The 72089-nt window shown below is 45.2% G+C and overlaps 1 protein-coding gene and 1 long non-coding RNA gene across 3 annotated transcripts; both read left to right on the top strand.

Annotated features, from left to right (window-relative positions):
• Positions 1-1886: 1886 nt before the first annotated feature.
• LOC143793764 (uncharacterized) lies at positions 1887-3724 on the top strand. The gene is made up of 3 exons (XR_013220247.1): positions 1887-2008; positions 2257-2312; positions 3618-3724. It is a non-coding gene; the product is annotated as an uncharacterized LOC143793764 (long non-coding RNA).
• A 12961-nt stretch (positions 3725-16685) lies between these two features.
• TMEM174 (transmembrane protein 174) lies at positions 16686-59085 on the top strand. Of its 2 annotated transcripts, none has more exons than XM_077287828.1 (3): positions 16686-17361; positions 42639-42746; positions 58616-59085. In XM_077287828.1, the coding sequence occupies exons 1-2, from the start codon at positions 16745-16747 to the stop codon at positions 42736-42738; spliced, it is 717 nt and encodes a 238-aa protein (XP_077143943.1). In that variant the 5' UTR covers positions 16686-16744; the 3' UTR covers positions 42739-42746; positions 58616-59085. The 2 variants fall into 2 exon arrangements, with proteins under 2 accessions (XP_077143943.1, XP_077143933.1); XM_077287818.1 differs by having other exon boundaries at positions 58613-59084.
• Positions 59086-72089: the final 13004 nt, after the last annotated feature.

Genomic DNA, 72089 nt, shown 5'->3' with positions numbered 1-72089 from the left:
CGTACTTTACAGTACTTGGTACACTGGCGTGGTTATGGGCCTGAGGAGAGGTCCTGGGTACCAGCCTCGGATATTCATGCGGATCGGCTGGTCAGGTTTTTCATCATCGCCATCCAGACAAGCCGGGTCCTATAAGCCGTGAGGGCCCTGGGGTCCCTCGTAGAAGGCGGGGTACTGTCATGTCGGATGCTGTTCAGACCAGGTCGATCGACAGACAGCGGTAATTCCGCTTTTGACCACTATTTGCTCATTGGCGTCAGCTAGGTTTTGTCCAGCTGTTTCAGGGTTAATTTACCTGATCCTCGGATTGGAAGCTGGGCCATGCCCATGGCCTTTAAATAGTTCTCCGGATCATTGGGCGTCGCCGATTATAGCTTCTGTCTTGTGCGTTATCTCGGTCCGGAGTGGAGAGCTGGTTGTTGGAGATTCGTTGCTGGTGGTGCATTTTCCTTAGTCTTATTTACTCCTTCCTATATTTGTATTTATTTTGCCCTGCACATTTATAGTGTATTCCTGAGTGACTGCGGCGTGGTGTATATTTTCCTAGATCCTTGTCTGTGCTAACTGTGGGTATTGGTGTATTACCTCTTCACTGGGTGGTGGGCGGTTGGTGTCAGCCTAGGGTTGAAACAGGAGACAGGGCGAGGGTCGAAGCCTAGACATGCACACCATCAGTGTAAACTCTAGGTAGAGGGTCAGTCAGGATTTCCCTAGTCTGAGGGAAATTGCAGGGGCCCGGGTTATTAGCTCTTGCTCACCTAGTCTCCCCGTGACAAAGACAGAACAGGTTACAGTCTAGGGTACAAAAATTCAGTGACAGGGATTACCCCCTGCCCTTTTGGAACATGAGCTTATGAGATCTTCTAATCCACCTACCACTCCAGTGCCACGCCAGCCACAAGAAAAGATACCATTCGTGCACACTAACCACCCCTTTATGATTAAAGTCTACTCTGTCATTAAGAGACATTGGCCACTCCTGGGCAGGGCCTATCCGGAGATTGCATCCTTTAGAGTACCTGCACTCATGAGTACTAGGAGACCCCCCAACATCAGGGACCAAGTAGTCAGGGCTGATATAGGCAGTACACGTCTAGAGCCCACCCAAAGATTCCTTGGCTCACGCCGCAATGGTACCTATCCTTGCCTTAATTGTGCTGCATGTTCCAATGTAATTAAATCAGATAACGTGACCCACCCCAGGACCAGGAAATCTTTCCCCATCTGTGGCTTCTATACATGTGAATCAAATTTCGTGATCTACGTTATTAAATGTCCCTGTGGTCTCCTCTACGTGGCTGAAACCACCCAACATGTCAGAGACCGGATAGCAAGCCACAAATCGACTATCCGATATAGTAAAACTTGGCTTCCTCTCCCTGATCACTTTTCCAAAGCCAGACACTCCGTGGCACAACTTAAATTCCAGGTCATCGAGCAAGTACCTCGTCCCAGACGGGGCGGCAATCATGTTAAACATCTAAAGTCTAGGGAAACATATTGGATCTACACGCTGGACACCCTCTCTCCGAGAGGCCTCAATAGGGAAATTGACTGGTTACTCTGAAAGCATGGATTAATTATCTTTTTTATACCCTTATCCTACAGACACGCTGAATATTCTTGTGAGTTTCCTACATTTAGTAACCTCTCCCCTCCAACGCCCATTATACATACATTACCCTTTTCCCTCTAAAAAAATACAGGGTTTGCCCACTTCTTACCATCCCTTTATTTATTCAGTGTCCCGACACCCTTCATTACTATATATCCCGTTTTACACCATTATTATTCCATACTATGCTATTTCCCGTTCCCTAGCAACCAGGCTTTCACAGTCACGGCAGCCGCGCATGTGCGGTCACTTCTTGCAAATCTGTGCCGTCACTTCTGGGCCGTAGGCGTCACTTCCGGCCTTACGAGCGCGCACATAGACCTCAGCTCCGCCGGTCATGCTACACCGATGCAGCAGGGCGCGGGAGCGCCGCTCACATAGGCACTTTACCAGGTAATTATATGCTCGCATTGGGACTTATCTGGCCGTCTGATACATAATAGGACGCCCCATTAACCATTTCCCATACTCATATATGCCCGCCCCTGCTTGCTTCCAGACCCCATACCAGGGTTTCCAACAACTCCACCATTGTGACATAATGCTACTAATAAGGTACACTATGGGTCAGGTATCCACAATATTCATAGTATCTATGTACCTAACCTTACTTCCTCACTTATAGTCACTATCTCTTACAGCTTGCTCTACGAATTTCTAAGGATCTTCTTTATCCTCTACTCTACTCATAATAAAGGTAAAAACTTCTCTTTGTTCTCCCCTTAAGCATAGTCATTTGACCTGGCTTCCTAAGCCTTCCACCCCTATTCACTCGATTTATTTCCAGCTTTTTTTCTGGTATACAGTTGGTGTTTACCGCGTTTTATGCATTATTATAACTTTTGTTCCTTCTTGTTGTTTTGCTTGTTTGTTTTGTTTACTTTTTATTTATGATGGGAACTATATTGTTTTTTCATTTATTTGATGTCACATGTAATATTGTATATACTGGATATTTATGGTGTTGTTTATTATTGTTTTCTCCTAGCTATTATATGATGAAGGCTCTGGCAGAGCCGAAACGTCAAAATTGCTTCTGGTCGCTTTCAAACACACATTAACTTATGTTTATGTCCTCAATAAATTTTCACTATTATTGCATCCTATACGCCTAGAGTGTGCAGTGTATTGTATATTTTTCATTATGCTAGGGGCTTCCCACAGCCCGTTACACCTGCACCTCGCTCCCATAGTACACTGAGTGCGTGCCAATTTTCTTTAACTATTAAGGATTGGTAAGGGACAGGAGAATATCATCAGCATATAAACTGATTTTAAATTCCTTACGATCCGTGCGAACTCCCTCTATGGAGGGATTTTCTCTAATGAGCTGGGCTAATGGCTCTATGGCAAGGGCAAAAAGCAATGGAGAAAGGGGGCAACCTTGCCGGGTATCATTAGAGATTGGAAATGGGGAAGAAAAGTGGTGATTATTAATATAAATTTTTGCCTGAGGATCGGAATATAAAGCCATAATTTTATTTATAAAGTCCAAATCAAAGCCAAATTTTTGTAGGGAACATTTGAGAAAAGTCCAATTTAAGTGATCAAATGCTTTCTCTGCATCAAGGGAAATTAAAGTAGAGTTAATTTTTTGGGAATTAATTAATTTAATAATATTCATCAGCCTCCTGGTACCTTCAATGGATTGCCGATACTTGATAAATCCAATCTGGTCCGTGGAAATTAATTTGGGCAAAATAAGGTTAAGGCGGTTAGCTAAGACTTTGGAATAAATTTTGAGATCAGTATTAATTAATGAAATGGGACGGTAATTAAGTATTTGATCAGGACTAGTATGAGGCTTGGGAACAAGTATAATTGTGGCATCCAAATTTTCCCCTAGGGAAAGAGCCAACGAACGCAGCGGCATTGAAAATTTGAACTAAATGGGGGACAAGAATTTCAGGGAATGATTTATAATAATTATTGCTATAACCATCAGGACCAGGAGCCTTATAAGATTTCAATTGTTTTATTGTGTCACTAATCTCTTCTGCAGTAAAAGGAGCAGCCAAAAAGTCTGCATCCATGGAATCAAGTTGTGGAAGATTGACAGAAGACAAAAAGTCATCAATAGATCTCGCACCTGGAATGGGAAGAGAGGGATCAGACGGCAAATTATATAATTGATTGAAATATTGTGCAAATTAATTTGCAATGTCCTGTGGGTGGATGAGATAAATGCCCTTAGGAGAAATGATCTTGTCGATTCGGTTATGGAGCGCCCCCACACCGCCGCAGGGCCGAGGGGTACCCGGAGCCGGGCCTCTGGGTTCTCAGTCTAGGGGTTGTCACGGTGGCTAGACCCGGTCCGTGGCCCTGTCTGTCAGTGGGGGGACGTCCGGTGCAATAAGTGGTGTTGTAGCGGTTCGGTTGTGGGGTGTAAGTCGCGGTAAATAACGAGGACACCAGGTTGCAGTCTCTTTACCTCTTTACTGGAGATCTCTGAGTCCTCAGTCCAGAACACGGTTCACCAGGCTACGCAAGTCCGGCCGGTCCAATGGCACCTCCAGAGTTCTCCTCTCAGGTGGAAATCTGTGCCTTCCTTCTAGCGCTATGTGTTGTAGTCCTTCCCTGCTGTGCTTACGGAAAGTAACCCCACAACGGTTGTGTCTGTTTCTTAAGTTCCCTCACAACTCGATTTGATGTTCCTCTGTAATCCACCCCTTCCCTGTATTCAGGTTGGAATGGCACCCGTTTGTCAGGTAGGCCTGGAGTTCTTCTGGGACCCTAGAGTCGCCCCTCTCCCGCAATTGCCCCCCAAGACTTCATAGGTGATATGTGGTAGACAGCCCGCCTGAGACCGACTGTCCTGCCGCTGTTTGGAGTATGGCTTGAAGCTGTATTCTAATCCACTCCCTCGGCGTTCCGGCCACCGGTATTTGCGCCTCAGCAGGGTGCTGCCTCTTTCAACAAAACCCCTGCTGGTATTCTCCTTCTGCTTGATCTCGTTTCTCACTCAGCACAATCTATCTCGCTTCTAGTCCTTTCCTGAGTCCCGCCGCTTCCAGGAGCCTGCGCGGACCCGTTACGTTCTTTCAATGCCAAGCCTCTGCCAGGATCCCACCCCTGGCAGAGACCCTACAGTCTCTCCCTTCACAACACCCCCTGCCACAGGGTGTTGCTCCGTTCAATCCCGTCAGCGTTCTCTCTAACTTCCTGCCTGACCCCCAGTTTACCCACTATGGTGGGGAGTGGCCTAATGAATAGCACCCTTAGCTCCCCCCGGAGGCCCAGCTGTGAAATATATTGGTGTCTGTGATACCTGATTGGAGGAACTCCTTCGGTGCCATCGAACGTACCATGGCTCCCCTTAGCGGCGAAGCCACAGTACTGCAACGACCAGAACTCTGGGGCGCTGCACTCCCCCCTGGTTAAACACAGTACTCCGGGACTGGGAAGAAAAACAACAATACAGATTAGTAAACAGACATACAATTTTGTTGAGTGCAAAACAATAAGTATACTTGAACAGGCTTCCCTTTATGGGAGGTGAGGACACTTTTAACGTTACAAACATGGTCAACATTATAAATTACAGGCTATGCATAACTCCTGTTACCCAACCGGGTATTCTACTTAGTGCAAATTCTGGAACAATAAATTAACATTGCCTTTAAGAAACATACACTCTTAGTTTACCAAAGGCCTTCCTATAATCACATTACAGGGTAAGGTAACTTCACATTCTCCTACTTTGAACCTGCAGGACCGCCTGTCCCTATGGCACCAGACCTACTGCCTCTCCTTTCTTTTACAGGACCGCCCTGTTCATCCAGGGCCTACTGCCTTTCTCTACTATACATGGTATAGACATAACATTCCTTTCATTTAAAGAACTCTGAGCCAGCTCTACTCGGCTCCTTTAAGGACTCACTCTCTAACCCCTACGGGTCACTCTCTGTCCTTAGTAACAAAGTAACTTTCAATGGGGACGCGGGGTTTACCTTCTATCCTCACCTTCATTATTACTTTGCTTACTTTCAACTATGCAGACCTCTATCTCTACCCCTACGGGCTCTCTGCATCTTTTCTTTCTGCAAACATTATTTAGACATTTCAACAAATTCAACACATATAACTTAGCATGTAAAACAGTTACATTTCTTTTCAAGGCATCATTATGGCATTACTGTTCTGCAACAGTATCTCTCTCAAGTTCAGTTTCTCACATCCCCTTTAAGAGGAGACCAAGTCTTTCTAAGGTAGCTCGTCTTCTCAGCCTACCAGCTCACGCAAAGGTTCCGGTATGGTATCTTCGCAAAGTGTCTTTAACTAGAACCGGTAGGAAAGGTATCTTCACAAAGTGTCTTTGGCTCAAACAAATAGGGCAAATATCTTCGCAAAGTGTCTTTGGCTAAAACCAGTAGGGTGCACCTTTAAGAAGGTGCAAACTATTTACAAAGGAAGTTCGAATCATGCACAGTCCATGATTTCTGCAGTTCTTTAAACTTGTGCAAAAATTTTAGGAAAACTCAGAACAAACACAGGGATCCCGGGTCAACAAAGGGATCCATTAACCCTGGGCGGGTTTAGCAGCAACAGGAACAAAAGAACAAACAGTAACTATTTACATTTTCATAAAGCAATCTTACTCTTCTTTCAGAAATTTCCATGAGGCGCCACCTGGCGGGCGGACCCCTGCAATTCAGGTTTCAGGTCCACTCCCGCAGCCAGATACACCCCATGGGTTCGGGTCTGTTGCACGACCAGGTCGTGCGCGGCGATAAAGGTCTGTGTCCCCACTTCTCTTTGTGCTGGTACATCAGGGACATTGATCCCCCGAAGAGGAACTTCTTTAGCCACTACGGTGGTTGCGGCGATCGGGCGGCAGATCGCAAGTTCTGTGGTTGGGCAGGTGGAGGCGACCAGGGTGGTTACAGGTCGGTCACACGGCGGCACTTTGGCTACAGGGGCTGGTTTCTCTTTCTTGTAGACGTTCAGGGCGAACCACCCTTTTTCCCCAAAATGCCGAGTGTAAGTAACACTGTCTCCCGGGTAGAGGTCTCGATCGGGGTGACCCTCTCTAAGGTGTGACTCGACATCCCGTCGGTTAACAAAGACCTCCGCGTATAGCCCCGGTTCTTTAATGAAGCCCCAGCCTCCTTGGAGTTTAAAGACAGTGACGATGCCCTGCCTGCGCGGGGCCTGATGAGTGGTGGGGTCCTTACGGGCCCGGTCCTTGACCGCCAAATCTTTTTGATGATAGGCCTCCCGTTTAGCCTGATGTGTTTTCTCTTCCTCTCGCCACCGCTGTTCTAGCTGGGTCTGGTATTCTTCCCAGCTTAGGGCCTGTACCATTTCTCCCTTCTGGGTCTCCACCCCGGGGAACCCCATGAGATTGGATCCAGGGTTCACCCAGCGGCACACCGTGCGCTCCGCGCTGACCTCACACGGCAAGGGAGTAGGGGTGATTGGGGCTCGCATACGGTGTTCCATGCCCGTGGCTTCCTCCCATGGTAACAGGCGCTGAAGTCTATGGGTCCCCGGGAGAGGTGGTGCTGCTACGGGACCCACTAACACACCCTCTGCTAGTGGGGTAAGATCGGCGGACTCACCCACTGGTATGATTCCACTTTCCGCAACAGGTCCCGCTGGTTCTTCCGATGTCCGGGAATCCACTGCCGGTCCCACCTGATGCGGGGCCTGGACTCTTACATGCAGTTGGAGGAGCTGGTTATATAAATCCTCCATCTCGGCTCTCAGGAATTTGGTGTTATCCACGGAGGACAAGCTGCTGGGCTCAGCCGGGTAGTCAGGGGAGACTTCCACTTCAACCCCGCTGTCGGGTTCGGAGCTGCTGGCCATAGCGTCCTCCACGTGGGTCGCTTCCTGGTCTTTTTCCCGCTCTCTCCTGCGTGAGCAGTTTCGTTTCCTCTGCCTCCGCCCCCCATTAAGGATTAGGAGGCGGATCTCTGCTGCTGACGGACACGTCCTCACTGTACAGAAATATTTAGACTGGGCGGCCATTATGCTTCGCGCTCTCCAGCTCGTCTACGCCCACTCCACGCCCCTCTCCTCTTCCTGCGCTCTCCTCAGCGCTGCAATGGCGGCGGATTTTGGCGGCAAATGACGCAGCACACAGTCTTGCAATAAAGTACAGTCCAAGCACAGTAAATCACAGTCTCTAGGCACACATGACCTGATTCTTCAGGCTTAAGTAGATCCTGTTCGTGACGCCAAGATTTGGAGCGCCCCCACACCGCCGCAGGGCCGAGGGGTACCCGGAGCCGGGCCTCTGGGTTCTCAGTCTAGGGGTTGTCACGGTGGCTAGACCCGGTCCGTGGCCCTGTCTGTCAGTGGGGGGACGTCCGGTGCAATAAGTGGTGTTGTAGCGGTTCGGTTGTGGGGTGTAAGTCGCGGTAAATAACGAGGACACCAGGTTGCAGTCTCTTTACCTCTTTACTGGAGATCTCTGAGTCCTCAGTCCAGAACACGGTTCACCAGGCTACGCAAGTCCGGCCGGTCCAATGGCACCTCCAGAGTTCTCCTCTCAGGTGGAAATCTGTGCCTTCCTTCTAGCGCTATGTGTTGTAGTCCTTCCCTGCTGTGCTTACGGAAAGTAACCCCACAACGGTTGTGTCTGTTTCTTAAGTTCCCTCACAACTCGATTTGATGTTCCTCTGTAATCCACCCCTTCCCTGTATTCAGGTTGGAATGGCACCCGTTTGTCAGGTAGGCCTGGAGTTCTTCCGGGACCCTAGAGTCGCCCCTCTCCCGCAATTGCCCCCCAAGACTTCATAGGTGATATGTGGTAGACAGCCCGCCTGAGACCGACTGTCCTGCCGCTGTTTGGAGTATGGCTTGAAGCTGTATTCTAATCCACTCCCTCGGCGTTCCGGCCACCGGTATTTGCGCCTCAGCAGGGTGCTGCCTCTTTCAACAAAACCCCTGCTGGTATTCTCCTTCTGCTTGATCTCGTTTCTCACTCAGCACAATCTATCTCGCTTCTAGTCCTTTCCTGAGTCCCGCCGCTTCCAGGAGCCTGCGCGGACCCGTTACGTTCTTTCAATGCCAAGCCTCTGCCAGGATCCCACCCCTGGCAGAGACCCTACAGTCTCTCCCTTCACAACACCCCCTGCCACAGGGTGTTGCTCCGTTCAATCCCGTCAGCGTTCTCTCTAACTTCCTGCCTGACCCCCAGTTTACCCACTATGGTGGGGAGTGGCCTAATGAATAGCACCCTTAGCTCCCCCCGGAGGCCCAGCTGTGAAATATATTGGTGTCTGTGATACCTGATTGGAGGAACTCCTTCGGTGCCATCGAACGTACCATGGCTCCCCTTAGCGGCGAAGCCACAGTACTGCAACGACCAGAACTCTGGGGCGCTGCAGTTACATATTCTAACCTTTTTAATTTTATTGAACATAAAACGAGTGGACTTGTTAAGGGACATATAATGATTGAGTTTTGATTGTTTGACTGCAGAGTCATAAAATGAAAAAATTGTGGCCCTCAATTCATTCCTAAGATGGGAAAAATCAGTCAAAGTTTTGGAACAAGGGGTTGGGCTATTGGCCAATGCCAGCTCCAACTCCTTCTCTTTAATCAAGGCTTGTAAATGTTTAATCTTTTGGTGGTTAAAATTTTTAATACGGGAGGAAATATGAATGAGAGCGCCACGTAGAACCGCCTTGTGATGGAAGGGTCATACACATTCTCAGAAAAATAAAGGTTAAGAGATCTAGAAATTTCCTCATGGTATGTAGGGTTTTGAAAAATAGAAGCATTAAGCTTCCACAACGGTTGATTATTATTAGAGTGACCTTCAATCAATTTGGCAATGGCAGGGGCATGATCCAAAATGGATTTATTACAAATGGATATAGAGGAAAATCTAGGGAGGGAGAACACATCTGATAATATCAGATCAATGCGAGAAGCTGACAAATGGGAGTCCGAAAAATACGTGTATTCCCTTGAAGTGGAGTTTAACCCCTTCATGACCTTGGGATTTTCCATTTTTCCGTGTTTGTTTTTCACTCCCCTCCTTCCCAGAGCCATAACTTTTTTATTTTTCCGTCAATTTGGCCATGTGAGGGCTTATTTTTTGCGGGACGAGTTGTACTTTTGAACGACATTATTGGTTTTAGCATGTCTTGTACTAGAAAACAGGAAAAAAATTCCAAGTGCAGTGAAATTGCAAAAAAAGTGCAATCTCACACTTGTTTTTTGTTTGGCTTTTTTGCTAGGTTCACTAAATGCTAAAACTGACATGCCATTATGATTCTCCAGGTCATTATGAGTTCATAGACACCTAACATGACTAGGTTATTTTTTACCTAAGTGGTGAAAAAAAATTCCAAACTTTGCTAAAATAAAAAAAAAAATTGCGCCATTTTCCGATACTCGTAGCGTCTCCATTTTTCATGATCTGGGGTCAGTTGAGGGCTTATTTTTTGCATTTTTAATGACGTTTTTAATGATAGCATTTTGGTGCAGATACGTTCTTTTGATTGCCCGTTATTGCATTTTAATGCAATGTCACAGCGACCAAAAAAAGTAATTCTGGCGTTTCAATTTTTTTTCTTGCTACGCCGTTTAGTGATCAGGTTAATGCTTTTTTTTTATTGATAGATCGGGCGATTCTGAATGCGGCGATACCAAATATATGTAGGTGTGATTTTTTTTATTGATTTATTTTGATTGGGGCAAAAGGGGGGTGATTTAAACTTTTATATATATTTTTTTTTTTCACTTTTTTTAACTTTTTTTCTTTACTTTTGCCATGCTTAAATAGCCTTCATGGGAGGCTAGAAGCAGGCACAACACGATCGGCTCTGCTACATAGCAGCGATCTGCTGTTCGCTGCTATGTAGCAGAAAATCAGGTGTGCTGTGAGCGCCGGCCACAGGGTGGCGCTCACAGCTGCTGGAGATCAGTAACCATAGAGGTCTCAAGGACCTCTATGGTTACTATTCTGAAGCATCACCGACCTCCGATCATGTGACAGGGGTCGGCGATGCCATCATTTCCGATAGTTAAATGCCGCTGTCTGCGTTTGACAGCGGCATTTAACTAGTTAATAGGCGCGGGCGGATCACGATTCTGCCCGCGCCTATTACGGGCACATGTCAGCTGTTCAAAACAGCTGACATGTCCCGGCTTTGATGCGGGCTCACCGCCGGAGCCCGCATCAAAGCGGGGCTTCTGACCTCGGACGTACTATCCCGTCCGAGGTCAGAAAGGGGTTAAACATCTAAAGATGTCATAAAGTTTGAGAGTAAAGAGCCAATAATTTAAGGAGGGGAAGTTAAGCCTATTTGAGGATGAGGCATCAAGTATATTGTCAGGGACCAAATTAAAGTCTCCTAAAAGTAAAAGAATGCCTTTTTTAAGTGGTTCAATTTTTTTCAGCAACTTATCTAAAAATGTAATTTGACCCTTATTAGGAGCATAAATATTTACAATTGTGTAAATTTGGGAATTTAACTTGCAAACAAGGACAGGAAAATGACCATTCACATCAACCAATTCCTCCAATAGTTCAAACGACAAGGAGTCTCAGATCAGGGTCATAACGCCTGCCCCTTTAGAGGGACCCGAGGCTTCAAAACCATGTGGGCAATTTTTTAGCGCGAATGCAGGATGATTATGTATCTTAAATTTAGTCTCTTGCAGGCACACCACATCCGCAACAGATTTATTAATTTCCCTCTGAAAGGAAAAACGTCTATTCGGGCTATTAAGACCCCTCACATTATAGGTAACCAAATTAAGCACCATGAGAGAAAAAAGAAAGAAAAAATTGGCGCTAGTAGGCAATCACTGGCTGGAAAGTAACAAGAAAAAGAAATCACTGCCAAGACTAAATAGACAAAGAAAAGTACAAACTTTAAACTTTACAGTACTAGAGCATTAGAGGGAAACCAAGAAAATGGCTCTTCTTCTTGTACAGGGGGAAAAGTCCATGCAGCGCAAGGCCAAGGAGACCCTCATTAGTACCAATAACAAATATTTAACTTTGAACAAATGAATAATAGAAGCACAAGTGTTGAGCATTCCGATACCGCAAGTATCGGGTATCGGCCGATACTTGCGGGTATCGGAATTCCGATACCGAGATCCGATACTTTTGTGGTATCGGGTATCGGTATCGAAACAACATTAATGTGTAAAATAAAGAATTAAAATAAAAAATATTGCTATACTCACCTCTCCGACGCAGCCTGGACCTCACCGAGGGAACCGGCAGCGTTGTTTGCTTAAAATGCGCGCTTTTACTTCCTTCCGTGACGTCACGGCTTGTGATTGGTCGCGTGCCGCCCATGTGGCCGCGACGCGACCAATCACAGCAAGCCGTAACGTAATTTTCAGGTCCTCAATGCCTAATTCTAGGCATTCATGATTTTAAAATTACGTTCCGGCTTGTGATTGGTCGCGTCGCCCATGTGACCGCGACGCGACCAATCACAAGCCGGAACGTAATTTTAAAATCATGAATGCCTAGAATTAGGCATTGAGGACCTGAAAATTACGTCACGGCTTGCTGTGATTGGTCGCGTCGCGGCCACATGGGCGGCACGCGACCAATCACGAGCCGTGACGTCACGGAAGGAAGTAAAAGCGCGCATTTTAAGCAAACAACGCTGCCGGTTCCCTCGGTAAGGTCCAGGCTGCGTCGGAGAGGTGAGTATAGCAATATTTTTTATTTTAATTCTTTATTTTACACATTAATATGGATCCCAGGGCCTGAAGGAGAGTTTCCTCTCCTTCAGACCCTGGGAACCATCAGGGATACCGTCCGATACTTGAGTCCCATTGACTTGTATTGGTATCGGGTATCGGTATCGGATTAGATCCGATACTTTACCGGTATCGGCCGATACTTTCCGATACCGATACTTTCAAGTATCGGACGGTATCGCTCAACACTAAGCACAATATCATACAATATTAGAAAACCCAGGTACGCAAATCAAAAAATGACAAATTGAGCTCAAGTGACATGGCCTGGACCTGTGGAAATAGATGCAGGAACGGAAGAAATAACACTGTGGGATTTCAAAAATAGGAGACCCTCCTCAGGTGTAAGAAAAACTGCATTTTTCCCCCTATAATTAAAGATGAGCCTCAGAGGAAAACCCCACTTGTAAGGAAGGCCTTTCTCTCTCAGAACGGAGGTGAGTGATCTAAAGTGCCTCCGACCCTCAATAGTTGCTTTGGATAGGTCAGCAAACAACTTAAGATTGTGATAGGGTTCTGGGAATCTTCCTTTAATTTTGACCAGGTTTTGTATTTTCTCTTTAATAGGATAAAAGTGAATTTTCATGATAACATCTCTAGGAAGGTCTTTAGGGACAGAAGGAAGCTTAGGAAGACGATGGATACGATCTATAATGATATCCATATCCGAAAGATTGGGAATCATCTTCCTAAAAATTCCCTTAACAAACTCAGGGAGCTTAATGGGCGAGATATCTTCAGATATACTTCTAATTTTAATGTTGTTTCGACGGGATCTGTCCTCTAGATCTGCCAACTTAAGCTTCAACTGACTAATCTCTGACTTAGAGTCAGACTGTTCCTTTAGGGACAGTGCATGTGTCTTTTCCAATTCTCCCAGTCTAACTTCATGGTTATCCAACCGAGAAGTGAAAAACTCGAAAGTCACCTGAAATATTTTTGTCTGGTTGTCCATATCAAGATGCAATCTGGCGCTAAGTTTATCAACCAGAGTATTCATACACGCCTCAAGTGACGTTGCATCATGAAAGGTACAAGACAGGGAAGACACAGATGGTTCCTTGGTCCTTGGCTTGGACTTTTTTGAACTAGGATTGGGAGAGTAATTAGTAGAGTCCTCTTCCGAAGAATTGATAATGGAGGACCGCGTTCCCCCCAACTCGAGAAACCCTTCCTCTTTGAAGAGGAAGAGAGGTCCATGGTCTCAGTAGGTATAAGTGAAGAGGGAAGTTTCACACCGAGCTCTGCTAAGCAAGCTTTAGGCGTGGACGCGGAATGAGAGAGGGCCTTGATAGAGGACTGTAAGAGCTCTCTCTCAATAGGAGAACGAAACTTAACTGGACTCAGCAAATTAACCGAGTCCCTTGAAGAACCACGATTAGCATGTGGGTCCTTATTTTGTTTTTGCGCTCTAGAAGAACCGGAAGATTTAGCCATAGGCAATTTAGAGGTGAGATGACTCATGGTGTCCAGTAGTATTATAAAAAAGTGATCGAAGGTAAGACAAGGTCCCACCACAATGTGCTTAGATGAGTACCAATTGAATAGGCAATTACAGCCCCACCCCCTAAAGGAGGACCGAGGGAGCAAGTGCCAACCAAAGCAAAACAATACCTAATATGTAAATAGGTAGATATATAAATATACAATGCAAATTTGTTATAAGCTTTATATAATTATTATTATTATTAATTATTTATGTGTATTAATTTGATCTGTATTGTATTTAATATATTCAGTTATTCTATTATTTTTACATATATTTTATAATTATTATATTAATCACAGCCAACTCCCACTTTATTAAAAGTAACTGCTAAAAAGAAATGAACCAAAAAGACCTGCTCTGGCAATAAAAATACCCACCCCTTCCCCACCCTCAATGAAACCAAGCAAGCAATCAGCCAATATTATGCAAAGACAGAGCAGCTGTAATCTTCTGCAGCCTCCAGTAGATGGAAACAACGGTCCTTGACAGGATCCTCCCAGGCGGTGTGCCCAATGAAAACAGAAGCAAATTAGATCCCAGACCCCTGGTTCACAAGGAGCAACCCCAAGAAAGTCTTCTGTAGTGGTTCCGAAGCAATTTGAGCACTTACTAGAATATCGCAAGCAGCGATGACATCACTAAAGGGGAGGAAGATGGTGCCTGGAGCGGTCCGTGGTAGAAGCTTCACCCCGGTGTGCTAGGTGCAAATACAGTTAAAAGGGGGCAAACCCCCCCGGTAAGGTAGGAGCACACCCAAGGAAAGTCCAGGGAGGTGTTCCGTTGTAGTTTGTGGCACCTCCCGATTAGCGGTAACGTCACTGAGATGAAGGAAGATGGCGCCTGGAGCGGACCCTGACAGAATCCTCACCCCCGGTGTGCCAGGTCCAAACTTAGTCAAAAGGGGGTGGAAAAACCCCAGTTGGGTAGGGGCACACCTAAGGAAGGTCCAGGGAGGTGTTTCTTGGAAGTCTGTCACACCGCCCGATTAGCAGTGACATCACTGAAGGAAATAAATACCGGACCACCAGCGCTTATGACAGGCCATGACAGGGCCCTCAAAGATGATGTGCCTGGTACAAATTTGATTTAAAAAAAGGGTAAAACCCCCCCAGATAGCCAGGGGCAACTCCCCCTAAAAAAACCTCCAGTGGTGTTATTAATAGAAATTAACACAATATCTTCAGCAGAGCAATAGAGGTTACTGAGGTAATCATAGCGACCTCACAGACACCAGGTAAAACAGGTAAACCAGGAAAAAGGCACTAAAAGCAAGAATTGTTTTAAAAATGTCATAAATCCACACAAATGTATTTAAAAAATAAAAACACAATGTAGAAAAAGAAAAATTGTAGTCCTGTAGTTTATTTTACCTCAGAAAATTAGTCACTCACAGGGACAAGCCGCTTGATGACGCCATTTTAAGTCTGTCATCTTCAAAACAGGATAAACAATCCTAGGATTATCCGATTAAGGTGAATATTGTCTCAAAATGTGCACAATAAATTTCTGAATAAAAGTAAATATGAATAGAAGCAAAAATTTCTTAAAAAGTTGCATTATATGTTGCGTTAGAGGGTTACCTCAGGAGCTCGCACGTTTTGCAATCTACATCACCTGTGCCTAAGCCACGCCCCCCTATACCAGTTTTTTATTGCGGTAATTGTACTGACTTGGAGAATCATGATTCTGAGTAACTTTTAACCCAGAATGTACACCGTAAAAACCAACCCCCAAAAAACAAGACAGCATGACATTATTTTCCCCTTTGTTCCACAATTGGAATTTTTATCCCATTTTTCAATACACTGAAAGGTAAAAACTTTAAAACTTAAATTTGTCCCACAAAGAAACAATGCATCATATAGCTATTTGGATGAAAAATAGAAAAAAGTTATGGCTCTTGGAAGGAGGGGAGGAAAATGAATTGACTGTAGGTGGAAGAGGTTAATGTCTGCTACTGTGAAACTGTTAGTTGCTAGTTGCAGCAGCCTCTGCATGCCATGCTTCCCCTACAGGAGTTACATATACAGCTCTGGCAAAAATTAAGAGACCACCACATTAAAACCCTGTCATGGGCAGCCCAATCTCCAGACCTGAACCCCATTGAAAACCTCTGAAATGAAATCAAGAGGATGATGGATAGTCACAAGCCATCAAACAAAGAAGAACTGCTTACATTTTTTGTGCCAGAAGCAGTGTGAAAGACTGGTGGAAAGCATGCCAAGACGCATGAAAGCTGTGATTACCAATCATGGTTATTCCACAAAATATTGATTTCTGAACTCTTCCTGAGATAAAACATTAGTATTGTTGTTTGTAAATGATTATGAACTTGTTTTCTTTGCATAATTTGAGGTCTGAAAGCACTGTTTTTTTATTTTGACCGTTTTTCTTTGTCAGAAAAAAATACAAAATGTATTGCTTGGAAATTCGGAGACATGTTGTCAGATGTTTATAGACTGAAAGAACAATTTACATTTTACACAAAAATTTAACTATAAAGAGAAAAATCAGACAAACTGAACATTTTGCAGTGGTCTCTTAATTTTTGCCAGAGCTGTATATTCTTTTCTGTCTTCTTTTATTGATTGTTCATTATTATCTTAATATATTGCTTTATGTGTTTTCTTTTCAACAGTCGAGATAAATGTCCCTTATTGTTAATAGGAGTAACCTATGTAAGAAGTTCATACACATGCAGAATTTACATGCATTGTGTGCACTCAGTAATTGCACTCTCTTCAGTATATCTGCGGAATATACAGTATATTTATCTGCTATATTTAAGCTTCACTGCTCAGACCTTTATACTTCGCTACCAAAGTCTATCCTTTACGTGCTGTAATCATGTGAGCATAGGCTCGTAGGATTCTGTCTGAACCTTTACCCCTGCAGACTGCTAAAGATTTCTTTCTAGCCTGGATGGATGAAGAGGCAGCTAGCTTTTCATAATGGAACAGAACAATCCTCCGGTGGATGATTTCTCCCTCAATGTGTTTTCACTTCCTCCATATCCAAACATTCAACCTGATGTGCAGGTCACTGAAAGGGACAAAGCTGGAGCAACTTTACTGTTTTCTGGACTTTTTTTAGGACTGGTTGGAGTCACCTTTACGGTAATGGGATGGATACGACGTGACGGGAATCAAGGTTTTGAGTGGAGTCAGCTGTTGGGTCCTATTCTTCTCTCAGTCGGTGTGACCTTTGCATTGATTTCTGTATGTAGATTTAAGATGTTTACTTGTAAGTTTTGTAAGAGAACTAATGAAACAACTGTGGAGCCAGAACAATCCTCACCCGGACAGTCCTTTGTCTTCACTGGAATTAATCAGCCAATCACTTTTCATGGTGCTACTGTGGTACAGTATATTCCTCCTCCTTACACCACTCATGATGTTCTACCAACAAGTCCAAATGCTTCTCCTCCTATCTCCAGTAGTCGAAGTGCTGGTGTGGTTAATGGGATAATTCCATCAATACATCCCCCTCAGTATTCTAGTATCTACCCCTTGGAAAATCCAGCATTTATAGAAGATGAAGAGTCTTCGTCATCTCCAGACCATGAGAGGTGTGTACCATGTCCATTTTGGTTGCTATAACACCATCTATTGATTTTTTTTTTACTTTTCTGTCTTTATTCAGAGATTATATCATCATATATAACATATATATAAAAAATAGCCACACTGTAAATGCACACTTATACACAGCACTTATATGAACATATTCTCTGGCTCTATTTTTTGGTTGTGGTTTAGTTTTTTGTACTCCCCCCTTGTTTGGGCTGTTAATTTTGTTTTTAAAGCTTTCCACGGGCAGGTGTCTAAACAGTCAGGACTCAGGTCCTACTCTGCTCTTATCTATTTTGACGTCTGCTGAAACGTAGTCAGGTGAACTACAAGAGTTTTTGTATTGTCCTAATTGTGAGCCATCTTGTCGAGGTGGGACGGTTTTTAAATTTTTTGATCAAAACAATGTTAACGAAGTAGCTTATGCTTTTTACATGTACTATTACTATTCACTTACTACAAGGTATTTGTTAATTTTGTTTTTTTATCTATTGTTTTGACTTTATTCAGTGTTACATCATTATATATACAAAGAAAAGACCACCTTAGACCACCCATCAGAACAAATTTATTGTGGCAGATTTTTAGTTCCACCATTTGTTATACATACTGGCAATGTTTGAACATCACCTTCATCACCTTTGTTTGCGTCAATTAGTTTTAATTGGATATAAATAGTTATGATCAGCATTTTACAGCAGTAACTGTAAATTATATACAGTGGGTATGGAAAGCATTCAGACCTCTTTAAATTTTTCACTCTTTGTTTCATTGCAGCCGTTTGGTAAATTCAAAAAAGTTCATTTTTTTTCACATTAATGTACACTCTGCACCCCATCTTGACTGAAAAAAAACAGAAATGTAGAAATTTTTGCAAATTTATTAAAAAAAATCTGAAATATCACATGGTCATAAGTATTCAGACTTTGCTCAGACACTCATATTTAAGTCACGTGCTGTCCATATCCTTGTGATCCTCCTTGAAATGGTTCTACTCCTTCATTGGAGTCCAGCTGTGTTTAATTAAACTAATAGGACTTGATTTGGAAAGGCACACACCTGTCTATATAAGACCTCACTGCTCACAGTGCGTCAGACCAAATGAGAATCATGAGGTCAAAGGATCTGGCCAAGGAGCTCAGAGACAGAATTATGGTAAGGCACAGATCTGGCCAAGGTTACAAAAGAATTTCTGCAGTACTCAAGGTTCCTAAGAGCACAGTGGCCTCCATAATCCTTAAATGGAAGAAGTTTGAGACCACCAGAAATCTTTCTAGACCTGGCCATCCAAACGGAGCAATCGTGGGAGAAGAGCCTTGGTGAGAGAGGTAAAGAAGAACCCCAAGATCACTGTGGCTGAGCTCCAGAGATGCAGTAGGGATATGGGAGAAAGTTCCACAAAGTCAATTATCACTGCAGCCCTCCACCAGTCAGGCCTTTACGGCAGAGTGGCCCGACGGAAGCCTCTCCTCAGTGCAAGACATATCAAAGCCCGCATAGACTTTGCTAAAAAACACATGAAGGACTCCCAGACTCTGAGAAATAAGATTCTCTGGTCTAAGGAGATGAAGATAGACCTTTTTGGTAATAATTCTAAGTGGTATGTGTGGAGAAAACCAGGCACAGCTCATCTCCTGCCCAATACAATCCCAACAGTAAAACATGGAGGTGGCAGCATCATGCTATGGGGGTGTTTTTCAGCTGCAGGGACAGGATGACTGGTTGTCATGGAAGGAAACATGAATGCGGCCAAGTACAGAGATATCTTGAATGAAAACCTCTTCCACAGTGCTCTGGGCCTCAGACTTGGCCGAAGGTTCAGCTTCCAAAAAGACAATGACCCTAAGCACACAGCTAAAATAACAAAGGAGTGGCTTCAGAACAACTCTGTGACCATTGTTGACTGGCACAGCCAGAGCCCTGACCTAAACCCAATTGATCATCTCTAGAGAGACCTGAAAATGGCTGTCCACCAACGTTCACCATCCAACCTGATGGAACTGGAGAGGATTTGCAAGGAAGAATGGCAGAGGATCCCCAAATCCTGGTGTGAAAAACTTGTTGCATCATTCCCAAGAAGACTCATGGCTAGTGTTGAGCATTCCGATACCGCAAGTATCGGGTATCGGCCGATATTTGCTGTATCGGAATTCCGATACCGAGATCCGATATTTTTGTGGTATCGGGTATCGGTATCGAAACAACATTAATGTGTAAAATAAAGAATTCAAATAAAAAATATTGCTATACTCACCTCTCCGACGCAGCCTGGACCTCACCGAGGGAACCGGCAGCGTTCTTTGCTTAAAATGCGCGCTTTTCCTTCCTTCCGTGACGTCACGGCTTCTGATTGGTCGCGTGCCGCCCATGTGGCCGCGACGCGACCAATCACAGCAAGCCGTGACGTAATTTTCAGGTCCTTCTAGGCATTCAGTATTTTAAAATTACGTTCCGGCTTTGTGATTGGTCGCGTCGCGGTCACATGGGCGACGCGACCAATCACAAGCCGTGAAGTCACGGGAGGCTGGACACGCGCGCATTTTAAAATGCGCGCGTGTCCTGCCTCCCGTGACGTCCCGGCTTGTGATTGGTCGCGTCGCCCATGTGGCCGCGACGCGACCAATCACAGCAAGCCGTGACGTAATTTTAGGTCCTTCAGGATTTTAAAATTACGTTCTGGCTTGTGATTGGTCGCGTCGCGGTCACATGGGCGACGCGACCAATCACAAGCCGTGACGTCACGGGAGGCAGGACAAGCGCGCATTTTAAAATGCGCGCGTGTCCAGCCTCCCGTGACGTCACGGCTTGTGATTGGTCGCGTCGCCCATGTGACCGCGATGCGACCAATCACAAAGCCGGAACGTAATTTTAAAATCCTGAAGGACTACTCATGGCTAGTGTTGAGCATTCCGATACCGCAAGTATCGGGTATCGGCCGATACTTGCGGGTATTGGAATTCCGATACCGAGATCCGATACTTTTGTGGTATCGGGTATCGGTATCGAAACAACATTAATGTGTAAAAGAAAGAATTAAAATAAAAAATATTGCTATACTCACCTCTCCGACGCAGCCTGGACCTCACCGAGGGAACCGGCAGCGTTCTTTGCTTAAAATGCGCGCGTTTACTTCCTTCCGTGACGTCACGGCTTGTGATTGGCCGCGTGCCGCCCATGTGGCCGCGACGCGACCAATCACAGCAAGCCGTGACGTAATTTTCAGGTCTTCAATGCCTAATTCTAGGCATTCAGGATTTTAAAATTACGTTCCGGCTTGTGATTGGTTGTGTCGCGGTCACATGGGCGACGCGACCAATCACAAGCCGTGACGTCACGGGAGGCAGGAAACGCGCGCATTTTAAAATTACGTCACGGCTTGTGATTGGTTGCGTGCCGCCCATGTGACCGCGACGTGACCAATCACAGCAAGCCGTGACGTAATTTCAGGTCCTGTATGCCTAATTCTGCATTCAGGACCTGAAATTACGTCACGGCTTGCTGTGACGTCACGGAAGGAAGTAAACGCGCGCATTTTAAGCAAAGAACGCTGCCGGTTCCCTCGGTGAGGTCCAGGCTGCGTCGGAGAGGTGAGTATAGCAATATTTTTTATTTTAATTCTTTATTTTACACATTAATATGGATCCCAGGGCCTGAAGGAGAGTTTCCTCTCCTTCAGACCCTGGGAACCATCAGGGATACCGTCCGATACTTGAGTCCCATTGACTTGTATTGGTATCGGGTATCGGTATCGGATTAGATCCGATACTTTGCCGGTATCGGCCGATACTTTCCGATACCGATACTTTCAAGTATCGGACGGTATCGCTCAACACTACTCATGGCTATACTAGCTCAAAAGGGTGCTTCTACTCAATACTGAGCAAAGGGTCTGAATACTTATGAGCAGAGATGAGCGGTGTTCGAGTCGAACTGTTCGCCAATTTTAAATTCGAGCTGTTTTGGGCGGTGTTCGAGTCGTTCGACGAACCCGAACAATTTGCTTAAAATTCGGCTGTTCGAGTTTCTGTTCGATAACTGTTCGTTCACCAAAAGCCTAGCTTGATTTGCACATTAAAACTGTTTATCATTGTTAATAGACTGTTTCAGTGTATAGTGTATCAGCAGTGTGCACACACACAGCAATGTGCATGTGATGCAAACAAGCAAGGGCATGTGTCATTGGCTGTGTATGTCAAATGTCACTCCTTGCCCAATGAGAACCAGCCATTTGCCCCGTTGTCACCATTTCCTCACTGCTGCAGCTTAGCGTTAGACGGCACCGCTGCTGCTGTGGGCGCTATACAGTCAAAGAGTCTTTTTTTGCTAGCGAATTTTCTGAGAGATAGGTTTAGGGAGTCGGGAGTTGGGACTAGTTGTAATATCAGCCCTTTTCAGGGTAGGTTACAGCAGTTCATAGCACTGTTTGCCAGGCAGGTCTGAGCCAGTGCTGTTTAAGTGTTAGTCACAGCATTTGGTGTAATCTAGCTCAGCCAATCCTTTTGGGCTAGTAGCATTGTCTGATAGTCATCAGAGTAGCCCGCCTGTGAAGCTAGCTACACCGCCTATGTATCTCAATTTTTATGGCATCTAATGTTGCAGAGTGCCTCTTCTTGCAGTCACCGCTGTACTTACGAGAGCTTCAATCAGCAAGATATCTTGAGTAAACAGTATTTACTTCATACTGGATAAACATGAGATACAATTCAGTGTCACACAGTCCGTGCACTGAAGACAACACATTCAAGAAAAAGAAGAAAAACAGGAAGTAAGAAAAACAACCAACAATTGAGAGCTTCCCTCCCCACATTACAGCAAGTATATACCTTTACACACTATCGCCATATGCTGTCTGGTTAGTATAAAGTCCTCCTTTCACTTATAATAAGTCCTAATCTGTTGCATATGCCAATATCTAACCCAGTAAATCATTTTGGGATTTTGGGCTTAGTAGCAGTGTCTGTACGTCAGCAGAGTAGCCCGCCTGTGAAGCTAGCTACACCGCCTGTGTATCTCAATTTTTACTGCATCTAACCCAGTAAATCGTTTTGGGGTTTTGGGCTTAGTAGCAGTGTCTGCACGTCAGCAGAGTAGCCCGCCTGTGAAGCTAGCTACACCACCTGTGTATCTCAATTTTTACTGCATCTAACCCAGTAAATCGTTTTGGGGTTTTGGGCTTAGTAGCAGTGTCTGCACGTCAGCAGAGTAGCCCGCCTGTGAAGCTAGCTACACCGCCTGTGTATCTCAATTTTTACTGCATCTAACCCAGTAAATCGTTTTGGGGTTTTGGGCTTAGTAGCAGTGTCTGCACGTCAGCAGAGTAGCCCGCCTGTGAAGCTAGCTACACCGCCTGTGTATCTCAATTTTTACTGCATCTAACCCAGTAAATCGTTTTGGGGTTTTGGGCTTAGTAGCAGTGTCTGCACGTCAGCAGAGTAGCCCGCCTGTGAAACAAACTATACCGCCTGTGTACCTCTATTTTCACTGCATCTAATCCAGTTGATAGTTTTGGGCCTAGTAGCATTGTCTGCATGTCAGCAGAGTAGCCCACCTGTGAAACAAACTATACCGCCTGTGTATCTCTATTTTCACTGCATCTAATCCAGTTGACAGTTTTGGGCCTAGTAGCATTGTCTGCACGTCAGCAGAGTAGCCCGCCTCTGAAACAAACTATACCGCCTGTGTATCTCTATTTTCACTGCATCTAATCCAGTTGATAGTTTTGGGCCTAGTACCACAGTTTGGCCTCTCAGTTCTGCTTGGTTTTCATCCATCAGTTGTTGTGCCAACAACTTCAGATACAGAGTTGCCAATTAAGCACAAAAATGAGTGGCAAAAGGCCTGCTGCTGGTGGAAAGGGGAATAGGCGTGTTGGAAAGGGGAAAAAAGGTTGTGTCCGTGGGGTAGGTGGTAAAGCAACAGTAACATCTGCAGAAGAAAGACCATCTTCCAGCCAAAGTAAGATGTCTACTTCTTTTCGTGGACAATCTGATATGATCCCTTTCTTATGACCATCGCTACAAGCATCGCCAAAAATTCCAGATGAGGCACAAAAACAGCAGGTGTTTGAACGGATATCAAGTGCTCGTTCAAGTGGGCTCTCCTCCATGTCAACTTCAACATCACAACTACTCCAGTCCTCAGAGTTTTCACCCCAATCGCACTTGCTTCCTCACAGCTCCCAAGTCTCCAGCTGCCCGTCTGAGCATGGAGTAGCACACATGGTTGAGTATGTAGAGCTGTTTACGCATACTATAGCCTGGGAATCAGAGGTCTGCTCCAGAGCTTTTGTGAATCCAGACGAGGAAATGATCTGCACTGATGCCCAGAATCTTTGTGAGTCGGATCCAGGCCCAGATGGAGAAGGTTCTGAGCATAATGTAGACTCTCGTTCCCAAACTGTAACTCCTGTTGGTGGAGACAATGAGGAAGATGATGATGAGACTGAGATACCTGATTGGAACGAAAACTTGACTTTTCGGTCGGGGCAGGAAGAGGTTGGCTCTGAGGACGATGGGTGTGAGAACACACAGGATGATGATGACGAGGTTGTAGACCCCACTTACTGTCAACCCCCAGTCCGCCAGTCCATGAGGTCAGCAGAGGAGGTGGAGGAGGATGCTAGTGACGAGTCTGACGACGAGGTAATGGTGCGCCTTCCTGGACAGAGACGGAGTACTGGAAGCACGTCAACAACTGCATCCTCAACCCCAATTGTGCCTCAGACCAGAAGTCGTGGTGGCTCTTCAGGTTGCACGGGCTCTAAGCCTTGCATAGCCTGGGCATTTTTTGACATCGCAAAGGATGACCCAACTCATGTTGTCTGTAAGATTTGTCAAAAAAACTCAGTAGAGGCCAATAAATCACTAGCTTGAGTACTTCATGCATGAACCGTCACATGCATATGAGGCATAAGTTGCAGTGGGAAGCTCACTGTGCTACAATGCGGCCTAGTGGGCCGGGTCAACCACCGTCTGCCCCATCAAGTGCATCCGCGTCCTCTTCATCCTCTGTAACTGTGGGGACAGCAGTCGCACATGGTTTTGGAAGCAGACCTTCCACCTCTTTACCCGCAACAGCCAGTGTGATTGGCAGGTCGTCAGGACATTTGCAAGTGGAAACACCTGCTGGTGTTGAGCGCTCTCTGACATCGACACCACATTTTGATCAAGGCAACATAACATCTCCGCCTGCACCTTCCTCACAGACCAGCAGTTTGCCGGGGACACCCTACTCAACTCCGTCTAAGCACGGCAGCCAGCCCTCAGTCCCTCAGATGTGGACAAGTAAAAGACCATTTCCTCCTAGCCATGACAAAGCTAAGAGGTTGAATTTCTCCATCTGCAAGCTGTTGGCTACAGAAATGTTGTCTTTCCGCCTGGTGGACACAGAGGATTTTCGAGACCTTATGTCCGTCGCAGTGCCCCAGTACCAGATGCCCAGTCACCACTACTTCTCAAAGAAAGCTGTGCCTGCGCTACACCAGCATGTCGCACACAACATCACCGCTTCCTTGAGAAACTCTGTGTGTGACAGGGTGCATTTCACCACAGACACTTGGATGAGTAGACATGGACAGGGGCGTTACATGTCGGTGACTGGGCACTGGGTAACTATGGCGACATCAGGAGAAGGGGCTGCTGTCCAAGTCTTGCCGTCTCCACGAGTTGCTCGTCGATCCTCTGTATCTAGAAGTTCCTCCACTGCTTCTGCCTCCTCAACCTCCTCTCGGTCCTCCACTTGCACCCAAAGCCTGTCTGGTAATGCCACCCACGTTGTAACTGCGCAGAAGGAATCCTGCACACCTCCTCACTATGCTGTCACCAGGGCTCAATGGCATCAGGCAGTGTTTACATTGAAATGTCTGGGAAATGTGAGTCACAGAGCTGAGGAGTTGTGGTCAATGGTTGTATCCACTCAACCTGCAGCCAGGGAAGGCCGTGTGCAACAATGCTGCAAATCTGGGTGCGCCCCTTCGCCAGGGCAATGTCACACACGTGCCTTGTATGGCTCACGTTTTGAACCTGGTTGTCCAGCAATTTTTATCCCACTATCCCGGACTAGATGGGCTTCTGCAGAGGGCACGGTCGTTGTGTGCTCACTTCCGCCGTTTGCATCCCGCAGCTCGACGACTTGCATCTCTACAGAAGTCGTTGGGCCTGCTAGTTCACCAGCTGAAATGCGATGTGCCCACACGGTGGAATTCAACTCTGCACATGTTGCAGCGACTGTGGCAGCACCGACGAGCCCTGGTGCAATACGTTTTGATGTATAGCCTGGGCCAACGAGATCAAGAGGTGGGGCAAATCACGCTGCAGGAGTGGTCTCAGATCAGGGACCTATGCACCCTTCTGCACAGTTTTGAAATAGCAACGAAGATGTTTAGTGCTGATGATGCCATTATCAGCATGACCATTCCGGTGATTTACATGCTGGAGCATACCTTACACAGTGTTCGGAGTCAGGTGGTGGAACAAGAGGAGGAGGAACAGGAGGAGTTGTATGCGGAAGGGATCATATCTCCAAGGTCAAGAAGGTTGGCAGCACCAAGGCAGCTGGCATTGGAGGCTGGGGGAGAGGGATTACCGAGGCCGCATGGTAGCAGCCAAACTGTTGAGGAAGAAGTGGAGGACGAACTGGCGCTGGGCGTGGAAGACTGTTATGACCCCAGTGGACAGGGTCTCAGAGGAACGTGTAAGTCTGCAAGATACAAAAATCCAGCTCATAGGGCTGTGGTAACTGGGTTGACCAAATAGCTACTCCTAACGCCAACACTAGAAGTAGCCGGGGATCATGCCTACGGTGATCGCTAGATGACTCGCGCCAGCCGGAGAATCTAACTACCCCTAGGAGAAGAAAACAAAGACCTCTCTTGCCTCCAGAGAAAGGGACCCCAAAGCAAGATACAAGCCCCCCACAAATAATAACGGTGAGGTAAGAGGAAATGACAAACACAGAAATGAACCAGGTTCAGCAAAGAGAGGCCAGCTTACTAATAGCAGAATATAGCAAGATAACTTATCTGGTCAACAAAAACCCTATAAAAATCCACGCTGGAGATTCAAGAACCCCCGAACCGTCTAACGGTCCGGGGGGAGAACACCAGCCCCCTAGAGCTTCCAGCAAAGGTCAGGATACAGATTGGAACAAGCTGGACAAAAATACCAAACAAAACAAAAGCAAAAAGCAAGGAAGCAGACTTAGCTAGAAATACAGGAACCAGGATCATAGGACAAGAGCACAACAGATTAGCTCTGATTTCAACGATGCCAGGCATTGAACTGAAGGTCCAGGGAGCTTATATAGCAACGCCCCTGAACTAACGGCCCAGGTGAGGATATAGGAAAAGACAGACGCTCCAGAGTCAAATCACTAATGACCCCTAGAGGGAGCAAAAAGCAAAATCACAACAGTACCCCCCCCTTAGTGAGGGGTCACCGAACCCTCACCACGACCACCAGGGCGATCAGGATGAGCGGCATGAAAGGCACGAACTAAATCGGCCGCATGAACATCAGAGGCGACCACCCAGGAATTATCTTCCTGACCATAGCCCTTCCACTTGACCAGGTACTGAAGCCTCCGCCTGGAGAGACGAGAATCCAAGATCTTCTCCACCACGTACTCCAACTCGCCCTCAACCAACACCGGAGCAGGAGGCTCAGCAGAAGGAACCACAGGCACAACGTACCGCCGCAACAAGGACCTATGAAACACGTTGTGGATAGCAAACGACACAGGTAGATCCAGGCGAAAGGATACAGGATTAAGAATTTCCAATATCTTGTAAGGACCAATAAAACGAGGTTTAAATTTGGGAGAGGAAACCTTCATAGGAACAAAGCGGGAAGAAAGCCACACCAAATCCCCAACACGTAGTCGGGGACCCACACCGCGGCGGCGGTTGGCAAAGCGCTGAGCCCTCTCCTGTGACAACTTCAAGTTGTCCACCACAAGATTCCAGATCCGCTGCAACCTATCCACCACAGAATCCACCCCAGGGCAGTCAGAAGGTTCCACATGACCCGAAGAAAAACGAGGGTGGAAACCAGAGTTGCAGAAAAACGGCGAAACCAAGGTGGCGGAACTAGCCCGATTATTAAGGGCAAACTCAGCTAACGGCAAGAAGGTCACCCAATCGTCCTGATCAGCAGAGACAAAACACCTCAAATAAGCCTCCAAAGTCTGATTAGTTCGCTCCGTCTGTCCATTAGTCTGAGGATGGAAAGCAGACGAAAACGACAAGTCAATGCCCATCCTACTACAAAAGGATCGCCAGAATCTGGAAACGAACTGGGATCCTCTGTCTGACACAATATTCTCAGGGATGCCGTGCAAACGAACCACGTTCTGGAAAAACACAGGAACCAGATCGGAAGAGGAAGGCAGTTTAGGCAAAGGAACCAAATGGACCATCTTGGAGAAGCGATCACATATCACCCAGATAACAGACATGCCCTGAGACACCGGAAGATCAGAAATGAAATCCATGGAGATATGTGTCCAAGGTCTCTTAGGGACAGGCAAGGGCAAGAGCAACCCGCTGGCACGAGAACAGCAAGGCTTAGCTCGAGCACAAGTCCCACAGGACTGTACAAATGACCGCACATCCCTAGACAAGGAAGGCCACCAAAAGGATCTGGCCACCAGATCTCTGGTGCCAAAAATTCCTGGGTGACCTGCCAACACCGAGGAATGAACCTCGGAAATGACTCTGCTGGTCCACTTATCAGGCACAAACAGTCTGTCAGGTGGACAAGAATCAGGCCTATCAGCCTGAAATCTCTGCAACACACGTCGCAGATCAGGAGAAATAGCTGACAAGATAATACCATCCTTAAGAATACCAACAGGTTCAGCGACTCCAGGAGCATCAGGCACAAAGCTCCTGGAAAGAGCATCGGCCTTCACATTCTTTGAACCTGGTAAATACGAGACAACAAAGTCAAATCGGGAGAAAAACAATGACCAGCGGGCCTGTCTAGGATTCAGGCGTTTAGCAGACTCGAGATACATCAGATTTTTGTGATCAGTCAAGACCACCACACGATGCTTAGCACCCTCGAGCCAATGACGCCACTCCTCAAATGCCCATTTCATGGCCAACAACTCCCGATTGCCCACATCATAATTTCGCTACGCAGGCGAAAACTTCCTAGAGAAAAAGGCGCAAGGTCTCATAACAGAGCAACCAGGGCCTCTCTGCGACAAAACGGCCCCTGCTCCAATCTCTGAAGCATCCACCTCAACTTGAAAGGGAAGCGAGACATCAGGCTGGCACAAAACAGGCGCCGAAGTAAACCGACGTTTCAACTCCTGGAAAGCCTCCACGGCAGCAGGAGCCCAATTAACCACATCGGAGCCCTTCTTGGTCATATCCGTCAAAGGTTTCACAATGCTAGAAAAGTTAGCGATAAAACGACGGTAGAAGTTAGCGAAACCCAAGAACTTCTGAAGACTCTTAACTGACGAGGGCTGAGTCCAATCAAGAATAGCTCGGACCTTGACTGGGTCCATCTCCACAGCAGAAGGGGAAAAAATGAACCCCAAAAAGGGAACCTTCTGTACACCAAAAAGACACTTTGAGCCCTTGACAAACAAAGAATTTTCACGCAAAATTTTAAAGACCATCCTGACCTGCTCCACATGCGAGTCCCAATTATCAGAAAAAACCAGAATATCATCCAGATAAACGATCAGAAATTTATCCAGATAGTTCCGGAAAATGTCATGCATAAAGGACTGAAAAACTGAAGGGGCATTAGAGAGCCCAAAAGGCATCACCAAGTACTCAAAATGACCTTCGGGCGTATTGAATGCGGTTTTCCATTCATCCCCTTGCTTAATGCGCACAAGGTTGTACGCACCACGAAGGTCTATCTTGGTAAACCACTTGGCACCTTTAATCCGGGCAAACAAGTCAGACAACAGCGGCAAAGGATACTGAAATTTGACAGTGATCTTATTTAAAAGCCGATAGTCAATACAAGGCCTCAAAGATCCGTCCTTTTTAGCCACAAAAATGAATCCCGCACCAAGAGGGGAAGAAGACGGACGGATGTGTCCTTTCTCCAGAGACTCCTTGATATATGAACGCATAGCGGTATGTTCAGGTATCGACAGATTAAACAGTCTTCCCTTAGGAAATTTACTGCCTGGAATCAAATCTATTGCACAGTCACATTCCCTATGAGGAGGCAATGCACTGGACCTGGACTCGCTAAAGACATCCTGATAATCAGACAAGTACTCCGGAACTTCCGAAGGCGTAGAAGAAGCAATAGACACAGGCAGGGAATCCTCATGAATACCACGACAGCCCCAACTAGACACTGACATAGCCTTCCAGTCAAGGACTGGATTATGGGTCTGTAACCATGGCAGCCCCAAAACAACCACATCATGCATTTTATGTAGAACGAGAAAACGTATCACCTCGCGGTGTTCAGGAGTCATGCACATGGTAACCTGTGTCCAATACTGCGGCTTATTTTCTGCCAATGGCGTAGCATCAATACCCCTAAGAGGGATAGGATTTTCTAATGGTTCAAGAATAAAACCACAGCGCTTAGCAAATGAGAGATCCATAAGACTCAGGGCAGCACCTGAATCTACAAACGCCATGACAGGATAAGATGACAGTGAGCAAATCAAAGTTACAGACAGAATAAACTTAGGATGCAAATTACCAACGGTGACAGGACTAACAACCTTAGATATACGTTTAGAGCATGCTGAGATAACATGTGTAGAATCACCACAGTAGTAGCACAAGCCATTCCGGCGTCTATGAATTTTCCTCTCATTTCTAGTCAGGATTCTATCACATTGCATCAAATCAGGTGTCCGTTCAGACAACACCAAGAGGGAATTTGCGGTTTTTCTATCACATTGCATCACATCAGGTGTCTGTTCAGACAACAACATGAGGGAATTTGCGGTCTTGCGCTCCCGCAACCGCCGGTCAATTTGAATAGCCAGGGACATGGTATCATTCAGACCTGTGGGAATGGGAAAACCCACCATAACATTCTTAATGGCCTCAGAAAGGCCATTTCTAAAATTAGCGGCCAGTGCACACTCGTTCCAATGTGTCAGCACGGACCATTTCCGAAATTTTTGGCAATACACCTCAGCCTCGTCCTGGCCCTGAGACATAGCCAGCAAGGCTTTCTCTGCCTGAATCTCAAGATTGGGTTCCTCATAAAGTAAACCGAGCGCCAGAAAAAACGCATCAATATCAGCCAATGCCGGATCTCCTGGCGCCAACGAAAAAGCCCAATCCTGAGGGTCACCCCGTAAGAATGAAATAACAATTTTTACTTGTTGAGCAGAGTCTCCAGACGAACAAGGTTTCAGGGACAAAAATAATTTACAATTATTCCTGAAATTCCTAAACTTAAATCGGTCTCCTGAAAACAGTTCAGGAATCGGAATCTTGGGTTCAGACCTAGGATTTCTGGTAACATAATCTTGTATACCCTGCACACGAGCGGCAAGCTGGTCCACACTTGTAATCAAGGTCTGGACATTCATGTCTGCAGCAAGCTTAAGCCACTCTGAGGTAAAGGGGAAAAGAAAAAAAAAAAATGAGAGAGGGAAAAAAAACCTCAAAATTTTCTTTCTTATAATCCCACTTCTGCAATGCATTAAACATTTAATACTGGCCTGGCATACTGTTATGACCCCAGTGGACAGGGTCTCAGAGGAACGTGTAAGTCTGCAAGATACAAAAATCCAGCTCATAGGGCTGTGGTAACTGGGTTGACCAAATAGCTACTCCTAACGCCAACACTAGAAGTAGCCGGGGATCATGCCTACGGTGATCGCTAGATGACTCGCGCCAGCCGGAGAATCTAACTACCCCTAGGAGAAGAAAACAAAGACCTCTCTTGCCTCCAGAGAAAGGGACCCCAAAGCAAGATACAAGCCCCCCACAAATAATAACGGTGAGGTAAGAGGAAATGACAAACACAGAAATGAACCAGGTTCAGCAAAGAGAGGCCAGCTTACTAATAGCAGAATATAGCAAGATAACTTATCTGGTCAACAAAAACCCTATAAAAATCCACACTGGAGATTCAAGAACCCCCGAACCGTCTAACAGTCCAGGGGGAGAACACCAGCCCCCTAGAGCTTCCAGCAAAGGTCAGGATACAGATTGGAGCAAGCTGGACAAAAATACCAAACAAAACAAAAGCAAAAAGCAAGGAAGCAGACTTAGCTAGAAATACAGGAACCAGGATCATAGGACAAGAGCACAACAGATTAGCTCTGATTTCAACGATGCCAGGCATTGAACTGAAGGTCCAGGGAGCTTATATAGCAACGCCCCTGAACTAACGGCCCAGGTGAGGATATAGGAAAAGACAGACGCTCCAGAGTCAAATCACTAATGACCACTAGAGGGAGCAAAAAGCAAAATCACAACAGAAGACTCATCAGATGAGGGAGACCTTGATCAAATTTCTGTTGTTTGAGGTTGGGGGGAGAGGGCAGACGATGGAAGCATGATTCTCACCTCACCACCACCAAGACAACAAGGACTTGGTCCTCCTGGATGCGCAAGACACATGAGTGCCTTCCTGCTGCACTACCTGCAACATGACCCTTGGATTGTCAGAATCCGAAGTAATGCCGACTACTGGGTTGCCACATTCTTAGATCCCGGTACAAAAGCAAATTTGGCGAAATAATTCCTGCCATAGAAAGGGATTCACGCATGCAGGAGTATCAGCAGAGACTGTTACAGAATCCAACATCTGCTTTTCCACAAAACACCAGTGGTGCACGTACTGAATCTCTGAGTTCTAACTTGCCAACCATGGGACTATCGAGTCATCACTCAAACCGTAACAGTAACATCGTATCTGGTGGAAACAGCAATTTTTTCCAATCGTTTCAAGATTTTTTTAGACCATTCTTTGCAAGGCCACAGGAGATAAGAAGTCTGACGCACAGCCAACACCTAGAGAGGATGGTACAAGAGTATCTCCAAGTTAACATCAATGCCATGACTATGGAACTGGACCCTTGCTCATTTTGGGCTTCCAATCTTGAAAAATGGCCTGAGCTCACCACTCACGCCTTGGAGATCTTATCGTGCCCCGCAGCCAGCGTTCTCTCTGAACGTGTGTTTAGCGCTGCTGGTGGTGTGCTGACAGATAAGCGCACGTGGCTGTCCAGTGACAATGTAGACAGACTAACGTTCATCAAGATGAACAAATCCTTGATCCGCAAGGACTTTTCTACCCCTGTGTCATCTTGGGGAGACTAAAAGCTTGATGATTTTTGAAAATCACCTCACCAACCGTTTTAAAAACTCTGGCGAAATTGATGCCACTTAAGTGGTGTCTGTGGCCGAATTTTTGGAAAAAATGGAGACTCTTTGATTTAGTCTCCTTGCTGAGTTTTACATGACGTTGCCATCGTCAATTCCAGGTGGGTGGGGTCATCTGCAGAGTTGTTTACTCATACTATGGCCTGGGATTCAGAGGTCTGCTCCAAAGCTTCAGTGTCTGATAGTCAGCAGAGTAGCCCAGCCACCCACCACCTGTTTACCTAAGTACTATTTTTACCAGCATCTGGCCCAGGAAATCCTTTGGGGCCTAGTAGAATTTGGTGCTACTCAGCAGCATACTTCACCCATGAAGCAAGCTACACCGCCTGTTTACCTAACTACTATTTTGTAACGGTATGTAGCCCAGGAAATCCTTTTGGCCTAGTAGAATTTAGTGCATTTAGCAAGGGGATGAATGGAAAACCGCATTCAATACGCCCGAAGGTCATTTTGAGTACTTGGTGATGCCTTTTGGGCTCTCTAATGCCCCTTCAGTTTTTCAGTCCTTTATGCATGACATTTTCCGGAACTATCTGGATAAATTTCTGATCGTTTATCTGGATGATATTCTGGTTTTTTCTGATAATTGGGACTCGCATGTGGAGCAGGTCAGGATGGTCTTTAAAATTTTGCGTGAAAATTCTTTGTTTGTCAAGGGCTCAAAGTGTCTTTTTGGTGTACAGAAGGTTCCCTTTTTGGGGTTCATTTTTTCCCCTTCTGCTGTGGAGATGGACCCAGTCAAGGTCCGAGCTATTCTTGATTGGACTCAGCCCTCGTCAGTTAAGAGTCTTCAGAAGTTCTTGGGTTTCGCTAACTTCTACCGTCGTTTTATCGCTAACTTTTCTAGCATTGTGAAACCTTTGACGGATATGACCAAGAAGGGCTCCGATGTGGTTAATTGGGCTCCTGCTGCCGTGGAGGCTTTCCAGGAGTTGAAACGTCGGTTTACTTCGGCGCCTGTTTTGTGCCAGCCTGATGTCTCGCTTCCCTTTCAGGTTGAGGTGGATGCTTCAGAGATTGGAGCAGGGGCCGTTTTGTCGCAGAGAGGCCCTGGTTGCTCTGTTATGAGACCTTGCGCCTTTTTCTCTAGGAAGTTTTCGCCTGCGGAGCGAAATTATGATGTGGGCAATCGGGAGTTGTTGGCCATGAAATGGGCATTTGAGGAGTGGCGTCATTGGCTCGAGGGTGCTAAGCATCGTGTGGTGGTCTTGACTGATCACAAAAATCTGCTGTATCTCGAGTCTGCTAAACGCCTGAATCCTAGACAGGCCCGCTGGTCATTGTTTTTCTCCCGTTTTGACTTTGTTGTCTCGTATTTACCAGGTTCAAAAAATGTGAAGGCCGATGCTCTTTCCAGGAGCTTTGTGCCTGATGCTCCTGGAGTCGCTGAACCTGTTGGTATTCTTAAGGATGGTATTATCTTGTCAGCTATTTCTCCAGATCTGCGACGTGTGTTGCAGAGATTTCAGGCTGATAGGCCTGATTCTTGTCCACCTGACAGACTGTTTGTGCCTGATAAGTGGACCAGCAGAGTCATTTCCGAGGTTCATTCCTCGGTGTTGGCAGGTCACCCAGGAATTTTTGGCACCAGAGATCTGGTGGCCAGATCCTTTTGGTGGCCTTCCTTGTCTAGGGATGTGCGGTCATTTGTACAGTCCTGTGGGACTTGTGCTCGAGCTAAGCCTTGCTGTTCTCGTGCCAGCGGGTTGCTCTTGCCCTTGCCTGTCCCTAAGAGACCTTGGACACATATCTCCATGGATTTCATTTCTGATCTTCCGGTGTCTCAAGGCATGTCTGTTATCTGGGTGATATGTGATCGCTTCTCCAAGATGGTCCATTTGGTTCCTTTGCCTAAGCTGCCTTCCTCTTCCGATCTGGTTCCTGTGTTTTTCCAGAACGTGGTTCGTTTGCACGGCATCCCTGAGAATATTGTGTCAGACAGAGGATGCCAGTTCGTTTCCAGATTCTGGCGATCCTTTTGTAGTAGGATGGGCATTGACTTGTCGTTTTCGTCTGCTTTCCATCCTCAGACTAATGGACAGACGGAGCGAACTAATCAGACTTTGGAGGCTTATTTGAGGTGTTTTGTCTCTGCTGATCAGGACGATTGGGTGACCTTCTTGCCGTTGGCTGAGTTTGCCCTTAATAATCGGGCTAGTTCCGCCACCTTGGTTTCGCCGTTTTTCTGCAACTCTGGTTTCCACCCTCGTTTTTCTTCGGGTCATGTGGAACCTTCTGACTGCCCTGGGGTGGATTCTGTGGTGGATAGGTTGCAGCGGATCTGGAATCTTGTGGTGGACAACTTGAAGTTGTCACAGGAGAGGGCTCAGCGCTTTGCCAACCGCCGCCGCGGTGTGGGTCCCCGACTACGTGTTGGGGATTTGGTGTGGCTTTCTTCCCGCTTTGTTCCTATGAAGGTTTCCTCTCCCAAATTTAAACCTCGTTTTATTGGTCCTTACAAGATATTGGAAATCCTTAATCCTGTATCCTTTCGCCTGGATCTTCCTGTGTCGTTTGCTATCCACAACGTGTTTCATAGGTCCTTGTTGCGGCGGTACGTTGTGCCTGTGGTTCCTTCTGCTGAGCCTCCTGCTCCGGTGTTGGTTGAGGGCGAGTTGGAGTACGTGGTGGAGAAGATCTTGGATTCTCGTCTCTCCAGGCGGAGGCTTCAGTACTTGGTCAAGTGGAAGGGCTATGGTCAGGAAGATAATTCCTGGGTGGTCGCCTCTGATGTTCATGCGGCCGATTTAGTTTGTGCCTTTCACGCCGCTCGTCCTGATCGCCCTGGTGGTCGCGGTGAGGGTTCGGTGACCCCTCACTAAGGGGGGGGTACTGTTGTGATTTTGCTTTTTGCTCCCTCTAGTGGTCATTAGTGATTTGACTCTGGAGCTTCTGTCTTTTCCTATATCCTCACCTGGGCCGTTAGTTCAGGGGCGTTGCTATATAAGCTCCCTGGACCTTCAGTTCAATGCCTGGCATCGTTGAAATCAGAGCTAATCTGTTGTGCTCTTGTCCTATGATCCTGGTTCCTGTATTTCTAGCTAAGTCTGCTTCCTTGCTTTTTGCTTTTGTTTTGTTTGGTATTTTTGTCCAGCTTGTTCCAATCTGTATCCTGACCTTTGCTGGAAGCTCTAGGGGGCTGGTGTTCTCCCCCCGGACCGTTAGACAGTTCGGGGGTTCTTGAATCTCCAGCGTGGATTTTTATAGGGTTTTTGTTGACCAGATAAGTTATCTTGCTATATTCTGCTATTAGTAAGCTGGCCTCTCTTTGCTGAACCTGGTTCATTTCTGTGTTTGTCATTTCCTCTTACCTCACCGTTATTATTTGTGGGGGGCTTGTATCTTGCTTTGGGGTCCCTTTCTCTGGAGGCAAGAGAGGTCTTTGTTTTCTTCTCCTAGGGGTAGTTAGATTCTCCGGCTGGCGCAAGTCATCTAGCGATCACCGTAGGCATGATCCCCGGCTACTTCTAGTGTTGGCGTTAGGAGTAGCTATTTGGTCAACCCAGTTACCACAGCCCTATGAGCTGGATTTTTGAATCTCGCAGACTTACACGTTCCTCTGAGACCCTGTCCACTGGGGTCATAACAGAAATCCTTTTGGGCCTAGTAGAATTTAGTGCTACTCAGCAGCGTACCCCACCCATGAAGCAAGCTACATCGCCTGTTGATCTAATTACTAATTTTTAACTGATCTAGCCCAGGAAATCGTTTTGTACCTAATAGCATTTTGTGCTACTCAGCAGAGTACCCCACCCATGAAGCAAGCTACACCGCCTGTTTACCTAACTACCATTTTTTAATGGCATTTGGCCAAGGAAATCCTTTTGGGCCTAGTAGCAATTTCTGCTACTAAGCAGAGTACCCCACCCATGAAGCAAGCTACACCGCCTTCTTTCTTTCTCAATCTAACCCCTCGGCTCTGGGGTGTCCACTCTCCCTCCAGCTCTCTCCTTCTCACAGGTGGACTACCGCGTGTTTTCACACTGTGGCGAATCTTTTGGGCCCAGGCATAAGAAATCATCGAGGTAATGGATAATATGTGCCGCCTTACAAAAGTCCATGAGGACACATTCGAGGAAGCAACTAAACGCCTCAAATAGTGAGCAGGATATGGAGCACCCCATGGGCAAACAGCGATCTATGTAGTATGCTCCTTCACAGAAGCAGCACAATGGGAGGACACTATTCGGAGGCACAGGTAGTAACCGGAACACCCCCTCAATGTCTGTTTTGGCCATTAGGGTGCCCCTTCCCAACTTCTTGACCCACCTGATTGCTTCGTCAAAGGAGGTACAGTACGTAGTACTGTACTTGGTTCCGCGTCGATGTTGTCGTTTACTGACCTGCCCCTTGGATATGACAAATGGTGGATTAGTCTGAATGTATTGGGTTAATTTTTTGGCACAACTCCCAACGGGGGTACCACTACGTGACAAATGGTGGATTAGTCTGAATGTATTGGGTTAATTTTTTGGCACAACTCCCAACGGGGGTACCACTACGTCTTCTAAGGAAAGTGTTCTGAATGGACCCGCCGCTATTCTACCTAAAGATATTTCTTTTCTTTTTTTTTTTTGTCAAGACGTCTGGGTGTTGGTGGAGTGAGTTTAGATTTTTACTCCAGCCTTTCTTAACTTTAGAAGGGCATGACATGCCTATATCTGTGTCTCCTCCTCCTTTTACTCCTCCACCTCTTTTCTTTTCGCATGACTATGTGTAGTTGTGACTTTTCCATGTCTTTGTTATGTCTTCTGAGCAGTTTGTCAGCTTTTGGACACCTTTTAAGGTGTTGTCTATGTGTTTTCCAAGTGTTTGTATGTGTTTGTGTTTGCCTGCCATTGGTTTCAATGGGGTTCGACGGTGTTCGTCGAACAGTTCGACGAACAGTTCGGCGAACATCTCTGTTCGACGAACCGAACCGAACCCGAACACTAGGGAGGTGGCTCAACTCTACTTATGAGACGTGATATTTCAGTTTTTCTTTTTTAATAAATTTGCAAACATTTCTACATTTCTATGGGTGCAAGATGGGGTTGCAGAGTGTACATTAATGAGAAAAAAAATGAACTTTTTTTAATTTACCAAATGGCTGCAATAAAGCAAAGAGTGAAAAACTTAAAGGGGTCTGAATACTATCCATACCCACTGTATATAGGTTGTCTCATAATTCATTTTTTATGAGATGTCAAGCAGTTATTAAAGGTTATAAAAGCAAGACCACATGAGGACCCACAACTAGGGTCCTAAATGATCCTGAGAATGAGCAGGTCCTTGTTTCTGATCTCAGCGATAAGTTGTCACACGTCTCCACTGACGTGTTGTGGAAATTTGAGACTCATAGGTTTCGCAGTTCATGTTGATTTCACCTAGGATACTAGTTCAGGCACCAAACTAATCTGGCTTTTATGACATTTCAGGTTGACAAGACATCTTTTATGTTCCCTTATGTAGGCTTACATTTGATATCTACTGTCTGAACTCTAGCATACCTCATACACTGCAATCCATGCAAGAAGAAAAGATATAATGTGATAACGCTAACAGACTACCATAGAGCTGTCAATTATTAATGCACTGAAATGCTTCATTTCATGTAATGATTTATCAAGCAATCACTAAAAAAATAAGCAAAGTCATCTTTAAGATAGCAACATGAAAACACTGAGAGTTTAAGAAAATTGACATCTTTAGGGACTTTTTTTTTACTTACCGTAAATGCAGATATTTTGATCTAAAATTTAAACAAAAATTCAAATTAGGTTTGGTGTACATTTTGGACCAATTGTCTTTTACAGGCTCTTTGTTTCTGGTCACATTGCTGGCTGCAGAATAAGAATAATTGGGAATCCATTAGCGAGCCTGTACTGAAGAAGAGTTTGTAACTTTTATCAGTTGTTTTTTACTTTGAATTCCTTTGCACTGTTGTATGCCACAAACCACATAACTGTTGAGATGAACTTTGATGTGATCATAAATTAGTTGACAGGTGCTCAGAAAAATCAACAAAAAAGAGTTCCAACTCGTATCAAAATGACCTTACTAACAAATTCTGAAAAGAACTCATTCTGAAATCAGCAATGTGTAAGGAAACAAAGAGCCTAAAAACCCCCAAATGGTGCAAAATGTTTAAAGGGAATTTGTAAGCACGAATCCCACTGCCCACTCCAGAAAAAAAAACCTGTTTCCATAGTAATATTGCCCTGTGAGCGATTATGTCAGCCACAACTTTACTGATGCAGTCTGCTGCTCTCTGACTGTTTTTATCCATATGCAAATTAAGCTATTAAGCTTAAAGGGAACCTGTCACCTGAATTTGGCGGGACCAGTTTTGGGTCATATGGGCGGGGTTTTCGGGTGTTTGATTCACCCTTTCCTTACCCGCTGGCTGCATGCTGGCCGCAATATTGGATTGAAGTTCATTCTCTGTCAATATTACCTTGCACTGGCGTGTACTCCGGAGGACAGAGAATGAACTTCAATCCAATATTGCAGCCAGCATGCAGCCAGCGGGTAAGGAAAGGGTGAATCAAACACCCGAAAACCCCGCCCATATGACCCAAAACTGTTCCCGCCAAATTCAGGTGACAGGTTCCCTTTAAGTGCTATGAGCATATCAGAGCACTTCCCAAGCTTCTGCCTCCCTGCCTCTATTTGCAGCCCAACACCTACTTCCCCTGCTTGACTGACAGTTGGGGGCAATAGATTCCATTAGTAAAGGTGTGGATGGTATCTTTCGCAGAGAAGCATGAACACGCATATTGTGCTAACAGATTCCCTTTAATGAAACCCAAATGCAAATTTATTTTCAACCCAATACATGTCTTTATGTAGATATAAAAATGCCCACAAAAAGTGTCCATTATGAATAATACTGCTTCTATGACCCATATCTACTGTATAGTTAATCTGTGTATGGGCCTGTGCATATGACGGTAAGTTCGGTCTGAGTGCTGTCCATTAAAAAAATCAGATGGCACAGTATAATATACCATATTTACTTATACAGTTTTCTGGATGAAACTCTGAATGATTTTTCATAATGTCATATGAACCTACCATAAAAAAATAGTTTAGCGTTTCATCCAGAAAAGTGGGTTGATTTTTTCTTACTAGTCATCCGTATATAATCTGTTTTTACAGCAGCTATTAATCATTTACAGGACCATTTACAGTTTCCTATGTTACTGAATTGTAATGTGTCTGTAAATATTGGAAGCTGTGCTGTGGCTCCGATTTTTTTTCTCGCACCCATAGAGTTAAATGGGTGAGTCTCATTTCCGTAATAAAATTGCGCCTACTGCAATTTTTTTCGCACACAGATTCAGTCAGTGAAAAAACGTACTCATTTGCACTGATCCACTGATTAACATTGGTCTGAGTGAGATCCAATTTTTTAATGGAGAGCAGTCGGACCAAAAATACAAGCCCTGTCTGATGTAGTTCAGAGGTTGTTTCCATATCTGGGTGTGATTGTTGGAATACTTTTAAGGTATTCTCAAACAAAGCATCATCAAAGAGGAAGTAGTACAAAAAAAATAAAGCACATAGAGTAGAGAGAGTGGTAGGGAATCATTAATTAAAGGGTATTAGAAAGGTGATTAGATTATTACATTAAATAGATAGATATTTAGGAATAAAATTGGGTTTACTTTTTGACCAGCCCTTTAAAGTAGAAGCAAAGTGAGATTCTACCATATCTCATTTAAACTCTGCAAGAAAAAAATACAGCGGGAAAGGACCCGTGGTGTGGATTTTAAAATTAGCAGGACAATTCAGGCTGCAGATTTTAACAATACAAAGGGGAAAATATGGGGTAAATTTGTATCAATGCTTTGTTGCGGTTTTCACTTGGACCCTTTTGAAGCTTTCTCCCTGTTGTGGAGATGGAATCTATATATAACATGTTGTTTTGGTCACTTCTCTTTGTTTCTACCATCTTGTTTTGTAACGGATTCAAAAGGATTGTGATGAATAAGAAATGTTCACACGAGAATTGAGTAAACTAATTTACTTAATAAATAAGATTAAACAATAAAGTAAAATAAATACATGTACACCAAAACAAGTGTAACAACTCTGCTGGCATCACGGCATGGCCTCTCATCTCTCACACTATCTTACCCACTGCTCCAGGCCATGATATGGTTTCTGTTTCTTGCCAGCTGCTGTTCTTCTCCGTTCCACTCTGCTCCGCTTCTGCTGCTGCAGTAATCTCTTGCTGCAGCTCCTCTCCGCATTCCTTGCGGTTCTGCTATGCTTTGCTGCTGCAGAAACCTCTTGCTGCAGCTCCTCTCCACATTCCTTGTGGCTCTGCTCTGCTTAGCTTCTGCGGCTTTGAGAAAGCGATCACGCGAAACGCGCGTCAGGGGTTGTGGGAAGGCCACACAGGAACCTTGACTTATTATGGGTAAGTTCACATTGCCTTAGCTATATGTTTAAACATAGGATGTTATGACTTTTAGTTCAACATGGGGCTTTGGTGCCTGGGAGACGATCCCTCATTGTAGGATTATTGATACCCTAGGAAACCTTTTTCTGATACTTATCCAGGTCATATCATGGTTGTGTGCCTTACCTTTAGTGTACTGGTTGGTTTTGCTCTCCTCCACATGTTGGAATTTATGTATTCTGTCATGTTTGTAATTGTTTGTATGTCATGTTTTGATATTTGTGATTAATAAAATATCTATATATTTTTTCTAATAATTTATAGTGTCTATGCTCCCTTTTTCGCTAGTATACCATAATTGGGTTTAGGAGTGACACTCCTGTATATATACATTGGTATTTGATACATGGGAGAGCTTTCTTTGGATACCGACCATGCTCTCGGCCATTCACTTGATTATATGCTTATTGATTACCGTATTTGTCTTAGCTTCTGCGGCTGCAGTAACCTCTTGCTGCAGCTCCTCTCCGCATTCCTTGCGGTTCTGCTCTGCTTTGCCGCTGTAGAAATCTCTTGCTGCAGTTCCTCTCCATATTCCTTGTGGTTCTGCTCTGCTTAGCTTTTATTGCTGCGCTATCTCTTGCTGCTCTACCGCTCCTATCCTCAGCCTTGCGGTTCTCTTCCTGTATGAACAGGTCCCAACCTGTTCCTTCATTCTCCTTTCCTTCTGGCTTGTTTCCTTTCCTGCACCTCCTGTGTGAACAGGTCCCTACCTGTTCCTCCATACTACATTTCCGTACCTGCACCTCCAGTGTGAACAGGTCCCTACCTGTTCCTTCATACTACATATCCATATCTGCACCTTCAGTGTGAACAGGTCTGTACCTGTTCCTTCATACACCACACCAACCTGCCCTGTGTTCTCTGCCGTGCCTGCCAGCCCTGTGTTCTCTGCCGTGCCTGCCAGCCCTGTGTTCTCTGCCATGCCTGCCAGCCCTGTGTTCTCTGCCGTGTCTCTGCCAGCCCTGTGTCTCAGCCGTGCCAGCCTACTCATCTGAGTTTCAGCTGTGCTCTTCTGCTAGTCCTGCCTGATGCTCGTACCTGTCCTAATGTTCCTGTTCTCCAAGTGGGATCAGCAGCCACAGCCAGACACCACCCTGGAGTAGCACCTGGCAGCTGCCTGCTGCACAAGCCTGACCTCACCATCAGACGCTCCAGTGAAAACCCAGGCAGCTGTCATAGTCACGCCCCTTCCAGGGTAGTCTAGTTTGTGGCACAGTGGGGCTACAAACCCCCGAGCTCACACCCACCAGTCAGGGGGTGAGCGTGACAACAAGCATTATTCATACATTACATTATTATGGTAAAAGTCATCAGGCTCTGAGTCTCTGTATGTCCATCTCTAATCTCTCCTGTATCTGTCTCCCTACTAAAGTTCCAGTAAACTCTCCAAGGTATCTCAGTTAAAAGCTGTGATCTTCCACAGCGCGTTACTGACATCAGCCCTATGAGTTGGGATCTTTGTCTCGTTGATGTTCTTTACTTTTCAGATCTCCTGTCTCCAGTCAGCATCATGATCATTCTACAAATGTCCACTGGCACAGTGGATCGCCACCATTATATGAGGACCTGTATCCTGGAATGAAGTAATATATAAGGTATAGCTTTTTTACAAACAAATGAGCCTAACCATTTTATTGAGGACAGTATATTTGTTATATGTCTTAATAAGTAGACTACAGACATAAAGAGCATTGATTTAGATAATACTCTTTATTGCTGGATTCATATAGATTTATATGGGTGCCAGGTGGTATAACTGTTCTATAGGGGAGAAAAAAAGTAGGACAAGAGTGAGGACAGGGTCCTGATGGTTGCCATTGCACTCCTGGTTAAGCAAGGTCTAACAGGCTGTCAGTGCAAAATTGACAGGTCTCATGCACTGCAGTACATAAGTATTGTAGTGCATGAGATCAGTTATCAAAATGTAAAATATTCAAGACTTGAAATGTAAAAAAAACTGCCATAAAATTTGTAAAAATGTAAAAGAAAAAAACACACACATACACACACACAAAAAAAAATTAAAAACTCTTTCGCCACTCCAAAGTATATTTTGTGTAAAAACAAAAATGCGTACACATAAATGGTTTCTCCACATCCGGAACAACTGCAACTATAGAACAGTTGCATAATTTATTTTGCATGGCGAGCACTAGGGATGAGCGAGTATATTTGCAAGTATTCGGTACTCAGCAAGTAACGCGGTACTCGGAACATAGCGGGTATTTCACTACTCACCTCACAATATTCGGATCTCCCGCCCAGCATATTAGCCAATCACAGTAATGCCGCAGCCATCTTAAATGTGGCATTACCATGATTGGCTGGCCGTGCAGTGTCATAGATCAGTCATAGCCTACGACTCATCAGCTCTATATAAGCCCTACCGCTGCCATTTTCTGCACATTGCATTCAGAACACAGCTAGTGCTAGCGCAGGGAGAGGGTGAGCAGCTGCTAGGTAGAGTCGTGCCTTTGCAAATCATCCATAAATCATCTCAAAAACACAAAAGCTCTTGTGAGAGCTATCTGGAGTATTTTAGTAATAGGTGACTGCAGTGTAGGGAAGCATGCAGGAGCGTTACAGTACATACATAGTACCTCAATATCTCAGCTCTTCTGAGAGCTGAAAGTACTGTATAAAGTCAGGGAGTAGTGACAGTTTTCCAAGCTATTTTTGGGGTCACATTTACCCCTGCAGGCCAATTTTTTTGCCCTTGCAGTGCTGTTTGCACACCGAATAGCATGCACAGTACTGCATACCTGAGACTCAGCCAGCACCACTGTCTTCTGTGGTGACTGTCGAGCTAAATCTTTGGCTTTAACTTCAGGCCAATTTTTTTGCCCTTGCTGTGCTGTTTGTAAAACATAAAGCAGTACTAGGCTGTAGTGTTACCTTACACAAAGTGCAAACTGCTCCTTGTTCCCCAATATCTGCATCTGAACATCTGCAACTGTCACAAAAACGTGGGCGTGGGGTTGTCAGTGGTGCCCGATAAGGCACTGAGTCTGGGAGATAGAAGAAGGTTGATGCATCTATGTTCCTTGCGAAAACTCCCAGTCTGGAACGTAAACGTGTCTGGAAGCAAGAAGAGTAAGAGCAGATACTGTCTGGGATTGCAGATAAGGGCTCAACGAAATTTTATAGCAGCACCCAATCTCCACGACCACACAGTCTACTGTCGATACACAGAACGCTGGGTCATCCAATCCTCAACCTGTTCCTACTTCCTCCCCCCCTCAGCAGTCACAGGAAACAGTTGATCCCAAGCTTGGCCACTCCGATGATCTGTTTGGTACTTAAGATCCTTTTGTTACCTCTGGCCTCTCAATGCGCAACATTGAAGAGGAACTTGAGGAGGTATCATCTGCTCATGGCCAAATATTTGAAAACCCACGGCCAGAAGAAAGCCACTTTCAGCCACGTTATATACCGGCTGAAGAGATGGAGGCTGATGATGATGAGATACAGTTGCCATCTGGCCAGCCGACAATATCAAAACGGAAGGAGGATATTGGATGGCTTCACTTTCAGGCCAAAGTTGGACAGAGCTCCGAACACCTCGGCCAGGTGCTTCAAGTCGTCTTCATAGGTCTTGGAGTCGACGATGATGTCATCCAGGTAAAACAAAACAGTTTCAAAGTTCTTGTGCCCAAGGCAACACTCCATCATCCTTTGGAATGTCCCCGGTGCGTTGCAAAGCCCGAATGGCATGTAGTTAAACTCGCTTAAGCCCATGGGTGTCGTGAAGGCCATCTTCTCTTTATCCGCCTCTGCCATGGGAACCTGCCAGTACCCACTGGTGAGATCTACGGTGGAGAAATAGTTAGCAGATCTCAGTGCAGCTAGTGATTCCTCAATTCTAGGTAATGGGTAGGTGTACTTGTGTGTAGTGCTGTTAATTCGCCTGTAGTCAACACACATTCTCACGGTACCATCTTTCTATTTAACGAGGACTAATGGAGCTGCCCAGGGGCTACAACTATCTCTGATTAGCCCAGCCTCCTTCATCTCTTGCAACATATCCTTGGCACATTGATAGTGTGCTGGGGTACATGCCGGTACCTTTCTTTAAAGGGCAGATGATCTTCAGTGGAGATATGGTGTTGGACCCCTTTTACCTGCCCAAAGTCTAGAGGATGTTTGCTGAAGACCCGCTCATTCTCTCGAGCCATCCGATAAGCCCCATGCTTTTGGTGCAAAGGAGTGGAGTCAGTGCCTATGTGTAGCTGTTGACACCAATCCTCCAGCTGCCCCTCAGAGCCATTGTCCTCCACCTAGTCAGATGGAAGCAAGGGTTCTGCTGCTTGTATTGCAATGTTACTGACAGTTAACATCTTGGCAAGGGTGGCATATCAGGATAAATGAACCTCTTTTTCCCCACAATTCAGGATACGTATCGGTACTCTTCCCTTGCGGACATCGACTACTCCCCTGGCTGTCAGGACAGCGGGCCTACTATCAGTTTACACTGGTTCTACCAGTGCCTGGTAATTTTGAGCCCTGAGGCCTATGGCTGCCCGCCACCAAATTAACATTTCACTCTTTGGGGGTACTGCAATGGGGAACGGATCACTCACTCTGACACTGCCGACTTGTCCACCAGACAACTCTTCCTGTTGTCTCTGCATCAGTGCTTTGATCTCCTTTTGCAGGACTCATTGCTGACTGGAGCTGGTGGTCTCGGCTACCTGTTGCAACAAAAAAATTTCTGCAACACAATGTTCTATTACATTATTACCTAAAGTGATCATAGGATGGCATTCTCGTTTGTCAATATCGACTATAATTAAACCTTGCGACTGCAATTCTACTCAGCCAATCTTAATGGTCACCTCTTTATACCCCACTTGTGGCAAAGGCTGACCATTGCTGGCGACTATGGTCAGATCATTACCTGGGCCGTGGGTAATATCAGAGTCAGCCCAGTACCTTTTGTAAAGAATATATGGCATTGTCGTCACCTGGGAGCCAGTGTCCAGTAAAGCGTTCATTGGGATGCCATCAATCACGACAGGCAGGACCGGCCGTCCTCCCACGTACTTGTCTCGCCAACTGTGGGGGCCTGGACATCTTACTCCTGGGGTTGGGCCCTCTGCCCCAGGGGTTGATTGTTTAAATTGCAGAATCTCACGATGTGTCCCACCTTGTTGCAGCGGCAACAAATGGGTTGTCCGTCCTGGTTGTAGCAGTCGTTATCTCTCCCTCTAGTCGGTGGAATCCTCCTCTCCCGTCACCACAGGACGTCATCTGGACTGGAGGCCAGCTGAATCTTCTTCTTTGGGGCCTCTTGCATGGACTGCACGGTTCTAGTTAATGCAGCTACACTTTTGGTCAGCTCCTGAACCTGGAAACGTAGGTCTGCAGAAGAATCATTATCTTGGGTTAGTGTGTTGGCCACCACGGGGGTCTGGGTAAAGGATGCTGCCTCCTGCTGATATGCAATTGCTGGGCACCTAGGGGGCACTGCACCACTAAGATTTGGTTCACTCAGCACCCGGATGGCCCTATCCTTAAAGTGTGCAATGTCCAGTTCAGGATTTTGTAGGGCCATGATGCGCAGTTGTGTCCTCTGATTGTTAGATAGGAGTCCTTCAATAAACTACTCCGTTAGCAACCTTTCTTCTTCTTGCATGCTGTCAGGGTCAACCTGATTTACTGCCCGTAGCGCTTCCTGAAGGTTAAGAGCATAGTCCCATATACTGTCCTGCACCCTTAGTTTGCACCCAAAGAATCTCATTTTACTCTCTGCTGCAGTGCGGGTGTCAAAGGTGTCATTCAGCCTGGCCAAGATTTGTTTAACAGTTCTTTTATTGGTGTCCAGCCAGGTCTTTACCTCCCTCTGAGCTGCACCAGTTAACTGGTCAATGAGGATGCTGACCTTTTGATTCTCAGACAGGGGGCACACTTCAAACAAACTGCAGAGTCTGTCCTTAAAATCGCTCAGGATGTGTGACTCCCCTGAGTACTGCAGTAACCAGGCTGCTCCCGGTGTGACAGCCTTGATAAAGGCTGCTGAATCTGGCTGCATCATGGGGGCTGCGGCTGCCACTGAATTTCCACCTGGATTGGACATTTTCTCCTCCCTCCCCTAGTGAACCTCAGCCAGGCCCTACATTTTGTTACTGGAGTCAGCGGCTGCTCCACCGGCGGTCTGGATGGTACTCTTTCCAGTTTTCAAGTCGGAGCCTCCTGCTTTTCAACCGCTCACGGCAGAGCACGGAGAGCAGCTTCTCTTTGCACTCTTTCTCTGGCTCTGCCCACAAAGACTCACCCCCTCTGCTCCTCGCATGCTGCGTGGCATGTAAAATGGCGGTTGTCATACAGTTCAACAAAGTCTACAGTTTGCTGGGTCGGTCCATCCTGTTCGTGACGCCAGAAATGCAACACCCTCTAGGGCCATGGGGTACTCGGAACTGGGTTGCACGGCTCTTAAATGGGTGGTCATGGCAGCGGTGACCCGGTCCGTGGCCCTGGGTGTGCAATTAAAGTGATTGAGAATAGAAAATGGATGATGGTGAAAATGGGAATAAAGTTTGTATAGGGAAAAGGGAAATTGTTCATGATGGCACCTGTGGTGCTCGGCTATAAATGGCCGACGCTGCTTAAGGAGACTGCTGGGGCTGATGGTGATGCAGCTGGGATAGTTCTGCCCCCCACAGGTGGAGCGGGGCCCGAGGGCTAACAGAACAGTTTATGAGGGATGGTGGATGTTGGGGTGAAGGAAAGAGGGTGCAGGAAATAAGTGGAGGACACAAGGACTGTAGTTTCTTTACCTTTAATCTCAGGTTGAAGGTGCAGTCAGGGGCACAAGTCACAGCTGGTGATGGAGATACGGGCAGCCTGGAAGCAATTCAGAGTCCCAGTAGCCAGATGGGGTTGGAGGCCTTCCTACTGTGCTGTTTTCTGGGTGCTTGGTGCTTTTAGTTCTTCTCAAGTCCCGCTCTTAGTCTGTCCACTAAGTGAAACACTACCCACATGGCAGGCAGCTTGAGCCTGTTCCAGGTATCACTCCCTTGTGGTGACTCCGGGCTCTCGTATGCTGCTGTGCCTTCGGGTGTCAGCTGGGGCCAGGAGACCAAAAATCTCCTGTACTCAGGATTTGATTGCGGGGCCTGAAGTTCCCACAGAAACATGGACTCCGGTGTCCAGTCTTCAGCGCTTAGTCCTGGGGTGAGCTCAGTGGCTGCTCCTATCCCCCAGATTCTCCTCACTTCTTGCATCTTCCTCATTCACTGTCTGCTCTCTGACTGAAACTGAAACTAAACTGACTAACTCCGCCTACAGACCAGAACTTATAGGGAAGTTCCCCTAAAACAGGTATTAGAGCTCCCCTTTCTGGTCTGGAGTCAGGAAAGGTGTTGTATGCTGAAATTAACTGGAAAGGGGACTCCTCTTGCTTCCAGGCATGGCATCACCCCCCCTGAGGAAGGCAATGCCACTGTGGCAACCGGACTCCTTGTGTGCCACACATGGACCAGGGCTCATCCCACTGAACTCCCACTCTCCTTCCCCGTGGGCATAATGCTACTCAGACAACAAAGGGTGAGGGTAAAACAGTATGGCAATACTTTATTGAACCACCAACAGACAATAACATAGAGTACAGTCCCAGCAAGTATATAAGATGGTGCAGATTAAAGAGTCTCATGCTTTCACTGGCTCCCAGGTGTTTGAGCAGCTGCAAATTTGGGGCATCCAGAGCCTACTACCCCAACCACTAGCACTCTGCTTTTGGTGGGCACCCACAGAGAGGAGATAGCAGAAAACTTAGGAAGCTGATCGAGTGCAGTGAGTTAGGTGGCCAGATGACCTGAATGTCCCAACCTGGATTCTCCAAATGTCTTTGAGGGTTCAGTGACGGTCAATGGAGCACATCTGTATTCCTCAAGCTAGGAATCTCTGCTCTTCTGTAGAGTCTGTTTGCAGAAAGATAACGGTCCCTTTTTATACCCACATCTGTCACTCAGCCATTATTCACAGGGCAGGGGAAAGGTGGAATGAGGGCAACTTTAATTTTTTGAGTATTTGCAAAGTTTGAAAATTGTACATTTTTCAATTTTTTTTTAATCAAAGTTCATATTTTTTCATAAGAAAAGCATTACATATTGACCTAAATTTACCACTAACATAAATTGCAATGTGTCTTGAAAAAAAATAAATCTCAGAATCACTGGAAACATATAAGTGCACGTTGCAGGGACACGTATCCTAGTTTACAAGGTCAACAGTGTAGAGACTCGCAAAACAATGATGATCCTTGATGTTGGTTGTGAGCTTATGTAATTTGGTCAAAATATTGACCAATACCTAATTCATATGATTTATATTTTCCTGTACATTTTTCATTGCTATGCAGGATGCAGCCAAGTCCATCAATGTCCAAGTGGGGTGCACTTATACAGTCCTGTGAAGCCCACCTGATCTAATTGTATGGGCATGTGGAGATCAGACTGAAAGAATCCATTGTGTCTTTCTCCTGAGACATCTGGCTTATATCAGGAAACTTAAGCAAAGTTGACATTTCCTTTTATGGACGCATTCCTTCTTGATATTGTAACCTTTTACCTACATACCAGAAGCTGTACCTTATCTCTAGTATAGACTGTTTTTGTAAAAGGATGTGAAATATGAGCGCTTGTGCGCATGTCTGTAAATTTATAACTCTTTTCTATATAAAGGAGGGGTAGAGCCCAGTGAGTCAGACGTGCTCCTGGGCTTCCCCTGTATATGATCACACAACCTTTTGTGCTGCGTGTCATTTTACTCGGATCCCTACCTCTAGTAAGCCAGGGACTGAGAAGGACTTAACATTTCTTTGGTGCACCGAACAGGGACCCGAGGTGAGAGTATTTGCTCGAGATTTACCTGCGGATACGGACAACGGAGATCTGGGATAATGGACGGCAAATGAACTGAAAAACCTGGCCAGGTAAGAGACATTATTAGTTCTCTTTTATCTGCCCTGTATTATCCGAAAGATCTCTATGAGCCGTGTCACGCTGGGTTAGTCTAGTAGTGAGTAGATACCTATAAAACTCGGGTTACCATATTGTATAGATTTATGAGTCCTGTCCCTGGCAGTGTGTGAACAGTGTGAAGGTTGTGGTATGTTGTGAAAGAAGAGCAAAAGTGCGTAGAAAAATAAGCCGAAATAGTTGGGGTATAAGCCTTATACACGGAAGTCAGCCTAACTGGGTCATGTGGTTGCGTCCTTCTGGGAGACCTCCGCCCATGCTTGACTCTCATTAAGTGCTTAACCTCCTTCATTTCTGGATAAGGTTTGATAGAATGAGCCCAGGACGCGGTTTCATGAGCCTGGGACAAGTATGCTAACTGACACAGAAAGTTTTGTGATCTGTATGGTGTTGCTGGGTCTGTTTGCGTGTATAATAGCACTTAAGTACGTTCTGCACGTTAGGAAGAACGGAGCAGACAAGCCTTTCAATATTTTAGCTCCCTAGGAGAGAAGGCAACGAGACATCACCATAGAGTAAGTGATTGTCCAAACGTCACCTGGGGTAGAAATAGCTAATATTGAAAAAGAAAAATGGGAAATAAACAGACAAAAACCGTCTTAGGACAAGTGGAAGCAGCAGATATCATACAGGAAAGATGTGGAAAGACAGTCAGAAGTCAGATTAGAAGGGTAAGAGAAAAATTGGGAATTTCAGAAGCACTTATGTTCAGTACAGAATGGGAAAAACTGAGTAAAGAACGAGGTGGAATTATCAAAGACAATGGGTGGGAAGAAATCATACATTGTATGATAGAGGTCTCAAAAACAGCTAAAGAGGAGAATTGGAAGTACGATCCAGACACTTCCAAATGGATCATGGGGAAGGGAAAAAGTTGTGACATAATCCCGCCACCTTACCTAGATCCAAAAGCCCAATCATTTGTACCATCTGGAAGAGCAGAAGGAGGAAAACAATTTCCAGCCTTGTATCCCAATCTTGGTGGGGTAGGAGGATGGGAATGTTCACACTGTGGACAACAAAATCCAGATTGGAGAAATGATTGCCTAGCCTGTGGTACACCTAGATATGGCGCTGTACTTGCCCCTGTTAGGGTAGTACCAAGACCCTTTAGGGAACCTGGTGCTGACGGGGTAATGGGAACTAGATATCATCAGACCCGACAGTATTTTCCATGGTCTCCAGCCGAGGGTATGTCCCTCCTGCATAATGCGCCTGATCCCACTCAATATCCTATCCGATTTGCACAATACATACACCAAATCATGCAGACTCATGCTGGGGTCTGGGCGGACGGGGAAGAATTATGTAGAATGAAAATGTCCCCCGGACTTTTTCAGGAATTACTGACACACCTACAGCCCAATAGACCAGTGGCAGAAGGGGGTGCCTTACAGACAGAAGCATCAGGTACCCAGTTCACAGAGGCATTAATAATTTTCATGAGAGGAAAACAGAGGGAAAGGGGGTCTACAGGTGTGATTATGCAGAAATTTGGGCAAAGTATTGAAGAATATAGTCAAGAACTAGAAAATAGCTTTAGGGATGAAGGATTGGATTTGACTGATGCTTCAGTAAGGAGACTTTTTACAAAACAATTAATAGAGGGGCTAGATCCGAAAATCAGAGAAAAATTTAAATCCTCTACTCCAGATTGGAGAACAATTGAACAACCAAATATTGTGAAACAACGATGTTTAGGAATAGCCATGGATATGAGAGAGAATCGTAAGCCTGTTAGAATAGCACAAGCTAATACAGGAGGAAGAGTGAGACACAATTTTCCTTGCCACTACTGTAAAAAGCCAGGTCATTTTCAAAGAGAGTGCAGGAAGAAGTTGGCAGATATAAAGTCAGGCAAATTTGTTCCCAGAAATAACCCTCCCCAAACGGACAACCAGCAGAAATCTACCATCATAGATGGTCCCATACCAGATTCAGATTGACTCGATGTGTTACAAACTTCCCTACCAGCTAGAAGACCTATGATACAGGTGAATGTGGGGGGGAGAGAGATTCCATTTTTGATAGATACAGGTGCAACTTCCTCAATTTTGAATCAAGATTTTCTTCCGAATCCGGAAGATATTTCAGAACAAACAACTTTTGCTGAGGGTTATGATGGGGTAATTCGAACACTGCCATATACTGTGCCCCTAGAGGTCTCATTAGGACCTAAATGTTTTGCATCCAGATTTTTGTATGCCAGAGGTGCCCCAACATGTCTGTTAGGAACTGATGTACTAAAGAAATTAGAAGCTAACATCAATTTTAGGGAAGATGGCACAGTTATGCTGACTATCCCTGATGATGCAGAATCATTAGAACAATATGTCAGAATTCAGGCTTTTGAGGATTATACTGAAGAAAAAGAGTACACTACAGATCTAGACCTCTCAATGATCCCAGAAACACTGTGGGCACAGGGTGACACTGATGTGGGATTATTGCATATTTCTCCTGTAAAATTATCTGTGCAACCAGGAACTGTTCTCCCACAGCTCAGACAATACCCTGTGAGTGCCCAGCAGGAATTAGCGATTACAAAACAGATAGAGGGATATAGAGAGAAAGGAGTTTTGGTAGAGATACAATCACCTGCTAACACTCCTCTGTATCCAGTCAAGAAGAGAACTCTTGATAAGGGTTCTATGCCCAAATATCGTATGGTACATGATCTAAGAGAAATAAACAAAGTTCTAGATCCAATCACCCCAGTTTTACCCAATCCTCATACGTTACTATCACAGATACCAGCCAGTTCTCAAGTATTTACTGTAATAGATCTTTCAAATGCATTTTTCTCGGTTCCTTTACACCAAGATAGTTGGCATTTGTTTGCATTTACATTTAAGGGCAAACAGTTGGCGTGGACACGCCTTCCACAGGGAATGATACACTCCCCTACTCTTTATTCAAATGCCCTACAAACAGTTCTTCAAAGGTTTGAACCCGAACCACAGGTAGTAATTTTACAGTATGTGGATGACATACTACTTTGCTGCCCAGATCTAGAAACCGCAGAAAGGTCCACTGTAAGTTTACTATGTTTTCTAGAAAAAGAAGGGTGTAAAGTGAATAGACAAAAGCTACAAGTTTGTCAGACCAAAGTGGTCTTTCTAGGTCATTGCATTTCTCAAGGTAAAAAGCATCTTACACCTCAAAGAACTGAAGCAATAAGACAGATGAATGAGCCTAGAAATCATAAACAGCTACGAGCATTTTTAGGAATAGTGTCTCATTGTAGACAATGGATTATACATGCCAGTCAACTAATGCAACCACTGTATGACTGTGTAAAAAGTGAACCTTATTTGTTGACAAAAGAAGGTCAGATTTCGTTCCAACAATTAAAAGATGCCCTTGTTTCAGCTCCAGCGTTAGGGCTACCAGACTACACCAAACCATTTCAGCTTATGGCTGCAGAAGTTGATTCTCATGCTACAGGAGTTCTTACCCAGAAGCATGCAGGGAAACAAAGACCAATTGCATATCTTTCAGCAAGGTTAGATCCCGTAGCTAGAGCAGCGCCAACCTGTGTACGTGTAGTTGTTGCTGTCTCACTATTGTTGGACAAAGCATCAGAAATTGTCCTAGAGTATCCACTCACAGTTCAAACTACGCATGATGTTTATGGGATATTAAACCAGGTCCAACCAAAACACATTTCCATGGCCAGACATTTGCGGCTACAGTGTTCTTTGCTGCTCCCCTCTACTATCACATTTGCAAGGCTTCAGACTCTTAATTTAGCAACACTGCTACCTCTCGAGTCTGAAGGGGGGAATAAGGACACTGATCCACAAGCAAATTTTTTCCCTACAGACACACATGATTGTACAGAGCTCATTTTACAAGAAACGGCAGGCTTACCCAATGTATCCGAAACACCACTTCAAAATCCAGATTTAGAGCTGTTTATAGACGGTAGTAGGTTTGCAGATGACACAGGTAACTTCCATACAGGGTATGCAGTTGTGTCAGAATCTGAAACTCTCAAAGCAGAACCACTTCCACCAAAACAGTCTGCACAAGAAGCAGAACTAACAGCATTGATCGAAGCGCTAAAAATAGCTGAGAATCAGACAGCTAATATATACACTGATTCTAGGTATGCACATGGTATTGTGTTTGACTTTGGAGTAATCTGGAGAGCTAGAGGTTACATGACAGCGTCAGGAAAACCTGTAAAACATGCTTCTTTGATCAAACAGATCTTAGAGGCTGCACAAGAAACAAAAGAAGTAGCAGTAATTAAGGTAGCTGCACATGTGAGACTCGACACTAGGGAATCTAGGGGAAATGATAGGGCTGATAAAGCAGCCAAAGCAGCAGCAGTCAAACCCTTACAACAGGTTCATACTGTAAACCTCACAGAAAATACTGAAGATAGACTGAGACAAGCACAGGAAGATGCAGGAGAAGAGGAGAGGGACAGGTGGAAAAAGGAAGGGGCAGAAGAACAAGCGGGAATTTGGAAGAAAGATGGACTAATATGTCTACCTAGAGCCTGGTACCCGATTGTAGTTGGTGGACTACACCACCCTACTCATGTGTCTGCAAATGCAATGACACTACTGGCAAAGCAAGTCTGGTTGGCTCCAGGTTTTGGCAACTACGCAAGAGACTATTGTGCTGCATGCGTTATATGCCTGGCACATAATCCCGGACAGACAACAAAGACCCCTATGAAGCACCACGTCCGACCTCTCTATCCGTTTCAGCGATTACAAATAGACTTTATCCAGCTGCCAAAAAGTAATGGGTATGAGTATGTGTTGGTGTGTGTGGACATGTTCTCAGGGTGGCCAGAGGCCTATCCAGTTCGGAAGGCTTCAGCTAAAAACACTGCTGTAAAGCTAGTTGCCGAACTGATACCCCGTTACGGTCTCCCTGAAGTGATCGAGTCAGATAGGGGTACTCATTTCACTGGAGAAATATTTCAAAATGTACTGAAAATGTTGGGTGTTGAAAGTCAGTTACACACTCCGTACCATCCTCAAAGTTCTGGTAAGGTGGAACGCATGAATGGAACTTTAAAATTAAAAATACAGAAAGCCATGGCTGAAACAGGAAAGCCTTGGACAGAATGCCTTCCACTGGCCCTTTACTCAATACGCAATACCCCAAGGGGTAAGACTAAACTGTCTCCATATGAAATTTTGTTTGGCAGGACTGCCAATTTAGGATGTTATTTTCCACAGCAACTTGTGTTAAATATTGAGTCATTGACTTCTTATGTGCAAAATCTTCAGAAACAATTAACTAAGGTGCATGCACAAGTTTTTGCTTCCCTTCCAGATCCTGACAACACAGAAGGAAGTCACAAGTTGGAACCAGGTGATCAAGTCTATGTAAAAAGACACACCAGAAAGGCTCTAGAACCAAGGTTTGACGGACCCTTCCAAGTCCTGTTGACAACACCTACATCAGTCAAGCTTGAAGGAAAGGCATCATGGATACATGCAAGCCATTGCAAAAAAAGCAGTATAAACTCATGATATTGATGTTAATAATGATAACCTCAACGGAGGCATGGGATAGACTGAATTCTCTAGCCCCTTTGAACAATAGATTCGTACAACATCATAGAAAATTAGTGCATGACTTGTTAAACAATACACAAACCCTGACAGATTGTTGGATCTGTACCCATTCACCGGTATCAGCCATAAGTATGCCTTTTCTAGCAGTTCCCGTATCAGCAGAAGAAATATTCGCTTGGCCTAATTGTTCAGACAACCTGGCCAACAACCAAACTGGTAATGCTAGGCTGTGGAATACTACAATCGCCATACCAATTGTGGGATGGGTAGAATTTCCTTGGTGGCAGGGTAATCTCTCAGGGACTGGTACACATCTACAATATTTGGCCTATAAGGGTGGGGCCTGGGTACCTAGGAATAAGACTGGATTAACTAATTTAGGACAGGTCCCCACAGAAAATCTACAGCTCAGTTTCAGTACAACCGCCGATCCCTCTGATGCTTTCAAACCTGTAGTATTGGAAAGATACATACACAATAGAAATTGGGAACATTCTGAGTTGTTCCCTCAAGGTAATGCAAGCGATTGTACAAGCAAACCGGGGAACCTGGTTTGTAATGAATCTGATGAGTATGTCAATGGAATGCCTGTATGTGGAAATCCCGCAGCCGGGTACTGTAGCCCCTTGGGACAAAAACCCTCTTGGTGTATGCTTCAGGATGTATCTAGATTTGTGGATTTGGCTCACAGATTGGTATTGCAGCACTCAGCTCTATGGGATCTGCCTGAAGGTACATTTTGGATATGCGGAGAAGGAGCATATAAATGGCTTCCCGTAGGTATAAAGGGTACTTGTACATTAGGACGCCTAACCCCAGCTACATTCATAATTTCAAATAAACAAGTGAATATGCAAGCCGTGCCCAAGCACACACTATATAAAAGAGCTGCAGATAACTCACCACGTCCCTCGGGGAGGCCACATATAGTACAAATGGGAATTCCTAACAAAATTGCTAGTACCATTTTTATTTATCCTATGTTAACACAAATGTGGGATAAATTAGTTAGAGCCACGGATTATTTAGATGATCAGATCTGGGATATATTGGATATACTAAACACTAGTATAGCTGTACAGAATCAGCTTATAATAGTCGTCAACCAACATACCCTGGTATTGGATTACCTAACTGCCTCACAAGGGGGTATGTGTCAAATCATCGGACCCACCTGCTGTCATTATATAGACCCGAATAGTACTATGAGTATGACATTTAAATTAAAGGACGTACAACGACTCAGAGATCAGTATGACAAAGATAATGACCAGAATAAGGATAGCTGGTGGTCAGATACCTTTTCTTTTCTTAACCCAGCCAACTGGTTCAGAGGAATCGGTGGGTGGGTTGCTGGGATTATGCAGAGCATAATACATATAGTTATGATTATTGTAGTCATATACGTACTATTCCAGATTGTGCTCAAGGGTATCTCAGTATGCACAGATAAACTTTGTGTAATAGATGCAAGAGTATAAATTTTTTTTTTTCTTTTATTATCCTCTAGTGATTCTAATTAATATTACCGTACTAATTTTTGTTTTTATATTTTAGTATACTGCTAAAGAAGAAAATAATTTGCGATAGAAGAATTAATACTAGATTTGATTCTCTTATTAATAATATAAGTGTGTGCATGTGTAATACCAAAAATAAAGGCTTTGTCTTTGGCCCTGTGGTAATAAAAAAAGAATATGTCAAAGGGGGGAATTGTGGAGATCAGACTGAAAGAATCCATTGTGTCTTTCTCCTGAGACATCTGGCTTATATCAGGAAACTTAAGCAAAGTTGACATTTCCTTTTATGGACGCATTCCTTCTTGATATTGTAACCTTTTACCTACATACCAGAAGCTGTACCTTATCTCTAGTATAGACTGTTTTTGTAAAAGGATGTGAAATATGAGCGCTTGTGCGCATGTCTGTAAATTTATAACTCTTTTCTATATAAAGGAGGGGTAGAGCCCAGTGAGTCAGACGTGCTCCTGGGCTTCCCCTGTATATGATCACACAACCTTTTGTGCTGCGTGTCATTTTACTCGGATCCCTACCTCTAGTAAGCCAGGGACTGAGAAGGACTTAACAGGCACCACCAACAGGCTGCAAACCAGATACTGTGCAGTACACTTATCTGTTTGACTGGTGCCCTATACAAGCCTTATTCATGTGGAAATCTAACACTAGGTGACCGCCCCTCCATGAATTGGTAGATGTGTGAGGGGTTGTTTTATCAGTATTTTACACTTGTGTTGCCTCCACCTTTAGCAATAGAGTCTGCCATATCCTGCAATTGCAATTTTTTTTTTCATATAGGAAAATCACTGGTGAAACACTGATGGTAAAAACTGACACACTGACCAAACACTTTTATTTTACACTGCAGAATATAGTGTTTATGAAAGGGTTGCCAGAGTAGTGGACAACCTCTTTAAAGAGGACCTCCAGACACAACTTGACTCCTATAACACATCAAATAAGAGAGCTCAGGGTTGTACACAGCTTTTAAGAAATGTGGCTTCTATAAAGTGGCTTAAGGCGGGGTGGGTGGTGGAACTACTTCTGTTGTGGCTGTATTTAAGAAGGGGTTGTCTGAATAGTGGACTATCCTTTTGAATGGAAATTTTATCTTCATGAAAGAACCATTAGGCTGCCGTCACACTAGCAGTATTTAGTCAGTATTTTACATCAGTATTTGTAAGCCAAAACCAGGAGTGGAACAATTAGAGGAAAAGTATAATAGAAACACGTCACCACTTCTGTATTTATCACCCACTCCTGGTTTTGGCTTACAAATACTGATGTAAAATACTGACCAAATACTGCTAGTGTGACGGCAGCCTTAAACTGGATCCTTGAAGAGTTTAATAACCATAATAAAATGTAAATGCTTTAATTTTTTCTGTTCCTCTTTTTCATGTACCAATGATGTCCATAGTAGGAATCATAATTCATAGCTCTGCAGACTGCTGTTCATCAAATCTGCACATGGGATGAAACACGAACTGAGAATTACATGGTGTCTATTCCACATGACTGGGCAATTCTTATAAATGACGTAATCTGCTGTGGAAGATCCAGCTTTCTTTCTTCAAGAAAAAGAATCTCTTCCCGGTGTGTCAAAAAGAAAATCCGGCACATTTCGCTATGGTATTATGTGGCATTTTGCAAGATGAAGTTAGGAGGAGACAATGCAGATGACTGGCGCTCACGAAGGCAAAAAAAAATGGATAATTTTCCAGAATTGATAAAATTAAAATAAAAATGTATTAAAAATCCCACTACATTTCGGTCATACCCATCCTTCATCAGCGGTACTCTCGTCCCCCTTTTTTATCATATAGTATACAAGATGAAGTTGTGATATTATCTACTGTATATAGTATAGTATCTAATATATAATTGCCTAGAATACTACTTCCTGCAATTTGTGCCAACTTCCGTGGCTTTGTCCGGAGCTAATGTCCGGAGATAATGTCCGGAGCTAATGTCCGGAGATAATGTCCGGAGCTAATGTCCGGAGCTAATGTCCGGAGATAAGTTACGTCACCAGTGTCCTACACCCAGGCAGAGCACAGGGGCCCCAGGCAGCATATGGGGCCCCAGGCAGAGCACAGTGGTCCCAGGCAGAGCACAGGGGCCCCAGGCAGCCTATGGGGCCCCAGGCAGAGCACAGTGGCCCCAGGCAGAGCACAGGGGCCCCAGGCAGCATATGGGGCCCCAGGCAGAGCACAGTGGCCCCAGGCAGAGCACAGGGGCCCCAGGCAGAACATGGGGCCCCAGGCAGGGCACAGGGGCCCCAGGCAGCATATGGGGCCCCAGGCAGAGCACAGGGGCCCCAGGCAGAGCACAGGGGCCCCAGGCAGCATATGGGGCCCCAGGCAGAGCACAGGGGCCCCAGGCAGAGCACAGGGGCCCCAGGTAGCATATGGGGCGCCAGGCAGAGCACAGGGGCCCCAGGCAGCATATGGGGCCCCAGGCAGAGCACAGTGGCCCCAGACAGAGCACAGGGGCCCCAGGCAGAACATGGGGCCCCAGGCAGAGCACAGTGGTCCCAGGCAGAGCACAGGGGCCCCAGGCAGCCTATGGGGCCCCAGGCAGAGCACAGTGGCCCCAGGCAGAGCACAGGGGCCCCAGGCAGCATATGGGGCCCCAGGCAGAGCACAGTGGCCCCAGGCAGAGCACAGGGGCCCCAGGCAGAACATGGGGCCCCAGGCAGGGCACAGGGGCCCCAGGCAGCATATGGGGCCCCAGGCAGAGCACAGGGGCCCCAGGCAGAGCACAGGGGCCCCAGGCAGCATATGGGGCCCCAGGCAGAGCACAGGGGCCCCAGGCAGAGCACAGGGGCCCCAGGTAGCATATGGGGCGCCAGGCAGAGCACAGGGGCCCCAGGCAGCATATGGGGCCCCAGGCAGAGCACAGTGGCCCCAGGCAGAGCACAGGGGCCCCAGGCAGAACATGGGGCCCCAGGCAGAGCACAGGGGCCCCAGGCAGAGCACAGGGGCCCCAGGCAGCATATGGGGCCCCAGGCAGAGCACAGGGGCCCCAGGCAGCATATGGGGCCCCAGGCAGAGCACAGTGGCCCCAGGCAGCATATGGGGCCCCAGGCAGAGCACAGTGGTCCCAGGCAGAGCACAGGGGCCCCAGGCAGCTTATGGGGCCCCAGGCAGAGCACAGTGGCCCCAGGCAGAACATGGGGCCCCAGGCAGAGCACAGTGGCCCCAGGCAGAGCACAGGGGCCCCAGGCAGAACATGGGGCCCCAGGCAGAGCACAGGGGCCCCAGGCAGAGCACAGGGGCCCCAGGCAGCATATGGGGCCCTAGGCAGAGTACAGGGGCCCCAGGCAGCATATGGGGCCCCAGGCAGAGCACAGTGGCCCCAGGCAGAGCACAGGGGCCCCAGGCAGCATATGGGGCCCCAGGCAGAGCACAGTGGTCCCAGGCAGAGCACAGGGGCCCCAGGCAGCCTATGTGGCCCCAGGCAGAGCACAGTGGCCCCAGGCAGAACATGGGGCCCCAGGCAGAGCACAGGGGCCCCAGGCAGAGCACAGGGGCCCCAGGCAGCATGTGGGGCCCCAGGCAGAGCACAGTGGTCCCAGGTAGAGCACAGGGGCCCCAGGCAGCCTATGGGGCCCCAGGCAGAGCACAGGGGCCCCAGGCAGCATATGGGGCCCCAGGCAGAGCACAGGGGCCCCAGGCAGCATATGGGGCCCCAGGCAGAGCACAGTGGCCCCAGGCAGAGCACAGGGGCCCCAGGCAGAACATGGGGCCCCAGGCAGAGCACAGGGGCCCCAGGCAGCATATGGGGCCCCAGGCAGAGCACAGGGGCCCCAGGCAGCATATGGGGCCCCAGGCAGAGCACAGCGATATTTTGGACCACTGTGCGGTGTTTCAGAACCCCTGTGTGATGTCTGGGGCCCTGTTCTTAAGTATATTAAAGATTAAAGTAACGTATATTAAAGTATATTATAGATCAAATTTGACACGTTTATGAGCACCATTGAGTGATATACTCAAGAATGACATAATTTTTCAACATTTTATGGTTTCAAACTGTAAACACTCAGAGTTTTTTTTACTTCAACCAGAAAACCTTAACGGTTCATAAAAAACTTGACTGTTCAGGATATGATAAAAGTCATAGTATTCTGAATCTTTAACTTATAAAGATACCTTTACATGGGGTGATTATTGGTTCCAGAGAGGCTTTCGGCCGATAATCGTACACATGGCTGGTGACAGGACAATACAATATAAACGTTCAAAGGTAAACACTGATAACATTAAAATCTAATATATAATTGCCTAGAATACTACTTCCGGCAATTTGTGCCAACTTCCGTGGCTTTGTCCGGAGATAATGTCCGGAGATAAGTGACGTCACCAGCGTCCTACACCCGCTCAAGGTGGACAAAGATATATGCCTTCGTGGTGCGCGGCACTTTTCTGATTGGTTGCCGCCTGCCGCGAGCGACCAATCAGAAATGTGCCGTACTGTCAAGAATTGTCAAGAGCTGGTGAGTGCAGCCATTTTTTGTTCTTTCTTACTATTATTTATTAATTGTATTATTCTTACATTTGAATAAATAAAGTATATATGGATTCTAGACTTCTTTAGAATCGGGCTGCCATCTAGTGTAAAATAATTGTCACGTTTTCTATGTCATTGCCTAATGTATGCATTTCATTAAAAGTTTTGTTCAGGGATATTAGTCACAGACACCAGACAATAGAGGGTGGACCGGTCGTCCAATTGAGGTCCATGTGCACCTGCTCTGATGAACTAGTGATGGGTGTAGCCAGTGATCAGCTGACGGCTGAGAGTTTGGCTTCTTAGATCCCCAGCAAATATGTAATCCTCTTGTGTAAAATTGTAGTTCTCCACACTTTTTAACTGCAGTGTCCTCTCGGTGAAATGTAATATTACCGGTATATGCCACCTATTTAAATTGCCCAACTAAATCTTACAGAAATTGAGCTGCTCTTTGTTAGCATTATTTGATTGCTTTTATTTATTTTCATTTCCGGAAAGAAAACGCATAATACTTAGTAAAAGAAGAAGCATTAAAAGAATAAACCAAGTTGTTCTAGGCGAAGAAAACATTTTAAAGATGGAGATTATAATACATGTAACCCTTTATTGTTTGATGACGCATTTTAGGTTTGTTCATATTCCTAAAAGGAATTTACGTATATTCATTATTTAAAACAAACCAACTGTGTGTATCTGTGAATTTCTTATACATCACAGAACTATGAATAGCTTATTTTAATAATGTAATTCCTTGCATATAGATCTTAGCATCCTAGTTAGGTCCTTAAAGGCGTTATCTACTTTGGGATATTGAAGACATATCCCTAAAATAGAAAAACAAAAAACAAAAATGTCACACCTGGTGTGCTGGCCTTTTTCTTTGCAGCTTGCATTGAAAGGTGTGGACCCATTTTTCCCAAAATGGTTTCATTACAAGCTAAGCCTGGTTCCTATCTCATTCCGAGTTTCATTGGAAACTGGGCTGGGCACAGTCATCAGAGTTAGGGACCATCCAAATTGATGTCACGTTGGCGTGGTTAAATGGCTTTTATGATTTTTAATAAAAAAATGTTAACTAAGTACCTTTTTTATGCAATAATCGCAGTGTGCTGATGCATATCCCTAGAATAGGTCATCACTTCAGATTAGTGGGGGTCCAACACCCCCACCAATCACCTGTTATCTCAGGCCACAGATGAAAACAGTGTACAGATCTGGATGAGCATGACTCTTTATACTATGCAGAATACTGCAGATCAGATCTACCGGTAATTTAGTTCAATAGGAGCTAAGCATGTTATATATTCAATGTTTGTATCTGAATATTGCTTTTATTGTCATGTCGGACGCTGTTCAGACCAGGTCGTTCGACAGACAGCGATAATTCCGCTTTTGACCACTATTTGCTCATTGGCGTCGGCTAGATTTTATCTAGCTGTTCCGGGGTTAATTTACCTGATCCTCGGATTGGAAGCTGGGCCATGCCCATTGCCTTTAAATAGTTCTCCTGATCATTGGGTGTCGCCGATTATAGCTTCTGTCTTGTGCGTTGTTATCTCGGTCTGGAGTGGAGAGCTGGTTGTTGGAGATTCGTTGCTGGTGGTGTATTTTCCTTAGTCTTATTTACTCCTTCCTATATTTGTATTTATTTTGCCCTGCACTTTTATAGTGTACTAGCTGAAGAGCCCGGCATTGCCTGGGCATAGTAAATATCTGTGGTTAGTTATAGCACCTCACTTCTCTTGTTTTCCCATCACGCCTCTCATTTTCCCCATCACATCTTTCATTTTCCCCCTCACATCTCTCATTTTCTCCCTCACACCTCTCATTTTCCCCCTCACTCCTCTTATTTTCCCCCTCACTCCTCTCATTCCCCCCTAACACTTGTCATTTCGACCTCACATCTGTCATTTTCCGATCACTCCACTATTTTCCCTCACTCCTCTCATTTTGCACTCACACCTTTTCATTTTCACCCCACACCTCTCATTTTCACCTCAGTATATACATGTTTGTCATCTCCCTTATACAGTATATAGTATACACCTGTATGTCATCTCCTGTATATAGTATATACCTGTATGTCATCTCCCCTGTATATAGTATATACCTGCTGTGTGTCATGTCCCCTGTATATAGTATATACTTGTATGTCATCTCCTCCTATATATAGTATATACCTGTATGTAATCTCCTCCTGTATATAGTATATACCTGTGTGTCATCTCACCTATATATAGTATATATCTGTGTGTCATCTCCTCCTGTATATAGTATATACCTGTATGTCATCTCCTCCTATACATAGCATATACCTGTATGTCATCTCCTCCTGTATATACTATATACCTGTAGGTAATCTGCTCCTGTATATAGTATACACCTGTGTGTCATCTCCTCCTGTATATAATATATACCTGTATGTCATCTCCTGCTGTATGTAGTATGTACCTGTATGTCATCTCCTCCTGTATATAGTATATACCTGTGTGTCATCTCCCCTGTAAATAGTATATACCTGTGTGTCATCTCCTCCTGTATATAGTATATATCTGTATGTCATCTCCTCCTGTATTAGACCTCGTTCACACGTTATTTGGTCAGTATTTTTACCTCAGTATTTGTAAGCTAAATTGGCAGCCTGATAAATCCCCAGCCAACAGTAAGCCCACCCCCTGGCAGTATATATTAGCTCACACATACACATAATAGACAGGTCATGTGACTGACAGCTGCCGGATTCCTATATGGTACATTTGTTGCTCTTGTAGTTTGTCTGCTTATTAAACAGATTTTTATTTTTGAAGGATAATACCAGACTTGTGTGTGTTTTAGGGCGAGTTTCGTGTGTCAAGTTGTGTGTGTTGAGTTGCGTGTGGCGACATGCATGTAGCGACTTTTGTGAGATGAGTTTTGTGTGGCGACATGCGTGTAGCAACTTTTTGTGTGTCGAGTTGCATGTGACAGGTTAGTGTAGCAAGTTGTGTGCAGCAAGTTTTGCGCATGGCGAGTTTTGCGCGCGGCGAGTTTTATGTGTGGTGCCTTTTGAGTATGTGCAAGTTTTGTGGGAGGCAACTTTTGCATGTGTTGCACTTTTTGTGCATGTGGCAATTTTTCCGCGTGTGCAAGTTTTGCGTGTGGCGAGTTTTCCATGAGGTGAGTTTTGCACGTGTGGCGAGTTTTGCATGTGGAGAGTTTTGCGCGTGGTGAGTTTTGAGCGGCGACTTTTGTGTTTCGACTTTTATGTGGCGAGGTTGGTGTATGTGTGGTGAAATGTGCGCTGAGGGTGGTATATGTGTTCGAGCACGTGGATGTGTGTGGCGCATTTTGTGTGTGTGTTTATATCCCCGTGGTGGTGTGGTGATTATCCCATGTTGGGGCCCCACCTTAGCAACTGTACAGTATATACTCTTTGGCGCCATCGCTCTCATTCTTTAAGTCCCCCTTGTTCACATCTGGCAGCTGTTAATTTGCCTCCAACACTTTCCCTTTCATTTTTTCCCCATTATGTAGATAGGGGCAAAATTGTTTGGTGAATTGGAAAGCGCGGGGTTAAAATTTCACCTCACAACATAGCTTTGACGCTCTCGGGGTCCAGATGTGTGACTGTGCAAAATTTTGTGGCTGTAGCTGCCAATCCCAGACATACACACACATATATACATACATACACACATACACACATTCAGCTTTATATATTAGATTCCTGAGTGACTGCGGCGTGGTGTATATTTTCCTTTATCCTTGTCTGTGCTACCTGTGGGTATTGGTGTATTACCTCTTCACTGGGTGGTGGGCGGTTGGTTTCAGCCTAGGGTTGAAACAGGAGACAGGGCGAGGGTCGAGGCATGGACATGCACACCATCAGTGTAAACTCCAGGTAGAGGGTCAGTCAGGATTTCCCTAGTCTGAGGGAAATTGCAGGGGCCCGAGTTATTAGCTCTCGCTCACCTAGTCTCCCCGTGACATTTATTGCATCCGGTTTGCTGTTCTCTACAGACTTTTATGGAGTTTATATGTTTTTTCAATGCCAGATCCATTGTGTGATAATACGTATGTAAAAGTACATTGCACACCATACATAATGCACTTATATTTTCCTATAAGTTGAGAATAAAAACACAAATATATTCTGCAATTTCATTTAGGTAACATTTATAAAACAGTAATGTACATTGTGGTACCAATTATGAGCTGTACACCAGTTTATAAACCTCTTGCTTTGTCCAAAAACCTAGCCCTATCTGTACTGTGCTTTTAGTCAACTATATTAAAAGGGTTTTCCACTGTCCAGTTCTTTGATAATTTTTAGACTTTGTCTGGGCAAAAATAAAGACACCAACTTTACTTACCCCTTCCTCTCTGGCATTGTCCCCAGTTTCTGCTGGCACGGCTGCAGCGGTAACATCACAACTACAGTATGGGTGAAAGCATTCTTACTTTGCACCATATGTATATATGGAAAAATGCTGCTAACTAAGAATGTTTCAAAGATAGAAGTGTTAGTAGTTTTTGTTATAAATTAAAAAATACACAGGTAATGACGCCTTCAAATCATCATCAATTCTTCTAGATACACTTGCACACAAGTTTTTGAAGGAACTTGGCATCTTGGAGAACTAACCACAGATTTTCTGTGTATACGTATACTGTAGATTTGAGCAAATCCTTCTTTCTCCATGTTATCCCTAAAGACTCCATGATGTTGTGATGGCCATATCATTACTTCGAGGATGTTTTCTTTCTTTACACTAAAGATATTTCTTAATCACATTCGCTGTATGTTTGGAGTCATTATCTTCCTGCAGAATAAATTTAGTGCCAATCACGTCACGCAGAAAAAATTGCATCATGAATAAGTATGTGCATGTATTTGTTGGCATTGAGGAAACCAATAATCTTGAACAAATACCCAACTCCATTTGCTGAAATACACCTCCAAACTGGTAATGAACCTCCACGATGCTTCAGTGTTGCCGACAGACATTCAATATTGTATCTCTCTCCAGCCAGCAAACTGCTTTCTATTACAGCCAAGTATTTCAAATTTTGTCTCATCAGTCCAGAAGTCCTGCTGCCATATTTCTGCACCACAGTTCTAATGATTTAGTGAACAGATGAGTCACTTCAACTTGTTCCCATATTGAAGATATGGTTTTTGACCACATTTTTTTTCATGTAGCCCACTGCTGGCCAGGCTTCTACGAACAGTAGATGGGTTTAGCTGGATCTCACTGGTTGCTGCAAGTTCTGAGCTGATGGCACTGCTGTATTTCTTTCGATTTATAACAGATGTATGATGTGTCTGTCAGCTGCTGCACTAAGGTTCCGTGACTGACCACTGCGTCTACAGCTCTCAATGTTTCCCATTTCTGGTGTTTCTTCAAAAGAGCTTGAACAGAACATCTTGAAACTCCAGTTAGCTTTTAAATCTACAACTGGGAAAGACCTTGCTGATGCAGTGTAACTACCTTGCGTCTTGTTTCTGTGCTCAGTCTGGCCATGATGTATGACCTATGACATGAAACTGTCCTTCACAAGCTCACCATTATAGCAGAGGTTGGCTATTCCTAAATCTCCTACACAGCTATTTATGTTTCAGTTAATGACTGTGTTTCAACCTACATACGACAATGATAATTATCACCACTTTGGTATAATTAGTTACTGATATATCTGACTAAAACCCTACAAAATCCCTGACTTTGCTCAAGTCTACCTAGGTGAATTGATGTGATAAAGACCACATTCATACCAAGTCTAAGAGCGTGTGCCACACTGAAAATGAGTCTGGTTCTACACATCTCTCCCCTGTGTGCCCCCCCGACTTCCTTTATCATGGACATAGTTCCACTACCAATTTTGCGATGTACTATTGTTTTCAATGAAATTGAATAAACCAACTCTATGTTTTACCTGAAAGCTGACGTCCTGTGATCTGGATCAATATCTCCTTCTTCTACCGATCTACAGATCATAGTGCTAACTGACCATCGCAATTTAGAGTTCCTTAGATCCGCTAGATGTCTTTCTCCTCGTCAGGCTCGTTGGAACTTATTTTAAATCAATTTAACTTTGTTATCTCGTACCATCCAGGTTCTCGTAATGGGAAGGCTGATGCTTTATCCCGAATCCATGCTGCGGATTCCGTACCTGGAGCCCCGTCCAAGACCATTCTATCTGATGTCAATTTCACCGGAGTTATCCATGATCAGGACTTGTGGAAGGAGTGCATGGAGGCCTATGAAGGTGATATATTTCTGGCCAACCCACCTGTGGATATTAATCTCGTCTTTAAGGGTGGCATGTGGTTCAGAGATTGACGTATCTACGTCCCTGAGGTCGTCCGTCTGCAGATCCTCAAGTTGGTACATGACTCCAAGTTGGCTGGTCACAGGGGGGTACAGAAGACACAAGAGTTCCTGAGCCGATTCTTCTGGTGGCCAACTTTCCTGAAGGATACCAAGGACTATGTTCTCTCTTGCGAGGTATGTGCTCATTACAAGACTCCTCATGTGGCACCTACGGGTCTTCTACAACCATTACCTGTTCCGTCCCGCCCTTGGGGTCTATATCAATGGAGTTTATTATGGAGCTGCCTACATCGGGGGGCATGAATACAATCATGGTGGTAGTTGATCACCTGACTAAGGCTGCTCATATTGATCCGTGCACTGGCCTCCCCTCAGCTAAAAATACAGTGAACTTGGTTATACAGAATGTCTTTTGGTTGCATGGGGTTCCGGATGAGATCATCTCTGACCATGGAGTACAGTTCACTTCAAGATTCTGGAAGGGGTTTTGCTCTGCACTCAATATTAATGTCTGTCTCTCTTCCGCTTACCATCCCCAGACAAATGGTCAGACTGAGCGGACCAACCAGACGCTGGAACAATATCTAAGATGCTATGTCAGCCATCTCCAGGATGATTGGTTGGAGTTGCTGCCGTTAGCCGAATTTTCATATAACAATTCTCAGAGAGCCTCCACTAAATTTACACCTTTCTTTGCCAATCTGGGTTATCATCCGTGTATCTTCCCTAGGTCTGCAATTAATTCTCCGGTTCCAGCAGTGGAGGAAAGGCTGGCTGCGATGAGGCAAAATCTGGAGGTTCTGAAGGAATCCCTGACCACAGCTCAAGAACGTTATAAGAGATCGGCTGATAGATTCCGTAAACCTGCACCCATGTTCAAAGTAGGAGATTCCATGTGGTTAGCAACTAAGAATCTGAAGTTAAACGTTCCTTCACAAAAACTTGGACAGAAATTCATTGGCCCTTTCAAGATCAACGGTATTGTGAGCTCTGTGGCCTGCCGGCTGAAGCTGCCTAGGACTATGAAGGTACATCCAGTTTTTCATGTATCTTTACTAAAGCCTGTATCTCCTAATACCTTCCAGGGATGTGTTGTGCCACCTCCGCAGCCTGTGGTGATTGATGGGCAAGAACAATTTGTGGTGGAGGAAATTGTTGATTCCAGGATTCGCAGGAATTGGCTCCAATATCTGATAAGATGGCAGGGATATCCCCCTGAGGAAGACTCTTGAGAACCTGTGGAAAACATCAATGCCCAACAGAAGGTTTCTCGTTTTCATCAGAGATTCCCTGAGAAACCAGGTCCAGGATTGTCCTGAGGCCTCTTCTAAGGAGGGAGTAATGTCAGGACTTTGAACATTTTTTATTACCTTTTGTGCATTACTGCCCTTTTCCAAGATGGCGTCTTTGGTCTCATGTGCAATGTGTCTTCCTGTTATAAAACTCCACCCCAGCCTTCAGTCTGTGCTAGAGTATTCTGTCTTGCATCCAGCTCCTGACTCTGGTGACTCCCTGGCTATACACCTGCTCCTGTGAACCTGTGTAGTGATCCTGCTACTCTGCTCTGAGTTCCTGCTGCATACACCAGTTTCCAGTAATCCTCCTTCATCTGCTGCTCGTGTTTACTTCATCTGCATTTGCTGGACATGTAAACTGTTGCTGCTCTGCAAAAACCTGAGACGTACACTCAGGCCTCCCTGGTTGAGCTAAGATATTATTTGAACTGCCTTATAAGCATATCTATCTGTGTTTGGAGTAAAACAAGGACTTATTCGTGTCAAGTATCCTCAAGAATAATTGTGCTTCATAGACTTTCTGCGTGATTGCATTTTCCTCTGAAGTTTCCTATAGACTGCTAAGCTGCGTTTAATATTTACACCAAGTGTTGGGGACTTAAGTTTCTCTCTGCACCTGTTTGAATCACCGTGTGATAATATAGACTTTACCACTTATAAAACTGTGTCCTGTAGTTGTCTTGTTCCACGCAAAGAGTCTCCTGAGTTATCCCCTATAATTATTACAAATTTGTTCATGCGCCGACACTGGCACCATTTTGTTTCAGCCCACCCTGGGAGATCAATGTGCGCAACGTGGACTCTACTCCTGCCTCACACCGCCGACATTTTTCTGAAGCCCTCCGCCGGGAGATCAATGATTCCAGCCTTGCACTACAGGGACACTTCCTGCTCCCAGACCAGGGCCCACAGTATCGCTCCACTCCTGCTGCCATCGGCTTCCTGCAGCGGCAACCCTGCCTCCTGTGACCTAGCTCCACCATTGCTGCACACCCACAGGTAAGCTACATTCGGACTATTAGACGCACCCCCATGTTCCTCCCAAATCTTATAGTCCAAAAAATACAATAATGCTCTTTTGAAAGCAAAGGGCGGTCACATCAAATACTGATTTGATTTAGTTTTTTATTTTGTTTATTCACTTTGCATTATGTTAATTGATAAAAATAAACTATTAACACTTCTATCTTTGCAAGCATTTCAATTTTGCAGAATTTTTCCCACACTTTCCTAAAACAATTGTGCAGTAATTTATCTATATATCTTTAAAGCGGTACACCACCACCCAACCACTTATTATGATTGTTAATATCATAATTTTATAGTTAACAGTAAATAGTCGACAACTGTGCTGAGATAAAGGCATTTATTTCCTATGCAATATATGATTATGATATATAAAGATACTGGTGATTTTTTTCTCTATTGTCACTTGCAGTCACTGGAATCACACTCGTTTCTTCCTTATAGCTGTACTGTAGGTTGATGCCATTTGATTTCAGTGAAAGTAAATAACAAATGGGCAATTACATCCAAATATGTGTATGCTCAGTATTCTACAAACACATTAAGGATAATTGTGATCCAGCCTCCAAAACAATATGGAGTGATAATAAATGGCATGTTATGTATTGCATACATTTCTCCAGAGAACGCATTCACATTGCCTCATTATGGAGCACCATTATACATGAGCTCCAGATGAAACTTTTACAAAAACTAATTGGCTTGTAGTAAATAAAGTTCTAATTTTCCCTGTGTAGATGGAACTAGAGCACAAATCAGACCTGCGGGCCCGGTTTATTTATATGCAATTGTGAACAATGCTGTGTTTGTGAACAAATAAATCAAAGGTGATTGTGTGTGACCTGCTTCAGAATTAAAAGCCAACATCTGCTCTGTATTTTCATGTTACTTACCAAGAAAGATAGTCCATGGTTCATTGCAAAAGAGGAGAAATAGTATATTTTACATCAAGGTTAACAGTCTCCAAAAAAGAACATATACCATGACTTGCGAGAGTATTCACTTGACTTTTTAACTATTTTGTTACGTAAAAACCTGTGCTTAAACATGTTTGAAGCTTTTCCAAATGACTGACCTTTGAAATGCTGCCATTCCGGCAGGGGAAGATGGACAGTTTTAAAAACTGATGGCGGTGGTTGTCCCGCAGTATGTTGTTCCCAGCTGCCACAACTTTTACAGGCAGGCCATCCCTACCCTGCACAAAAGTGTTGCAGACCAAGTCAGGTGTGCACTGCGCAAGTCCATCAGTGGCAAGGTCCACATAACCACCAATATGTGGATCAGTAAGCATGGCCAAGTATGTTACATCTCCCTAACTGCCCACCGAGTAAATGTAGTGACGGCTGGGACAGAAGAGGAAGGCGTTGTAGCTCATGTCTTACCATGCTCGATGTTTATCTGTTCAGGTTGCCTCTTCCTTTTTCTTTGCTTCCTTCACCGTCTCTTCATCCAGTCACAGCAAGACTTACATCGCTAACTTCAGCACAGCCAGGGAGAAATGACAGCAAGCAGTTCTGAAACTCATCTGTTTGGAGGACAAATCCTACAACGCGCATGAGCTGTGGACTGGGATCAAACAGCAGACCAATGAGTGGTTGGTGCCAGTGAACCTCAAGCCCAGCCGCGCAGTGTGCGATAATGGGTGAAATCTCGTAGCAGCTTTGGGCCTAGCTGGTTTAACGCACATCCCTTGCCTAGCACATGTGCTGAACTTGGTGGTGCAGAGCTTCCTGAAAAACTAATCACA

Source organism: Ranitomeya variabilis, chromosome 1 (assembly GCF_051348905.1).
Source record: "Ranitomeya variabilis isolate aRanVar5 chromosome 1, aRanVar5.hap1, whole genome shotgun sequence".
NCBI lineage: Eukaryota > Metazoa > Chordata > Amphibia > Anura > Dendrobatidae > Ranitomeya > Ranitomeya variabilis.
This window is presented reverse-complemented; position numbering and strand designations above follow the sequence as displayed.

What these genes read in the sequence shown, in the direction of transcription:
- TMEM174 (XM_077287828.1), top strand. Translation starts at nt 16,745, where the DNA reads ATGGAACAGAACAATCCTCCGGTGGATGATTTCTCCCTCAATGTGTTT. An exon ending in TCATCTCCAGACCATGAGAG is followed by an intron (nt 17,362 to 42,638) that starts GTGTGTACCATG and finishes TTTACTTTTCAG; the next exon opens with ATCTCCTGTCTCCAGTCAGC.